Source organism: Caloenas nicobarica, chromosome 1, assembly GCF_036013445.1.
Source record: "Caloenas nicobarica isolate bCalNic1 chromosome 1, bCalNic1.hap1, whole genome shotgun sequence".
Classification (NCBI taxonomy): Eukaryota; Metazoa; Chordata; class Aves; order Columbiformes; family Columbidae; genus Caloenas; species Caloenas nicobarica.
In genome coordinates this window covers 198,192,579-198,251,332 of record NC_088245.1, presented here as the reverse complement: position 1 = coordinate 198,251,332, position 58,754 = coordinate 198,192,579, and the positions used below count along the sequence as shown (strand labels likewise).

At 41.6% G+C, this 58,754-nt stretch overlaps 1 protein-coding gene across 2 annotated transcripts; it reads left to right on the top strand.

Moving 5' to 3' along the window:
* The first annotated feature begins 8,048 nt into the window (after positions 1-8,048).
* Positions 8,049-53,110, top strand: ELMOD1 (ELMO domain containing 1). Of its 2 annotated transcripts, none has more exons than XM_065649747.1 (11): positions 8,049-8,124; positions 24,425-24,519; positions 36,541-36,686; positions 36,839-36,867; positions 38,085-38,182; positions 41,915-42,044; positions 45,124-45,257; positions 46,464-46,532; positions 49,127-49,177; positions 50,663-50,796; positions 52,861-53,110. In XM_065649747.1, exons 2-11 carry the CDS (start codon positions 24,503-24,505, stop codon positions 53,031-53,033), a joined length of 981 nt encoding a protein of 326 aa, XP_065505819.1. In that variant the 5' UTR covers positions 8,049-8,124; positions 24,425-24,502; the 3' UTR covers positions 53,034-53,110. The 2 variants fall into 2 exon arrangements, with proteins under 2 accessions (XP_065505819.1, XP_065505811.1); XM_065649739.1 differs by lacking the exon at positions 8,049-8,124 and adding an exon at positions 8,249-8,305.
* The last annotated feature ends 5,644 nt before the right edge of the window (positions 53,111-58,754 follow it).

Genomic DNA, 58,754 nt, shown 5'->3' with positions numbered 1-58,754 from the left:
TTAGTAATTGCGTAAGACCAAAAAGAGACAGGAGAAATCTAGGCCCTGCTAAAATCAATGGAAGTTGTGCCAGTTGTTACAATAAAGGCAAATTTTAACCTTATTTTCAAATACTAGCAAACAAAGATCTTTTGTTCTCAAGAGAATTAAAACATCAAGTAATATCAATATGCTTTGTGATTTCTAAGCTTTAGGCTATACTCTCTTCATACCTCCAAGCTTTTTTCCACAAACATAAGACTTTGGAGTATATTTTTTTTTCCTTTAATAAAAGCTGAAATTTTCATGAAATCTCTAGACTCAAGGTACTGGAATTTTAAGAAATAAATTAAATAGCATAAATCTTATTATAAAATTGCAATTTTTTGCAACACTGGTTTTGTGGCACAATTGCATGATTATTGTTCACTTCCATTGTTAGGAGGTACCACCCTCTTGTAAAGCAAGTTTCCTTGGCACAACAGCAAATTTTTTTCTGAACACACAGATTTTAGTTATGTATTGGGGCAGCTACAGATCTTGTCATCCAGAGAACCGAGCCGGTCAGTGGATGTTTAGGACTGGGCAGAGGTCAGCTGAATTGAGCGCTTCTGCTACACCGTGTCTGCAGTGTAAGCATGTGCTATCAGAACGCGGAGGAACAGTTCTAATTTGTGTTTTCAGACACACTGCCAAGGTTTGCCTACATTGCTGGGTCACCAGTAATATCTCACTAGAACTTGGAGCACAATTCTGTAGGCTTCACTGAACAGAAAATCTTTGATCCCTTCCTGGAGAGTACTCAGAAAACTCCTGTGAACTTTCAGGCACAAGGCAGAAATCACTGTAGTTATGATGTGCATTAAGCCCATCTGAATACCTTTCGTTATCAGTACTGCCAGTCCAAAGCTCCAGCTCCTGCAAGGTTCCTGCATACATGCACACAGATATCAACTAACAGAGAGTTTCCTCATTTGGTTAAGGAAGAATCTAAGAGATGTAAATTCCCTAAGCACAATTAGTGGCAAAGTATAATATCCATGTAGAGCAACTAAAAGCTCCCAATGCTCCTAATATACTGTCTCCTGCCAGCTTTTTCTGCTCACATAAAACCTCTCAGCGAATGGTCTTTAGCCCTCAAAGTCCTTCATTTACCAATACTAAGCAAATCATACATTGCAGGCAATTATTTTGCCCTCAGTTTTAATTTTCTAAATTTTCTCTGGCCGTAAGCAACCTTGGACACTTATGCTTTAAGCCTTCCCAAGCTGTGCCTTCTCTGCTGTAAGAATACTACTGACATTTCCACTCGCTAGCACAGGGAGCCTTGTGCAGTTGGGAGCAATGAACCACCATCAACTTCTCATCAGACATTATGAACCTTCATCATCACAGGGTTGTTTTAAAATACTAGAAAACTACCATGCTACATAACAAGTTCATGGACCATCTACTAGAGGCTTGGAGATTATTAAATCCATAAATGACTAATGGAGACTTCTTCAACAATTTCCCAAATCCTCTGTTGGGTCTGCTGAACAGGAACTGCTGCTTCCACTTCTAAGGTGACTCTTTCTCTGCAGTTCGGGCAAAGTCAAGAGAATATCTTTTTGTGCCAGTCTAGTACACTTTCCAGGCTGCCAGAAAAGTAATATGAAGTACTGAAAGAGCCATACAAAATATCGATTTCCCTCCAAATCACTGAACCCATCAACACATGGTTCAGTTTAGCCTTGAAAGCAACACTGTTAGAAAGACTCAGAATATTTCTGTTTTCTCTGGCACAAAGGCTGAAAAGTATAATCTCTTCTTCAAAGTCTGCACATACTTTACATTCTCTTCTTTCTCTTTATGCCTGTTTTCCATGATGAGACAGGAGCTATTGTTTTTTGGAATTACTGATTGAATTATGTTATTCTCTTCTGGTCCTACAGTCAAAATCTTACACTAACCTGGCAAAACCCAGTTCTGTCACAAGCAATTAGGATTCAGTAGGCATTCAGAAAGCAATGAGACCCTGCACAGGGATCGTCCCTGATATCTATCCTAGGCAAGCAGTCTGCTTTCCTGCATATCCTTGGAAACCATCATTTCTCACAGTTATCCTTCAGGGCGTAAATGTATCGTTACAACAACCATGGAATATCAGGCATGAATTTCTCTACTTCATCAATCAATACATTTTTAAGGATATAGTGCTTGCAGTCCAGACACAATCTGCAAAGTTAATTTTTAAAGGCATGGTATTGTTTACTTGCAGAGAACTAAATATTACATTTCCATGTAAGTGAGATACTCAGTGCCTCCAGTGAGACTGGAGAGAATACTGCCACATATTCCCTAGACTGGGACTCTGTCCTTTCAGGTATCATCTCAGGAGGTCTCATTAGCTGTTGCTCATGCAACAGATTAACTTTCTTTGGAAGAAGAGTAACTGTGCAACCATAAGTTAAAATTTTCTACACGAAAACATGGCCAGTTTCTTGAGTCACCCCACTTCCTGCTCTTATAATCCCGTTTTCCTGGACTTCTCTGGATCTGTGTGCATACTCAACACATCTGATAAATAGAAGTTTTAAGTTTTTCAACTGAGTGGGCTAAAAAAAAAAGATGCATGCACCTTAGTGGCAATTTTTTCACAAACACCACTTCGCTGTGACTCAGTTTGCCAATCTGTATGACATTTACACAAATATTTACCCAACTCACCAAGGGTTGTGAATCTTCATGAATCATTGTTTATGTAACACTTTGTAATCCTTGAATGAAATGTAGCATATGCATTCAGAGTATGGATCTGATTAGTGGCAGAGGATAAATGAAAAGAATAGATAAAAATGATCACATCGCTTTGTTTTTCCCTTGTTTGAAATTGGTTTCAAATAAATTCTCTGTTACAAATGCAGATCTTTCTTTTACATACAGACATAATATGTTTGGTATACATCTTAGTGAACAAGATTAGGACACAGTCTGATGTTAACCAGCATATTCAAGTTTGTTCACTTTTATTAAAAAAGCAGGTGTTGTTAGCATGTAGTATTTGAAATTCCTGTCTACATCACTTTCTTTCACTCTTTCTATATAGAAATATCAAACAGAATGATTTAAATTCAAACATTATAATATTAAATGCTCTTAATTCGTACCTCCAAAGTCCTTTCTGGCAAAATTATTTGCTTCAAGAGACGGGTAAACTAAATGAGCATACTGGCTGCTTCACTGTGCTGTCATCTCTCCAAAGGCTATATGAGCAAGCCTGACACACTTCATCTCTCATATTATCATCATCTGCATGCTTTTGTTATTGTCTCCTATGTTAAACTTTACAGCACCTTCAGTCAAAGGAATAAGAGTGTAACAAAGTGTGGTACTGTAAATGAACAAAATAACTAAGAGAGAGGTTTAAGAAAATATCGTAAAGGTTGTGTGTAAACTGCTTTAGTTGCTGTAATATCAGTGCACGAGAGCCGTGTAATACACAATCTCAGGACAATTCTGTATTTGATGCTTGTCCTGAGCTAGGCACAAAGAATTGCCAGCTGTTCAATATTTAAAAGTAGAGTGCTGACACAGATTTGAAGCATCACAATGATTATGAGATCATTGTGATACTTGAAATGGATACTCAGACATAGCAAGAAGGTAGTTTTTAATTTGGGGGACCAAATTTCTTAAGCAAACAAAATTAAAGAAGTTAGAGGTTGGAAATCTATTTTGTCACCCCATCCTTCTCTTCCCTGCAGCAGGATGGTTCTTTATCATACACGTCTATAGTGTTGTGCAGCTCAGTTGTAGGAATGCATTTTGGGGGAGAGGATTTCTGCAGGGAAGTCCCCTACACCCATCAGTTACACAGGACACTGTCCTACGAGCAGAGTCAGCACCTGCTTGAATGTACATGGACACCAAAAAGGGAAGCCCTGGCTACATCACATAATTCAGGATCATGCTCACTACCTCAGCACTGCTTGGAATGAGGAGGAATGAGCTGCAAACCCCACATCCCACCCAGTAAATCCCAGCGTGGATATATATGATTGTATAGAGTAAAAACAAATGACCTCTACATAGGTTGTGCAGTATCAAACATAAAACAGAGATGTTAACCCATGCTAGCACATGAGCATCCTCAGATGAAAGGCTCTAAAAGTGTGATAATTCTTACATATAAGCGAATCTACAGATGTTTAGTACTCTGTTTCTACATTCTCATGGATCCCCAAGAGGGCCTGTTTCCATTTATTTTATATATATATATATATATATATGTATTTTTAATTTATTTATTAGATGTAAACTGTAAAGCTCCAGGCAGATATAGAAAAGTTTCTGGCTATATTGACATAGGAGTAAGAACTGTATTGGGAGCTCCTGTCCCCCTGCATACATAGTACAGTCCAGCAGCTGAAAATGGATTTACTATAGACACCTTTCACTATAGAGCTCACAATAGTTAGTCGACCTCTCACATGATTCCTGCTCCCACTGGCAGCCCCCAAAACTCCAGATTCCTCCCCTGCAATGATCCTTACTGAACATTTTTTTCAGCAAGTAACTTACCCCCCAAATGCATGTGTGCAGAACAGTGACAAGCTGTGCTCAGACAAATGTTTCCTACCATCTGCACTTTTACCCAAGAGTCCTGTTCACCTGGACCATATAACACTTCCCAGAAGACACAGCCGGATGTTTGCTGGATGACGTCCTACACCTAAGGTAATCTGAGCTTGATTCTTCTCTGAACATCTTGACAAAAGCTGCAGTTAGCATCAGACTCACTAATTACACCATTCTTTTGTCATCTGTTTGCTACTGGCTTTAGAAAGGCTCCATTTCACCACATACCAGTATGGTCATTTCTTACAGCGGTCTAACATCAAGATCCCGTACAGTTTCATATAAACCTATAGGTTTTCGAATGACAAGAGCTGTGATGCCATTTCCTATGGAGTGTGAGCAAATAGCTGTTTAAACTGAAGTCACACTTCATGTGTTCTGGCGCTAGGAGACGTGTGTTCCAGACGCATGTCTCCAGTACCAGGAGAAAAGTATAGCCTTTTTAATGCAAAGCTTTTCCCCACAAGCAATAAAGTTTGACCAGCTCAGTCGAAGTAATAAAGAAACACAGCAGCTGTTTTTGCAATACTTAATCCACTATCATTCCACAGGTATCATTATACTTAGCAGTATGCTTCCATTACAGCCATTTTCTGTTAAATGCACACCACTGTCACCAGTTGTCTTGTGTATTATGGTCCCTTAAATCCCACCTGGGCTGATAAAGCCAGAAGATCAAACACTAAGGAGCAAAAAATAAACACTTTTAGCTGATCCACAGGTCTCAGGACAAGTGCTAGCAGACTAAAGACCGGGTGTGGTTTATCACACCCTGGTAATGCCCAGCTGGGAAAAGGGTCCCCTGATGCCCAGGGCAGGTGAGAAGGATTGAAAGCAGCCTGATAAGGTTTCAAATTATGCTAAGAGTAGCTTGCCTCATCCTGAGTAAAACCTAAACAGATCAATAATCTGCACTATAGGTTTTGAAAACTGAGGTAAGAAAGTTCCTTATGTAAATAGTAGGGGAGGTTGGTTTTATTTATTTTCTGTCTTTCTTTGCTACAACTTGTAAGATTATTCAGGGAGTACTAGGATTGTTAGGTAAAAATGTATTCTTTCTCTTGTCTGTTTCAAGTAAAAGAATACAAGTATAGCTAAATTATTTCTGCCACCATCTATATTGTCACAAAATGAAAAATGTTATTTGTTAAAAAGAAAACAAAATAATACTGTAAAAGCATTAACTAAAACTTAACTGCTTTTGGTGCATTTAATAATGTTTGGGTGGCTTGTCTTCTGAGAAAAGTGCTGGATGGTGTCAAAACACATTAGTTTCTTCACAAGGGCACAGCATGTGTACTCTTTATCAATCTTGTCTTTATCAGTAAATTGTGCAACAACAAGAGCTTCTATCCAAAATAATGAGAGACTTGAGCTTTTGATTTTTCACCAATATCTGAGCTAGGTATGTTGCTAACTGTTGGGTTTTTGCTTTTTGAGGGTTTTGTTTTGGTTTTTTTCCTGCTTCTGTCACCTTCTTTCCAGCACTAAATTAATCATGCAAGTGACCTTGCTGGTTTTTATTACGCGCAGCAGGCTGTATGAGCTATTGCTGGAAAAGTGTGACATTGCTCAACTAGTGGGGTCCTGTATCTATTTTTTCTAATATGTTTTTCACTGCCACTTCTAAATACAGGTTATGTTTCTGCTGTCATGCACGGTTTCTTTCATTTGCCATAAATTGAAAATAATTATGCTGTTAAAAGGAAAGTACAACATAGTAAAACATTCTCTAACTGCTTATAATCACAAGAGCTGGAGGCTTTTTAACCCAGGGCCCTGTTAGCTTTAAAATGCTGTTTTGCCTCAACTTTTCATGAGAACAATGATGCTGAACATCGGAGGCATAGTAATCTGGGTAACTTCCATCCCAAGATGTTGAAGAAATGGGTATGTCAAACTGCAACTTGATAACAAGGGTCTTGTAAAAATCCAGTCAGGTCTGAAATGGCACTGCATGACTACAGCATAGCCATGTACTACTGCTCTGTTCCAGAGAACAGGCAGGCGGCCGTCTGTCAGTCTTATCCCCTGAATTTGCTACAATGGTAAGGGACTAAAATCAGTGAGACTTTCCAGCTTACATTTTAAATTCCTCCACATTTGTGGACAAGAGTATGGCATCTGGGAAGGTAGGCCTATCTCTGTAGCATGGATCTGGCTTTTCATGCTCATGATGCATCTTGCATAATTATGAATGAATTCTCTCACAAAGATCTGTTCTGAAACTTATTTTGGGAAGCATAACTGAAGTCTGTTACTGAATCCCCTGAAAAGTTCCCCAATACTGGGTTTACTCTGTTCAGAGATGTACTGGCCTGCGGTGGCTCCTCCAGCCTCATGCTACAGCAGTCCCTGACAGGCTTGGGAACTGACAGCAAGGACAGGGAATCATGGGGATATAGTAATTAAAAAAACCACTGTAATGCAGGAGACCGGAGAAAGAACTACTTTCCTACTTGTATTGATGCGTGGAATTAAACTGGGAACTTGCCATCCTTGCCATTCGGTCAGCTCTGCGGGTCACAGCATCTGCCAGGCAGGCACATCAGGCCTTGGTGGCACCAAGTGGCAAAGGGGCAAGGTAGCTCTAGGTGGGAGGAGGCTGCAGTAGCAGTCTGCTTTGCCTTGAGTGTAAAACATGAACAGCATTTCCTAGTCATTAAATGTTTAACTTAGTGACCATAGTGTTTTCGCCATACTACTGTATGTGACAGCTGATTACAGGATCAAAATGACTGGAAAAGTAGGAGCAGAAGAAATTAAACCATGTCGCTTTAACAGGCATGCAGAAAGCTATTTTCAGGTTAGGCACAGAAAACACTTTGAAAAGGAGGTTAATTAGCATTTTCATCTGAAACCTAAGATCATTGGACAATGTAGGGATGCCAGTGTGGCCTGATGGCCTGCTTACAGCTTCAAAGGAACATCTGGGCAGATGCATGCAGCAGTAAGGATGAACAGAAATACGGAGTATTTGCCTACTGGCAGTAGTTATAGCACTGGGCAACTTTAAACGATTCTGTGGATGCTTCAGACAACACTCATTCTCTGGAGGGGAGAGCCGTAAAAAACGCTTGGCATGCTTGTGATCCTGATAAGCAGATTTTAAACTCTGAAGATCAAAAGCCTTCAGGATATACTGCGGGGGAAGAAGGGATACTGATCTCCTTGGCAGGTGGGTGGGATGGGACGTGGAGGCAGGATGCTGGATACTACCCCACCTAGCCGGGACCTGAACCGCACCCCTGTGGCTGTTCCCTCCTCAAGCCCAGGCAGGTGTCCTGGGCCGGCCACCGCTGACCCCGACCCCTTCCCCTCCCCGCGGGGCGGGCTCGGGCCCCGCCGCAGCCTCCCCCCGCGCTCGCCGGTAGGCGGCACCGCCACCCGCCTTCCTCCTCCTCCTCCTCACCTTCGCCGGGTGACCCAGATCACGGCGCCGGCGCCGCACCCGCCCGGCGAGGAAGGACGGGCGGCCCGGGACGGCGGCTGCGCCGCGGGGATGTAGCGGAGCGGAGCGGGGCGGTGAGTGCGCGGCGGCGGCGCTGGGCTCTGCGGGCGGCCCCGCGGGTCGCTTAGCGACGGGCGGCGGCTCCAGGCATCGCATCGCTGCCCCCTGCGCTGCCCCCCCGCCACCTCCGCCCGGCGCTGGGAGCGAAGTTTTGCCCCTTTGAATGCGGGACTCTCCCCGGGAAGACCTTGCGGCGTAAGGAAACTGGGGGGACGCTGGTTGGTTTGCGCATTTGTGTGGGGTTTTTCTTGTGTTTTGGTTTTTCAAATTTTTTTTTTTATTTATTTTTTTTTTTTTTTTAATAACGCCCGTGTCCTTTGTAATTCGCGGGGGCGGGGGTGGGTGCGGTTGGAGGAGGCCGGTGCTGGGCGGCAGCCGGGCGCTCTGCTCCGCGGCCCCGCAGTGAGCCCCGCACCCTGCCCGGCAGCGCGCCCTGCGCAGGGGCCGCCCCCCCACCTTGCTTTGACCCCCCACCTCCGCCTTGTCCCCCCCCGCCTTGCCCCGCCGCCGCTGTCGGCAGCTGTCCGGCGGTCTGTGCACCTCAGGCACACCGACATGTGAACATGATAATGATTTTATATATATATATATATATATATATTTTTTTTTTTAATGGCACTTTCTTCTTCCCTGCTTCCCCTTCACCCCCCTGCATGGTCATTGTGTATTGAAGTTACACTTGCTCCTGAGTTAACTCTAGGATTGATGCCTGTAGTCTTTTGTTTCTCTTTGTCCTCACCGGTTCTGCTTTTCTTACCGTTTCCACGAAAATGACTAAAAGAGAGTAGCTAAAGTGTATGTCACAATGGGGGCGGGGGGGGTGGAGAACAACACCTTTGTCCCAATTCAATCAACCCAACGCTCAGATCACAAGAAGCTGTTTTTTGTGACAAAGGCGTTTGAAACAAAGGAGCCATTTTAGAAACTGAAAGAAATTTATTTTGTGGCTTGCGTGCTTTAGTAAATCCAGGTTTTTATTCTTCTCCCTCCTCTCCTCTTGCTATCCTAATTTATTCCAAAATGAAGCAGAATAGAAGAAATGTCATCTCTTAAATCCTGCATCATCCCATGCACTGCAGCAAGCTTACTGTTTGCCTTTAAAAAAAAAAATTAAACATTTCCTTATGCATTTTTTAAAGAACATTGTTTTGTACGGGTAGATCCTTGAACAGTTGAAGCAGTTGAGTGCGCTCATCACAAGAACATCTCATCTCCCTTAAATGAGATCAGCAAAAGACTAGTTATATGCAGTAATTTAGTAGGTGTTGCACACTTATGCCTATTTAGCATTTTTAATAAAGTGCAAGTACAGAAGAGACTTACTGACTCTTCACAGAGCCTTGTTTTCTCTGAGATTTTTTTTTTTTAAATATGGACAAGTGCATTTCCAAACTGAGCAGGTGGGATTACATCTAGAAATATATTTTGATTTGTTCAATTATCATAATTTGCATATCATTTTAAACAGCATTTCAGCTAAAACTAGCGCAAAACCACATTGCTGTGGCAATTGACTTATCACCAAGCCTAATAGATGCTCAGAGACAGGAAGCCTATGATTTACAGGACTGAAATCATGTGACAGCATCAGGTGCTGCATGTATCACTCTAGACAGAAAAGTGGCAGAAAATACTTCCAGGAAAGCACCAAACAATGGAAAACCATGTAACAGAATACATTTGTTGACTCTCCTGCTGGTTCACCAATCTATGGTAAAGCATGTTGTGCTAGTGTCAAAACCTGCTAGGGCTGAGCATGTAACCAGAGTGTTTGTGAATCCTTTGCCTGCTCAGCTCCTAAGACAGGGCTTTATTAGCCATGGGACAGCATCACATTAGCAGCGCTGACACTTGTGAACCCAGGAATTTCCACCGATCAAACATCTGTCATTCTTGCCAGGGAATTACAGCCCCTTGAGCTAAGCTGTATTTAAGCAGGGAAACTTCAGAGCTATGTTGCATTGAGGTGGTTATTTTGTTTTCTGCCATCTCCCTGGTGCAAAGAGAGTCTTGCTGCTGCTTGCAGTGATGAAAGCAACAAAAATGCTGTTGCACAAATGCGGGAGGGGAGGGCTCCAGACTGCTGCTAGTATTTAGAGCATGTTTTATTTTTAAAGCTGTCTGGAGAACTTGCACTTACAGTTAAGCTGTGACCAGCTGTAACCAATATTAACAAAAATTCTGTTTAGTTGTACAGGGCATAAGCAGTATGCAGAGCCAGGCAACCTTTATTTTTCTCAAGAGGTCATTTGAAGTGTTAACACAATATTGCAAGATGAGAAAGCTTCAGCTGCCTGGAGATCAAGTCTTGTTGGATTTAATGCCCTCTGGCACATGAGACTTTTTTATTTTTTTATGAACATCTGCTCAATCTTCTTGATTGGAAAGCTTGTTTTATTTGACATTCCTTTGAAATCTTTTGCTCAGTGATGCAGGCCAAAAGACTGTCCCCTCCTTGATTGCAAGCTTCGGGAAGGAGGCAAGAAGAGTAAACTCCAGTCTCTTACAAATCATAGGGTTTGCTGGAATACCAGGAAGGAGTCCAGGTAGTGAGATGCTGATCAGGAAAGAAGGATAAAGTAAGAAAAAATAGAATGAAAAATGAGGCTGATGTAAAGAGACGTGGAAAATGGTTGTGGTAGTGAAAGGCTGAGGCTATGGTTCAGGCTTGGCATCCTCAGCATCCACGTAACGTGAGCACCAGTGCTGCGCTGTGCTGCACCGCAGGATTTGCCAAGCCTGAGCCTACGGTGGAAATGCTGTTTGTTCCTGGCAGGCGGAGGAGAGAGGTCTGACAGCAGAGACTCTGGGAGCAGCTTCCTGAGTCACTGCTCAGTGGTTCATGGGACTGCGTGAGCACTCCTCCTTTTCGAGGCAAAGTGAGCATTTTAGCGGTAAACTGACCTGTTTGACTTTGCCTTGAAACAAATTATGGATATGTTTACACTAGTGGTTTGGCTCATATCCAGCTGAGTATCTGACACATCCTCTGGAGACCTTCTCCAGTTGCCTTGTGCTGGGTCAGGTCTCAGAGCAGCCTCAATACAATACTCTCAATGAAACTAAACCGGGAATCCTGGTCTGGGAGCACTCCCAGTCAATTACTGAGTCTTGTGTAAAAGATACTAGGTTCTTGAAAGGACCTCTCAGCTGTAATCAAGTGAGCAGTTCTCATCCACTGTAGCATAAAAACGATGAAGAGCCCAATGCCCAGTTTGTTACCTTCAAACCCTTTCGGCAGTTTGTTCTGGAGTGCTATGTCCCATTCCCCTGCAGAATGTGGGCAAACACTTCACAGCTTTCTGTTACAGCTGAGGGGTCCTTCAAGAAGATAGTTTCCAGCACTTACAGTAGGTATAGTAACCAAGTGGTTGGGCATAGTGTTTTTAAAATGTCCTAATCTGTCTGCAGATCCTCAGGCTGAGCACTCCATTTTGGTTCAGCCAGCAACAGTCACAGATGTTCAGAGGAGCCTGGAGAATAGGAGAAACACAGAAGGTGCACAGACTGGAATTGAAAAGAATTGGTAGATTCAGCAGGTTAAATTGCAACTTGTTAGAGCAGATTTCGGAGGTACAGGATACTATGGTCCTCATGATTGTGTCTATGGGAAACTGCACGTACCTGTGAGCTCTCACCTTTCTGCTGGTATTGTACCTAGAGTTACTTCACAGGTATTTTTAGTCATAATATACATGTCTACACTGTTTTAGCTGAGACAGACTCTGTTTTGGAAGCAAATGTCCCAGTTGTCCCTACCTTTTTGTTCTTCAGCTCACTTTGTGGACTAGTCTTGGAGCATCTGAGAATAAACGGGAGGAGCTGTTCTGGGAGCACACCAACTGCAACCCGACATTCAGTCCCAGGGACCAGGCCAGAGCTACTCTGACATCTGTACCAGATGTTTTGTTTAAAAACAAACAGCCTTCTCCCATATGTGTAATTTCAAATGAAATGCTTGGCACCATTTTATTCCTTGGCAGAGGCACTTCTATTGGTCTGCGCTATGCACTGATGTAGCTGTAGCTTCTGTGGTAGGTAGGTATTTTGCTTCTGCAAGTAAGGATGCTCAGGCTGAGAGACTAAAGGATGGGACCAAAGCCAAGAAAACTAGTTATGAGGTCTTGTCTCCACAGCTCCCTGTATCATGCTGCTAATCCACTCAAAGTTAACTGATGTCTTCTGAAGATGTGTAAGGAAGAAAAGCTGTTTCTGTGAAAAATGCTTATTTAGACCTGTGTAGAACTGGCTATCAATTCCACAAACAGAAGAGTTATTCCTTAGCGTATATACCATCTGCCACACAAGTCCATATTGTGTGCCTGTGTCTGAGTCTGCCAAAAGTGAACTGATAAGTTTCAGAGAACCCCAAAATTGTGATGCTGCTGAGATTAGCATATTGAGCGTGGGTTCCTGTGGCCAGTTCCAGATTGCACTGATAATGAACAGAAGTTTTGCCACTGTTTTGGGGGGGGGGGGGGGGTTGGGGTTTTTTTGTAGATTTATTTATATGTTTAAACACAAAAATAAATCCCTACCTTTCATTGTTCTCCAGGATACTTAAGGTATTGAGGCTTGTCCATGGAGTAGCAACAGTTTGTTACTGCACTGATAATGCTTCCTCAATGGAGTGGGCGTGCAGGTGATAGGAATTGGTTGCCTTAAGTACAAAGCAGTCCTGTGGTCACGGAAGCTGTAGTCCTGTTCCGTAGCTCTGGTAGGCAGCTATAAGAGCAAGTCTCTTATTCCCTCTCCCACTCCACTTTCACAAAGCCACATCCACACCAATATTGGCTGGGATGTGTGCCATCAAGCAGGTTGTGCCTCTGAAATACCAAGACCAATGTAGGGTTTGTTAAATTTGGGCCTGCTAGGCCTTCATGCTCTCAGTGTTAAGGCAGCCTGAGGAGAACAGATGGACTGAAGGAGGAAAAGAGGAGTTACTGCTGAACCACTTGAGGAAGAGAGAGGAGACATGGTGCTTCTGGAGGAAAATACAGAAAACAGTACGTACCCCGGGCACAAATTAAGAAAAGGCCGTGCAATCTGCCCCAACTATTTGGTGGGGGACAACAATGATACCTCCAAGGATCTGAGATAGTAATGTTTTTCTTTGAACCTTGTTTGTCCTGACAACCTACAGTACAAATGTTTTGGATTAGGGCTTGTTGTTCTTAAACAACATCTTTGAAGTCTTTAGGCACCTACGTGCAAATGAGATGCCCAAGAACTGTTGGATTGAGGTTTCCCTTTGGAAAGGAAAAATGTTTCAGCATCTTTTTGTATATTATGGGCTGTTTTTAGCTGGAGCAGCTTTTCTTTCCAGCCCCCTTGTTTATCATGTTGTAGGGATTATCTGAAACTTGGAATGATATTTTTTCCAGAGGAGCAGAGGAGTGGCACAGCACGAGCAATTGTGCATCTTGAACATCCAGTTAACATCATATCCAGTCCAAGCAATTTGGGACTAGATCTAAAGCATCAAAGATGAGATTGTGGTCACCATTCAGTCAAAAAAACCCCAACTGAACAATTAAAAAAAAAAAAAAGACACTGTAAACAACTAACCCACTGAATCTGGAGAAAATTTGGGTCTGCATGTTGTGCTATATCCTACAGTTTACCATCTCAAGGATGAGATCAGTTCATATTACCAAATTATTATGGGTGTGTTTGCTGCAAGTGTTCTGGAAACTTGTTTTATTTGTTTTCTTTTATAAGGTTTTCTGACTATCACTTTTCACTTAAGAGGTAGAGGGTGGGACTATAAAAAGGTATACCCCACTATTTCAAGTAGATTTGCTGGGGGAAGGTGAGTTTCAATGTTGCCCTTTGTTAAGAATAGGTGCATTATGGCAATGCTGTCAGTCATCCTGTCCTGGTTTTTATTCTTCCTGGCTCCGTTTTGTTCATATTCCCCCTTGGTAATGGTGTTGCAGGAACAGTTTCCAATGGTTTTCATGTATCTTTTTTTCTCTTGTCTTCCCATGTTGTCTTCTCCTCCATTTCCAATCTTCTACTATTGAATCTCTGCCAGCATCCTTTTCTATCTGAGACTGAGCACCTAAAATAAAGCAAATGCCTGGTAGGACCAAGCAGGAAGTGGCAGAGGGAAGGAGGGTGCCATGGCAGCTCATGTTTCCCTTGCCACTGACTTTTTTTTTTTTTTCCTACTTGGTTGAGAAAGGGTGTCTTGTGCAATTACCAGATAAAGATGGTTCTTGGGCTGTGCCTGAAAGTGTGTTTCATCAGTCTTGCTTACCAGCTCATATAACTATTGGCCTTCAAACCATTCCTTCCATCTTTACCTTTTGCAGATCTTCATCACCTTTTCCTTCTGCTTCATCATGTTACTGGATCCCTCCTTGCTGTGAATGTCCCTGACACCAAACTTCACCTACACTTTCTTTCTCCACTACTTTTAGAAACAGTGCTTGATTTTGGTGCTGCTTGGAGTTAGCTTAAGCTACAGAAGAGTTAAGTGAGTCTAAATACAGTCACTTTTACAGTTCCTCACAATCCTTGGTAGTGGAAACTAAAATTTGTTAAGATGCTTGTGAATTTTCAAGCTGAAGAGTCAACTGGTAGCTGCTGGTACAAAGTCCTGTCTGACCAACAGACTTGGGAAGATGCCCCTAAAGTGTTATGTGGTGTGGTTTTGTTTGTTTGTGGGTGTGTGTTTGTTTTAGCATATTACCATTCAAAACTTTTCCCCAAAGGCTTTAAACCTGTTTCAACCAGAACATGAGGTGTGCAATATTTATTGTAGCAACTTAAGAAAACTTTCTGGATTCTATGGGCAAATAAATTCTTTCTTCCCCTTCTCACCTCAGACATTGGTAATGCCAGAGCAATCCACCCTGCATATGTTCTTCTGGGCAGCAAGCACGTAACTAGAACTTCAGCAAGGTCATGTTCTTGGAGCTGTCCTGGTTTCCTTCCCCCTGAGATGCAGAATATCTCAGCAGTAAATGGGAGATGGAATAGTAGGCCATGAAGTTTGCAAAAAACTTCAGTGGGATTCTTAATTCTCTTGACTGCATATTAAGTGCATTGTTCATTTATTGTGGTCTGTGATTCTCTTGCAGATTGCAGGACCTCAGGGCTGCTTACAGTTGGTGTGCAACACTTGCTATAGGATACTCAGTTTCACAAATGTGGTGTTTCTCGACATCATCTAACTGGCTTACTCCATGGAGGTCATTATTCCTGAACCCTGTCTTAGGGAACAGTGTGTCTATAAAATTATAGAAGGACATGCAGAAACTCTTGCGTACTCTACTCTTGGGTGTTTGTCTCAGAGAGCTCCATGGCAAAGTTGTCACTTGCATGCCAAAGTAATCTGGATGCATTGATGAGAAAACTGGGCACCACATGGAACAATTTTCTGTTAGATCAGTATGAATTGTGTTTGACCTTCACCCAAGTTCCTGCGTAAATCAATTGCTATCTGCTCCTCTAGCCTGAAAGCTTTGTCTGGCCTTTGTCCTGACACATCTGGTGTCCTTGTCTTATTTTTTTGTCAGTTAACAAGATAAATATGAAAGTCCTTAGTTCTACATGCTTTCAGGCTGATGCTTCGTGTGAGGTGGTATTGATCTGATGGCTGAATTAACTCTCTCTGGTCCAAGCAAATATAGCAGATGTTGCAAAGGTAGGGGAAAGGATAGAGCAAGCATCTCGGGTGTTATTCTATTGACTTTGCAGATCTGTATGTGACCCATTGATAGGATGATGTTTCTTCCCCATAAAGTATTGTGTGTTGGATAGGGGCCCTAAAACAAATTTAGACTTCAGTTAATTTTGGTGGCAAGTGAATACTTCATTTTTGCCTTTTACCTTGTACCCTCCGCTCGTCTAGGAGATAAGGTGGAAACCAAGAAGGGAAGGCAAAAGAACATCAGTCATTCACTCTTGGGAATAGTCATTTTGGGGTTTTTCCATGGAACTTTGACAGTAACTAGACTGGGAACTAATCAAGCAGTCTCTCTGGATTTTATGCATCCAGTCTTGTAGGATTTATTCTAAACTTGAAGGAATGTTGCTACAAAGTATGATGTTTTATTCAGAACACACATCCTCACAGTGCAAGCTGTTGTATAGTGTGTCTGGAAACAGAGCAAGTAGGCCAGAAACATTGCACTGCAACCCATGTAGACGTACGTGAGCCACCCAGATGATGCTGCTGTTCTCCTGGATGAATTCATCAGTGGTCAAGTGAAATTTCATGAGAAGTGGCTAAAAATGATGCCTTTTTATAAAGCACAAAGGGGTGAGGGGGAAGTTGCTGTGGGTTGAACGCTGTTTTCAAGCATGAGACTTCATTTTTAGCCGATATAAAATCTATTCAGGCCTCTTCTGGATAAAATACACTTTCCTCAATAAGTGAAGTAAGCTTGCGAAGGATGGAATCATTATAGACAGAGAAAACACTTGGATACTTTAATTGCTGTTGAAGTTAAGCATCAGATTACATTTCTAGAAGTTTACAGTACTCTGGGGTGTGGAGAACTTCCTCTGCTTTTTAACTTGTATTTAGAATTAGAAATAAAATGTACTCAGTGAAGTCTTCACTAGTGACCTGAAGTGACTTCATATAATTTTGTCCTCAACATCTTTCGAAGTTTTAATGGAGCAGACCTAATAGAAATTGGTAAAAGTAGATCATTGCCACCATTCTGCACACAAAATATGCCTGCACGCATGTACATCTCCTCTGTGGAATTTTTGGGTTTTAGTTTGCTTTAAAAAGTCAGGTATGGAACCGCAGCCTTTTAATTTTAAAGGGCAGAGATCAACAATGGACTGTGGATGTGCTTCTGCAATATTGAGCTTTGATTTCATGTTATCTTCATCAAACCATGGGTTATCACTGAGCAAAAAATCTACTGAGGAATTATAGTGTGTAGGCTGGACTGGATGGTGTTAGAGGTAACTTGCTATGTGAGATTTGACGGATAAGTTTTCATGAACCCAAAGCAGTCCTATGTGACTGGCTCTTAAGGTATTGTAAGACCCTCTCGCTGCTTCCGTGTTTCTGGCTTACATCTGTGACACTATTTCCCACTTTAAAGAAGCAGTAATGGACTGACGTGAAGCACTATGGAAGTCTATGGAATTAGAGACTTGCAAAGCACTTCTCTGTGATTTGATAGAAGAGGGTTTTGTGCTCTTCTACCCCCAAACCCTACTGTGATTTTTAAGCTTTTATTCAGGGCTTTTTATTTGTGTTGCTTAATTGTGTTGTATGTGTTCATGCTCACAGGCTCTTTTAGACAGATCTAAAATTCAGTGAATTTTGACTTCATGTCTAGCCTTTCCTTCACTCTCCTAGTGAAATACCGAAACATAAAATGTCAATGTGTGATGGAGATTAGGAGAGGAAAAAATCATATTACCTGTGACAGTGTGACTGAAGTAAAGTCTTGCTTATTAGCTTCATCAATCAAGCGTGACATTTTGTTCCAAGACTTTCTTCTAAAGAGTGCTTGAAGTTGAATACAGCCACATCTTGGGCACACGGAAACGAAAATACTCTTCTGTACTGAGACAGAAAACTGAGCTCACACAAAACAGGCATCTGCTGGTGATCTTTGAGGTGGTCAAAGATCCTCTGCTATTACTGGGTTTCTAAATACATTTTAAAGTGACTTTTGTTCCATCTTTGGGCATGAATTCAAGTTGGAAGGTGCAAGTAGGTACACCTCTATTCTATGTGACAGCCTGATAAACAATACTTGCTGAGAATTAGTATGGCTTGGCCAAACTGGGGTCCTAGAGTCACTGGAATTTTATTTGTATTTGGAGGGGTTTGTGTTTTGTATTGATACTGGCAGGACTCTTGTAGACTTTTATTTTTTAAATTCAGGTCCCTTAAAATGTGGTCAAATTGAGCAGTGTAGACTTTTGGGTGGGAGCGGTTAGGAGAGATGAGGTAGAGGGAGTAATCTTGTTCCATCCTCAAGCTAAGCTTGTTTCACCAGAAACACTGCAAATTATAGAGCATTTTAGTGAAAAGTTGGTAGTGTTTAAATTATTAAAATAGAAAGGACTTGGGCACCCTGTCTGTTGTACAGGGTACTTGGATGTAACTCAGGATATCTGAGTTGTCCCAATAAGACTGACTGTGGGGGAAGCAGAGAATCCAAGGCTGGATGGGACCTCAGAGGGTCTCCACCAGCGTGGTCAGCTCTGAGGTCAGGCTGCTCAGAGCTTCCTTCAGTTGGAGCTTGAAACCTCAAAGGATGGAGAGTGCACAACCTGTCTGAGCAACCTGTGCCACTGCTTGACTGTCCTGTCCTCTAGGGGAAAAAACTTTCACCTTGTATCCAGGACAAACCTCTCCAGTTTCAGTTCATGCCTGTTGTTTTTTACCCTCCTGCCCTGCACCCTGCCGTGAAGAGCCCACCTAAGTCTTCTCAATGACCTCCCCACAGGCACTAGAGGTGCTGTTAGGTGCCCTCAAAGCTGTCTCTGCCTTGGGCTGGCCAAGCCCATCTCCCTCAGCCTCTCCCCCAGCATTTCAGTGGCCTCTGCTTAACTCTTTCCAGTTTATTGGTGTCTTTTGTGTATTGCTGGGGCCCAAAACTAGACAGTGTCTAAATGTGGTCCAAAGAGTGATGAGAAGAGGAAGACAATCCCTTTCCTCAATCTGTCTCTGCATGTGTTCATGCAGCCCAGGGTGCTGTTGTCTGTCTTTGCATTCTGCTGGCTTGTGGCCAGCTCGCTATCCACCAGGACCTCGAAGGGGTATTTCATAACGTCTATCAGCTGTTCTTCTCTTTTCCAATTCTAGTTATCATAGATTGATGTTCAGGATAGAGAAGAATTAACGTATTCCCGTCAGTAAAATAAATGGAATATACAGTAGCAAAATGCTTCTGGTGACATAAGGCTCAAGACTGTTGTCCCTCACAAATAAATACATGCAGGCTTTTGAGGTGAATGAGGGATAAGTGGCAACCCAGGATGCTACTGGAAAGAAAATTTGCAACTGAAATCAACATTGTCATGCTAGTTGGTGCTATTCAGCTTGGGAGAACCTACTTTTAAAACTGTAACAACAAGACTTAAAAATAATTTTTTTTTTTCTTCTCTGCACTCAAGATGACTGATGCAATTGCTGCCTTCCATTTCAAACATAGTCTTTTTATTTTGTGAGGAGGAAAGTTTGGATGAACTGTAATCTAATGATCCACATAAACAAAGTCCTATATTCAGCCTGCTCATCTTAATGACTCTGATTTGTGTCTTCAGCACAGCCATTCTTTCTTTATAATTAGAATACAAACCTTCTAAAAATGTTTGCAATATGCCAGGTGAGTCATTAGCTTGCAAAATAAACATTGTGAAGAAAACTACCTTGGTTCTATATTTTACTCTGCAAATAGGGCAACTTATATTAAATAACACGACTTTTTCCCTCAGCTGCATCTGCAGCGTTCTTGAAGAAAACGGAGCAAACCCTCAGGTTCAGATAAAGAGGTGACTTTTAAGGCTTGCTCGTGACTTCTTGCAGCCTCCAGCAATGGTAACCTTTCAGATTGATGTGTGTTTTGCTATACTGCTTCAAAGATCATATGGTCACAAGAATTCAAATAGTTAATGTTTATTTAAGGAAAGCTTCATTTGTATTTTGAGACAGATCTTGTACTAGTTTTGCTGTTCTTAGTGACTGTAGTAATACTGCTTTTCTTCTAAGAAAAGTTGCAGCTAGTTTTAGGATGGGAAACTCCTGTCTCATTTAAGATAAACTGGATGAAACAATTGGCAGTGAATTGGTATGTGGATGTGTTGTGGGAAGAAAGAGGAGGTTGGTTTGTGGAAATAGTGTGGTATGGAATAGAATACAATACTTCAGGTGGAAGGGACTTACAGTGATCATCTAGTCCAACTGCCTGACCACTTCAGAGCTGACCACAAGTTAATGGTCATTGTAAAAATGCCTCTTAAACACTGACAGGCTTGGGGCATTGTCCACCTCTCTAGGAAGCCTGTTCCAGTGTTTGAACACCCTCTTGGTAAAGAAACGCTTGCTTATGCCAAGACCGAACATCCCCTGATGCAGCTTTGAACTATTTCCATGTGTTGTATCACTGGACACCAGAGAGAGGAGATCAGCACCTCCCTCCCTGCTGCCCCCCCTCAGGAAGCTGTGAGGTCACCCCTCATTCCCTCAGATCTGCAAACTGAGAAACTCGAGCATGTGGGACATCCAGATTGTGTTCATCATCCTTCATCTAGAGCCTTGGAATGTGAGTTGTTTCGTGTCAAAGAGCAAACTTTAAAGATTAGGCTAAGGGGTTTTTAGTTATGGATCTGTGCTGTTGGTGTAAGCTACTTCCAGGGAATTAATAATCAAGTTATACCTACTTGTCTTTAGGCTTTCTCCAGCTTCATGACTTACCATTAGAAAAGGCTGAAAGCTGCCTACAAAAGGAGAAGGGAAGTATCTTACAGGTTCCTCAGTGAGAAAATGTGTGCATAGCTTAAAGCTGGAACATTTTCTTAGGCTGCAGAAAAACACAGCTGCAAATTCACTGTGTGTGTGGAACCACGTAAAGGCGCAAACTCGGGCTCTCATAGTGGTGGGTGGGCACTGTGGCCAGCGGGCTGCTCCCCACCGGGCTTCTGTGGGCTCTGGGCATCCTGCTGCGAGTCTGGCACTTTCTGACAAAAGCGATACTTCCAAAGTGCAGGAAGTTGAGTCTTCAGAAACTTGTATTTCAGTTTCCCCAAATCTGTAACTGCTGTCAACTTCTCAACTAAATCGTACAATTGTCGTGCTCTTTCTTTCAACGAGGTCACAAACTTTCATCACCCTGGTTGTCTGTCACATGTTGAAGTCTTTTTCTCATATGTGTCTTCCTTTCCCATGAGTGGACCTTGAAAGCCTTCTTCATCTGCAGACATCCAACTTACTGAGGGAACTTTCCTTAAGAAAACAGGAGGCTGTAAGTCAAGTCCTTTTCCCTGACCACAAGTGTGTGTTTATTTGTTTGGTTTGGTTTGGTTTTTATCGTAAGCACACCTAGCGGCAATTGTCTGAAAATTTTTGGGCAAACTCTGAAGTGCTGTAAATGTTGTCCAAAGCTATAGCTGGTTTCTTCTTCACTGAGATGCTATTACTTTATTGGAAGTAAAATAGAGTACTAGTTTGTTTTGTATGGTATCTTGTTTCCTTTTTCACTTAAAAGATATCTATTACATTTTGAGAGTAAAAGAGGTTTGCAGAAATTAGGTCTTGTGGCTCTACAGGTTTATGAACAGTTGAACTTACTTAGCTGTGAATTGTGGTTACAATATTTTTTAAAAGTTTAAGCACTGTTTTCTTCACATAGAATCTTTACTGATCTCCCCTAAGAAGGGGGATTATGGAGGTATATGAAAATGGGGAACGCTCCCCTCCAGTGCTACTTGTTTGAAGATGACTACAAATTCTTGCCATCTGATTTCCCAGTCTAGCCTGGATGTCCATAGCTTAATGTTGTGTGTATGTATGTGCCCCCATAAGTTGAGACAAGAATCACGTAGCATGGCGTTAATGTCTGTCCCTGTACTTCGCAGGTGACAGCACTCACAAAGCCTGTCTGCCAGAAGTTTAAATTTTTTACCTTTTGAGCAACGACAGCAGCAGAGACTCTCTGTACTTTTGTTTGTGCTGTATGTCTCGCCTCTAGGTCTTGAAAACCTTCTTGGCAGAGTCAGGTGAGATTTGATTGCTGTGTGTTCCAGTGGAGGAAGCTGCTTCCGAGGCCACAGCCTTTTGCGGGACCTGTTTGCTGGCTGGCCTGTGCTTCAGGGGACGAGCTGTTGGAGCTGCGGGGTGACCTGTTCCTCTCCAAGCTGGAGGGCTTTGATGTCAGCTTTGTGGCATCAGGACTTCAGCTCTAAAGCTGCTTTCTGGTGGCTTTCCCCCTGTCCCGTTTTAATTAAAAGGGAGAGAGCAATGAGATTTATTTTTGTAATTCCAAAGGTGGGCTTTTAAAAAGATCCAAAATTGGCACTTTTAACCACTTGTCATGCTTGTTGTGTCACATAGTTGTGCTTTTTATTTGCAACTAATGGCCTTTTTTTGAGTTTAGCTTTCTGAGGGGTTTATAAACAGTAATGCTGACTTCTTAAAATACAGTTTTTTAAACAGTCTGATTTTTTTTTTTTTTTTTTTTTAATGAGCATTCAAAACAAATTTATTATTGGCTGTAGCTGGTAACTGTTCTTGAAGGGAGAGTATCTTGAAGCCCCTACCATGCCACACTCGGATGAGCCAATTCTGGAGTTCAGGCAAGCGTAAGTTCTCTTCCCTTTAAAGCAGTGGTAAAGAAGCAGCATCGCTTTCAGCAAGGACCTCGATCAGAATCGAGAAGGAGCTGACCTCAGAGGCTGAGGCCAGCACACACTTTTAGAGGGGGTTGATTTGACAGCTCCTGGCACTTCTGGTGTGTTCCTTACACTGCTGCCCTTATGGGTCAAATATTGTGGTGAAGCTCCCTTTGTTCAAGTTGACGCTAAAAAGCTGAGACTCAGCTGTGAGAATCTTTCACAAACTGTATCTTTTAAACAGCAAATTATTAGACTGGAGAAGGGGAGCCGGTTACATCCCCTCCAGTTTTTCCCTGTATGCTGTGTGCTCCCTGTGCTTGCTGTCGTGGAAGACCTATCAAAAGCTGTAGCAGGAAGCTTTAGGAGCTGCCTGCTGCATTCAGTAATGAACCCGAGTCTGATGTTAGCATCTCTCTGCCCTTGCAAGCAGGTGTCACTGCAGCCAGCACCAATTACAGCTGTATTCAGGGGACAGCAACATGATTCAGCCAGTCAAAATCAATATAAATGAATGAAGCATTTACAGTTCAGGGATCATATATTTTTAGCAAGCTGTACGTGATGTAATCCAACAAGATAGCTGCATTTTTCTGAACTTAAATACTTGATCTGTTCCTGTCAGCAGGCAACAGCATAATAGCATAATGTAAAACTTGCAAGTTACAAAAGGGAAGGAATATGAGAACACTGTAGGGTAAGATTTTTATCCCATCAGTGCTGTTAGGTCCTGGGGAAAAAAAAAAGTGGATTTGAGGTTCTCTAGATTTATAACTCTGACAAAAAAGGCCAGGCACTGAAGGCCTTCAGGTACTTTCCGGCACGCTGCATGCAGTGTTGATGAAAAATGAGCTTTTAAATGATTTCTCAACAGCACAGCTTTCATTCAGGCCTTCCTTTATGTGTAGTTTGTACTCCCCTGTTTCCCTGAAAATAAGACAGGGTCTCATATTAATTTTTGCTCCAAAACTTATTACTTTTTTACATGTATAGCTGCCTGGACACTATTTAAATTGACTTTTTAAATGAACTGTAGCTAGGGCTTATTTTTGGAGTAGGTCTTATTTTTGGGGAAACAGGGTAGTACGGAGCTTGAAAGTGTGGTCTTGTTCCCTTTAAATCTTGGAATAAGCTGTCCCAATAGTAGGCTTGTGTAACAGTACTTTGTTTTCTGGCAGCAAGTAAAGGTGTTTTGTTGCCTTTTACAGGATATGAAGTACAGTAATCTGAGAAATGCGCATCTCTTAGTCCAATATTGCTTGTGTGTGAATACTCCATTTTAAAAACCTGAAGTAAAGAGATGGTGGCTGGGGAGAGTCTGCAGTACATGGGCAGGGTTATGTTTATGATGTTTCTTCCCATTCCTCTCCTCTACTGGAACTAAATGGTAATCATAATGAAAATTAACTGCAGGGCACAGATCTCTGAATGGATGGGCAACCTAGTCAACTGTATCTATTTTAAGACCTCATATGTATCATTTAATAGAGTTGGTCCTCAGGAGAATTGATTAGCTGACATCTCCTATAGTGAATTAAATCAGTAGCTGTTTGCTTACATGCTACTTTTACCCAAGGTCTCCAAGGGCTGTTGCAAATTTCGGGGGAACAGACGGTTTTTAGCAGCAGAGCGAGCTGAGTGTCTCTCAAAACTGCCACTCGGAAGCTGCGGTGAACCAGGCCGTTGTTTGAAGAACACAAGTGTTTGAAACTGTCTAGATTTTTCTTCAACCTTTCTTACTTAATTCTTAATTCTCTTATTCAAACTTTTGACTATTCTGAAGAGAGACATGGATGGTATAGTCTGGTCAAAGTGTGTGCTCAGGCTGAAGAGTATGAACAAATCATGATTTTTCATTTTGGTTTGATTGGCATGAGATTTCTTAATGTCTTTCCCATGTGTGTCTGTAGATGTTTGTTTCAAGAGCTATTTAGAAAACTGAATTACCGCTTCTTTTTCTCTGTTAGTAAATACATCTCAATTCTATTTCTACAGTGCAGATATCACCTGCAAAGAAGCAGTCATCAGTAATCAATAGATTGTGGCTCCAGCAACACAAGCCAAACTGTCACCATGAAACACTTTCTGAGGTAACTGTTCTGTGTTTTTTCAAAAGTTGCAAATTACTCTAATTACTTCTATGCTGCATTGAGTTAAGAGTTTTAGCTGTTACCAGTAGTATGGAAGGTGTAAACTATTTTATACTAGATTGCTTTCTGTTGACCTAGATTTCACTATTTAATTAAAGCTGTTATAATTTAAAATTTCCTTTCTAGTTCTTTATAGAAGCAAGGAATGTGGGAACTGTCTTATGGGACTGGAGCAGTGATGCACCAAATCAGTAGTGCCTGATACATCAGGGGAAAAGAGGAGAAACAGTAGCACAGAGCAGTGCTTGAAAAACTTGGGTTTGGGGTTTTTTTTCTTTCCCATTCTTGTCTGCTGTCTGGATTTTTTTGGAGTGTTACTTGTGAAAATGAAGAAGGGGAGATGGTTGGTGAAGATGTGCAAATATTTTTGAAGCCAAGTGTGCTCAGTCTGGGGGAGAAATGTCTAATACTTGCTCCTACCTATGACTTGCAGTTTTTTTCTCTACAAACCAGGAGTGGTATGGGAGACTTGCAGACACCAGCTGTAGGTGCAGAAAGCCCATGTTGTCTTTGTTCTGTAGTCAGTAAGAGTCTCAAGCACTCCTAGAGACCAATACAGATCAAGAGCTTAATTTGTGTATAAACTGAAGAAATCATATTCTGTCTTGATGGGAAAAACCTTTTCAAGAGGACTGAAACATATGCTTCTGTATAAAGCATCTGTCACTATATTTTTCTCTTTTTAGACTGTTTATAGCAAAGAATCTTATACACTATGGATATCAGGATCGTTACCTCTAGGCTGATAATCTGTAATGATTTTGCTGCCAAGCCAGCCTTGGCTTAAACATTTCTGTGGAGTGTTTGGGTCAATTTCCTCAGGTATCATGAACCAGCTGCAAAAGGACTCTGTAAGCAGGACATACCGAGGTTAAAAGTATAAAGCAATTATTTATTTGCTAGCACCCGCAAAAGACAGTTAAGATTTAATCATCCATTAGGTTAAGCGTTGGTGTGCTCACCACCCTGATAGGCACCAGTGAGAAGGGGAAGGACTGGTCCATGCAGCTCTGTAGATTACCCCAGGTCATCCACCAACTCCATTGATACTGGTCCAGTGACCTCCTGGTTCACAACTAGCTGGCTCATGTCCCTGCGGTGCTTTTACCATTTACAGTTTTATAATGTCCCATGTTGGAGCTTTCCTTCTTGGATCCTGCTAATGATCTCCATCTCAGCAGTCCTGCCTCTGTAATTTTCTCCTTTTTTTTTTTTTTTTTATCCGCCCTCCTTTTTTTTTTCTCCTCCCTCCTTTCCTCTTGCTCAGCAGCCCAGCCCAAGGTCACAAATTGGTGGATCTGGGCCATGAATCCTGCATAAATGGGACTTTACCATCCTGTGGGTGAGAGCCTCCAGCTGGGGTCACAGAGGGCATTACTGCTCACCCCCATAATGGCCTAGTGTGTTTTGGAAAAAATAACATCTTTCTCCCTCCTGATGGGGAAGCTGAGCTGCTGCCAATTTCTAAGCCACCAGCTCTTCCCTGACTACAGTAAACACTTTGCTTCTTCCTTTAAATTGCCTGTTCTGCCTTCCCTTGGCTGTCCTGGCCCTTTGTGTTTTTCTCATGTTGGCAAAAGTGTGCTGGCTTTGGTATTTGGGTTCCTGAGGCTGTCTTGAAGAAACTACCTCCTGCTTCTTTTCATGGTATTCCTAAAGTCAGTGAATCCTAAAAGATTTGAGATTTCTTGATGATTTTAGTTTCTTTTAAGTAGCCAAGGTAGATCTTCTGAAAAGCAATCGCTTATCTAAACAGCACAGTCTAGGACTTTTGTCCAATATTCCAGATGCTTCACAGAAAGTTGGATTAAGGGGTGGGAAATGCAGAGCACCTCAAACAGGAAAACACTGTTGCAATAGGAAAGCTATTCTGTTTACTTACAAGCATCTGGATTGTCTTATTTTATGTTAATCCTTTGACATGAACTGAAATGAGTACTGTACTCCTCATATTTTGTAAATATAGAAGAAATATGGGGAGATTAAGAAATGAACTGGGGTCATCCTCCAAGAAAGCCAGTCTCTGGGAGTAGTGAATTCTGTTGTATGTGTTGTAGTTGCAGGTTTGTGTGACAGGGAGTAAGGCAGTGAAGTTTAGAGCTGCAGGAAGATCTATGTACAAGACAGGGAAATTAAGCCTTCCAGCTTGGAAATCAGCTGGAAAATAAACAAGTTAATATATATTGTGTCCCCTAGTGTTTGTCCATTACCAAAAGCAGCAGCTGCCCGGGAGCTTGCTAAAAGCACCCTTAACTGTTTGTGAAGACCAAATACAGGGCTGACTGTGGTGTACTGATGGCGAGGGCTGCTCAGTGACACAGTATGTGCTTTCTTGCACAACATGAACCAGACACTGGACTAGCTGATGCTGATGGCCTAGATTATCTCTGTGTTTAAAACAAATTAGTTTAGTTAAGTCTACACAAACTACAAGTCATCTTGTTGACTGCAACATAGAAAATGCCATAAAACACATGGAGAGAGGAGCAGGGCTTTCCTCTGTAAAGCGAAGATCCCCTCAGCTGCTATCTGGGTACTGACAGTCATTTACCTGCAGCAACTTCAAGCAACAGGTATTCATCTGGAGATCCAAGGAGGATGTTCAACAGTGGCTTTCAAATCCAGTTTGTTGTAAGACAAGACTCTCACCTACAGGCAGATTTACCACTCAGCTCCAAGTTAGGTTTGTGTACTGGAGGCATGCTGTAGTCTCTGCTGCTGCTATCAAAGGGCATGCTGCACCAGGGCTATCCAGTTACTACTGGAGTTTGTCTTCTAAACAAAACACTGCAGAGGTGAGTATGGATAATGAGGAATTAGTGTAATTTGCATGCTGCTTTTGCCGTGCCTACTACTCCTCTGTTGGACAATTGACATGGCTTGTTATAATCAGCTTGACATCTCTTGTCTCTCTTTCGACATAGTTCACTGATATTAAATACAAAATAGGCTGTCTTATTGTCCCCCAGACCTTTCCATTTAAGAAACCCTATTTAGTCTTCAACCATTCTGTGGTTAGTGAGGTTGAAAGACAGCGCTGGAAATCATCAAGTCCAATCCCATTCTTCAAACCAGGGTCAGCTACAGCAGGTTGCTCAGGGCTGTGTCCAGCCACATTTTGTGCATCTCCAAGGATGGAGTCTCTCCATAGTCTCTCTCTGAACAACTTGTTCCAATTGTTTGATAACCCTTACAATTTAAAAATAGTAACAAACCAAAAACTTAAAACCGCACCTTTTTGCTTAAAATATAATTGCTATATTTCTGTCTGTGCCCATTGCGTCCTGTCCTGTCAGCAGGCACCACTGAGAAGAGCCTGGCTCTGTCTTCTTTACTAACCCCCTCAGGTATTTATGCACATAGATAAGATCCTCCTGAGCTCCTAGCTCTTGGTCTGCCCTTCTATGGGAGATGCTCTCAGTCCCTCAATCACCTCCATGGTCCTTTGTTGGACTCACTCCAGTATGTCCATCTCTCTAGTGCTGGGCAACCCAGCCCTGAATCACAGAATGTTAGGGATTGGAAGGGACCTCAAAAGATCATCTAGTCCAATCCCCCTGCCGGAGCAGGAACACCCAGATGAGGTTACACAGGAAGGCATCCAGGCGGGTTTTGAATGTTCTCAGAGAAGGAGACTCCACAGCCTCCCTGGGCAGCCTGTTCCGGTGCTCTGGCACCCTCAATGGGGAGAAGTTTCTTCTCATATTTGAGTGTAACCTCCTGTGTTCCATTTTGTACCCATTGCCCCTTGCCCTATCTTTGGTTGTCACCGAGAAGAGCCTGGCTCCATCCTCGTGACACCCACTCTTTATGTATTTATAAACATTAATGAGGTCACCCCTCAGTCTCCTCTTTTCCAAGCTAAAGAGACTCAGCTCCATCAGCCTTTCCTCATACGGGAGATGCTCCACTCCCTTTGTCATCTTTGTGGCTCTGAACACAGCACTCCAGTTGTGTCCTACTAGGGCTGGGTACAGAGTGCAATCAGTATGATCCACAAATATATGGAGCTTTAGGGGCCTCACATGAAAGTCAGTGGAAAAGGTAAAACTTTGAACACTACCTGCTCTTTCACAATTGAAGCAATTGCTGCTTTTTATATAAGTAACACATCCTCTTATTTAAAGCAAGTAAAAAGATGTTTGCTTCATGCCATTGACAACACTGACTAAACTACATTTTACATGAAGGTGATACATTTGTTCCTACTGATATTTAGAACAATAGACAAGGATGTAATATCACCTTAAAAACTTCTGGTATGATGTTTTATTGCTTTTGATGTGTATTTACTTGTGGGGTGGGTGGTTTAGTTTTTTTGGGGGGGAGGGGTTTGTGTGTGATTTTTCTCTTTAAGGCATACTCTGAAAGGTAGTCTACCTGTTGTAAAATGGCTCAACTCTGAAGTTACCTGTCTTTGCTGACAGTCACCATCTCTATTTTAACTGGAAAGTTAAATTGGCATAAAAGTAACAAAGAAGTGTCTCATAGTACATTTCTAACAAAGTTCAGCAATTGAATTAGATTAACTTAAAAGATGTGGGAAGATACATGTTGTGGTGCCATGTAGTAAGGCTGCTTTTATTATAGTAAACTACAGTATTTGAACAACTGCAAAACTTCAAAATAGGTCCTAAATTGAATCAGTTGCTTGTGTAGGCTCATTTCTCAATCTGAATTACTTCCTCTGTTCCTGCCTTTCCCAGGACTCTATTACACATCTGCATAGCAAAGAAAGGGCCTGTGCTTGCACAAATGGCAGCTATTTTGACATCTATATCTTTATAAGAATATAATTTTTAGACTGGGGGATCCCTAGTTAACAGAAGTTCATGTCTGGCTTTTCATCTACCTGCTGTCAACAGCTGCTGCTTTCCAGTGGAAGGAGAAGCTTTTTAAACAGATGGCATAGTACTTGGAATAACTCTAAATCCCTAAATTTAGGAGAGTGCTGTCAGCCAGTAAACTACAGGACTCTTACACTCATATCTCTAATCCAAGGTGAAGTCTAACTGAAAGTAACTGTTTTAGATTTCTTTCTTTCTCAGCTTGCTCTGATATGAATGATTCCTAAATATTACTTATGAAATAATGAAAGTGTTTCTCAGAGAAATATTTAATCTCTCTACTTTCTTTTCTTGTAAAGGGATTTTGAGGAGTCTGTCAGTGATACTTTCACTTTGACTGTAACTTACATATCTGAAATAATAGCAACTTGGAGAGCCAACTGTAGCAGACATTTAGGTTTTTTTCAATGAATCCTAGAAACTTGGCACCTTCTCTTGATCTACTGCAAAACAGTCTGTAAGCACTGTCTTACTGGGGTCACATCAGATAAAATGAAAATCAAGTCAGCAAAAAGCGGGAGCAGGCAAAGTGTGGAAAGCTACTATTAAAAACTACTCTTATGTCTTCCTTAGTTGCCACGGTGATTTGCTTTAGTGTCTAAATGAAGAGATAAGGTGCATTTCAGATATCAAGTTTGCAAAGGCACAGAATAAAGGAAAAAAAAACTCTTGCATTTTAAAGGAGATAACAACAGGTTTGCCTATGGCAGAAATGGTGATTGCAAGGTCAACCAAGAAGTAACCTACCCTACACAATGTAAACTTACACAAATAAACCAAAGATAGTTAAGTTAATTGGCTCCTAACAGGGTAATATCACTCGCTTACTCACCTATTTGGACAGCTTGTCGTCTGTAATTAGTGTGTCCTTGACTTCTCAAGCCATAATTGGAATTCTCAGGAAGGAAATATTGATGTTTTCTACTCTGAGCTGAGTATGTCCTTCAGGAAAAACAGTTGTGTAAGAATATTTCCTATCCATAGGACATAAACAGGACACACAGGAAAGAAAGTGATGTGTAAGTAGCTTCAGTGACTTTTATTTCCTTCTTTTAAACTAGTGGATTTGGGTTTTTTCTTTTTCTGTTTGTTTTTGGGGTTGGTTTGTTTCCCGCCCCCTCCCCCCCCAGTTTTAAATTCAGTCACTAGCATTGGGTATCTAGTTGTTTTTATTTTACCCAATATATTTGCTCTGTTTGTTACTAGCTCTGAAAACACTAAGGTTCTGAAATTCCCAGGGGGAGGGAATAAGCACCTTCTATTTTATTAGTTGCAAAAATATTGCACAGTAAGTAATCTCTACTTCCCTTCATGTCAGTGCAATACCACATCTTGCATTATACACACGTCTTGCTATTTAGGCAAACATACCTCACCCAGGCAAGAGCTTCATAGAAGTATTAGACAACTTTGGAAACCTTTTCTGAATCTTACTTCTGCCTGTATATGATGGAGAAGGCTGTCTAGAACCAGTCACCTTTAAATAACAAAACAGATTTCATGGAAATGTGATGTTATACTGTCATTGGAGAGTAAAGTAAATTCCAATAACCATCACGTGTGCCATTCCCATCACACTGACTCAACATCACATGGGCTAGTCGAGGGCATACCTTGAGACCCCTTGTTGAGAACCACTTCTGTCCTTCCCTTTGCAAGGTCAGGGTGTGGAACAACATGCTCAGTTCTCTCTACTTCTTAGTGCCATGTGCTCTCCTACCCCAGGCAGGGCAGCACATGCTGTGACTGCAGCAGTGGTGGTCTTAATTTGTGCTCTTTTTGGCTCTCAATTTCTCTGTGTCTTGCAAGGATCCCAGCAATTGTAGAACCCCCTTTATTCATCTGTGCCCTCATGGAAAAGAACCTCCGATGAGCCTCATTACTGCTGATAGACATCAGTTGCTTTGTTGGTTTTGCAGCACTCCTGATAGTCCTTACAGGGTACTGACTACACAATTCCTTTTTTTAAAAAATTTTATTTCTTTTAGCTTTTTTATTAAAGTTGTTCCTAGAAGAAAATTAGACCTCAGAAGTAGAGTGACATAGAGCAGAGAAGATATGAAAGAGTTGAAAGTAAAAGAGCAAAGGAGAAGAGGTGAAATAGGTGCATATACCAGCCCTTAACTGATGTTTGTATTTCTGTGGCATTTCAGGCTATTGTGGTGGTAGCTTTAAGCACTGGTGCTGTGGTTTAATCTTGGCCAGCAATTAGGACCATGCAGCTGCTCCCTCACTGTCCCCCCTGCCTCCAAGTGGAATGGGCGACAGAATCAGCAGGGGGGAAAAAGGAGAGGTGGGGAAAAAAAAACCAAAACAACAAAACTTGTGGGTTGAGATAAGTAAAGTTTAATAGGACAGCAAAGGAAGAGAAAATAATAATAACAGAATATACAAAACAAGTGATGCACAATGCAATTGCTCACCATCCACGACACCAACAGTCCATTCCCAAGCAGTGGTATTTGTCCTCCAGCCAACTCCAGTTTATATTTTGCGCCTGACGTCATGTGGTAAGGAGCAGCCCTTTGGCCAGCCTGGCTCAGCTGTCCTGGCTTTGCTCCCTCCCAGCTTCTTGTGCACTTGGCAGAGCGTGGGAAACTGGAAAAAAGCCTTTGACTACCCACAACCAAAACATCAGTGTATTATCAACATTCTTCCCATTCTAAATCCAAAACACAACTACTAGAAAGAAAATTAACTATCCCAGCTGAAACTAGGACAACTGGGTAGTATTCCGTAAGTCTCTTCCAGATGTGCAAGGGAATACTTTCTCATTTCAGGATATTTTATTGTTCTGATTTGATTTCCCGCCCACCCACCCCACCCTCCCCCCCCCCGCCTTAGAACCCTGGTAACAAGTATATTTTTCTGTAGTATTGATCTCAGAGGCACTTTCTGTGAGCCAGGTTGGGAAAACTATGCTGAGCTGCCTTGATATTTCTCAGGACCTAGCAGGTGGCTTCTGGTGTCCCAGTGACTGGCACCAATGACTGGGAATGTGTAACCCTGAATTCTGATGGGAGGATGGCTGCATGTGTTTCCACTCATACAGCGTCCTTGGCGAGGGAGCTGCCTGTTGATTGGACCTGTGTGCATCAGCATCTTATTATGCAGGTTGCTCTGTTTTACCTGAGTAAATGTTGCTATGAACTCTTGTAACACACTTTGCATGTATAAACACAAATCTATAGGTCTGTACAGCTGCATATAATACAGGAGGAGAAGGAGCCTGTACTGGAGTGGGGAAGAGTAGAGTGCAAGTCCCTGAGGCACAGCCTTATTTCTGTAATACTTCTGTTCTTAAAGCTCACCTCAGGATCTGAAGTATCACTGTATGCATCTACACAAACTGCTGGTGAAGCACATTATTCTCTGTGCTGAAAACCTGCAAAGGCAAATGGGGGGGGAAATGCATAGAAGGCATTGAGTGGAGAGGAGTTTTGGAATTGGACTGTAAAAGAAACCAGCAGTTAATGGCACTGTGCTATAGTCAGACACATGGCTCGTGCTACACTTCCACAAGGGTTTTTGTTCACGATACGCTATGTTTTGTTGTATAGCTGCCAGTGTCTCTGCTTTGCTTACATGAACTGAAGCGTAGTGGCTAACATTAAACTCATCCTACTTAATCACTAGTGTGCTTTTATTACAGGACTTCTGCAAGCAAGAATTCCCTTTTATAAAGAACAACCCTTTGAAAACAATCTTGTGTTATATGTTATGCCATTCATGTTACAAATGGAAGATTTCAACTGTTGTAAGCTTGAGATGGATGAGTAGTAGAAAACTGAAGGTATCCACAAAGGCTAATTGTCTTCTATAAGCTACGTAGTCAAAACTAGTGTGTGTTTGTTTTATTAGTAGTAGCTGCTAAGTATGTTTTAGTGAATCACAGATGTAGTGTTTGTGTGCTATAGTGACATGTCTTTAGTAGATGCATTTTTATTAGTTAATCTTTGTGCAAACCACAGCCAAAGCAAAACTTGAGTAGGGAAGGTGGTTGCAGCCATGGAAAGTCACAGCTCTATCCCATTTAGAGTTTTTCCTTTGATTTGCAAATCTGTCATTGAGCCTAAAGGCAGCAACACATAATTGAAATGCACCCAACACCTTCCCCCCACCCTGAAACTTATCGACATCACACAATACAGTACGAAACAAGGTTTTGAGTAATGAAATAGGTTTTAATATTTCAATCCTGGAGGCAATTAAGTGTAGGCATGAACTTTCTTAAAGGATATGTGGGTTTTATGGGAGCTATCTTGTTCATTAGAAGGAAATCTTAAATGGGCCATTAACACAAAGCTGAGTCTATCTTCCTGGCTTTCATACAAATGAGCTCTCTGGGTAGTGAGTTCCTCTAATAGGGACTTAACATTTGAAAACAAAGCAGGCCAAAAGAAAGTGACTCTGATTTCTACTACAAATGTACGGTGAAAACTCAGAACTTTGTTTTACCACACTCTACCTTCCAGTTCAGCATTAATCCCATGCGTTCGTTTCTCTGGACCTTCAGCCTGACTGCAGAGCTGGGGTGTGCTGAGGAGACTGAGGGATGGCTATGGGTTGTGTTTGGATCTGGGAAGGCTGATATCAAAGGTCTACTGGAAAACCAAATTGCCTAATGTTACCCTGTGGGTTTTTTTCAGGCCACTGTTAAAGGTTGACTTTATGCAAGTCTGACTTTTTAACTGACTTGCAATTCTGACTGTTGGAAACTTAAAGAATGGCTGCTTGGCTGATGATGGGCTTGCCTTCTGGTAACTGCTCTTGTTCTAAATACTGAAGGCTAGAACCTGCTTCTCAGAGTAGTGTGTCCTGGCACATCTTGCAGGATGGGGGTGGGGGGCTGGACCCAAATATTTCTGTGTCAGCAGCTGAAACTTTTTTTTTATTGTGTAAAACTTGATTCCAGCATGGGAGTGATTCCTCATTCTTTAGGTTTCACTTTATGCAACAGGAAGTCTCTGTTTCAGATATAAAGACAAGGAGGTTGCCTGCATGCAGGCGTCTGGGAGTGTTAAGTGAATTAGCTAAAAATGTGAAGATAAAGTGGATGCTTTTAAAGCGTGTTAAATATTTGTGTGGATGCTCTCCATTTAGACATAAAATAGCTTTAATTTCCTTAGCTTAATCCTCCTTCAAAGGCCATTAAGCTAAAGTGAACATAAAGCAGATTAAACTCCTGTGTGGACGTTAACGTGAGTTAATTTATCTTCCCTTTCCTGAATGTTGTTCTAAACCATGCCCTTCAGGATGTTTTTAGGAAGGATGAAGCTCTTCAAGCTTTCTTAAAGCTGTAACTGATTTGAGTATCTGCAATTCAGTATTTCAGAATAACCACTGAACTCCATTGAAAAGGATAATATAGAGCTTCCTAAAAAAATAACTTTCCTTTGAAAACATCGGCAGCATGTGGAGGAGATAATGGGCTAATGATGAATATGCATACACGCAGGCTTAAAACATAGTGAACTCAATTATTTTTGACCATTTAGTGGCAAGCTAGCATATTGAAGCTGTGTTGTTGTTTTCCCATAATGTAATCATAGAATATAATCACAGGTTCAGGTTGGAAGGGACCTCTGGAGGTCATCTAGTCCACCCTCCCTGCTCTCGCAGGGCCACCTAGAGCCAGTTGCCCAGGGCCATGTCCAGATGACAACCTTCCCAGTCTCAGGTCTCTGCAATTTACCATTTCTGAGATGTGCTTCTGAACCCAAGGACCACAGGTGGATTCTTCCCTTCACCTCAAGTCCTGGTGCACTCTCTGGGGGTTGACAGGTGGGTAACATGGCAGGATCTGTCCCTTCAAAGCCGTAGAAACAGGAAATCTAAATTGTGTCCAAATAAGCTGTAGCCCATTAAATCTGGTTTTGAGGTGTGTTATGTAATTGTGGTAGCAGTATGTGGGCTGTGGTAGCAGCTGCAATGCTAACAAACTTTAAAATAGAGTATTTCTCATGTACAAAGCCTTTTTCAGGCTTTAACACGATCACAGGATAGTTCAGGCTGGAGGGATCTCAGCAGGTCTCTGGTCCAACCTCCTGCTCACAGCAGGTCAGCTCTGAGGCCAGACTGGGCTGCTCAGGGCTTAAAAAAACTGAGGCAGGAGACTGCACAGCCTCTCTGGGCAACCTGTGCCACTGCCTGACTGCCCTCACAAGGAATAAGCTTCTCCTTATACCCAGACTGAGCCTATGTTTCAGCTTATGGCCTTGTCTTCCTGCCCTGCAACACTGTGAAGAACCCAGCTCTGTGTCCCCCATGGTCTTCACACAGGCACTGGGGGTGCTCTTAGGTACCCCTGAAGTTCTCTCTGTTCCAGGCTGAAAAAGCCCAGCTTCCCCAGCCTCTCCTCCAGCCCTGCCATCCCAGGGGCTTCCACTGAAATCCATCCAGTTTGTTGAAGTCTGTCTTGTGTTGCTGGGACTCAAAACTGGATGCAGTATTTAAATAAGGACTTTCTTGGCTTACCGTCGGTTCTGTACTTTGAGAAATCGTGCAGCATCAGCACTGTATAATGACTGATCTTGGGAAAAACTGGCAATCCTCAGGACAGGTTCTGAAACATCTTCTCTCCTTAAGGGAGTGAAACGTTGATTTCCTTAATTGCCACTCTTCGCTCCTGGGGACCTGACATGAGTGCTGATTCATGTTTGTCAGGATAACCAGCCACGCTGCTTGGAGCAGCTGGATGCAGCAGCAAAGTTAAGCCAGACTAGTGACTCCCTGGATCCTCAGCAACCATAACAGGGTGAGCTGTGCTCCCTTCTCATGTAGTCCTGCTTCCTCAAGGCATTAGTAGGAACTATATGACATTTTATTTTAAGGAGACAAAGAGTTTTCTCTTTTTTACTCTTTTGAGGACTCTAGAGTTGACTTATTCTGTGCTTCCAATTCTGGTGCTTCATGTGTGGTTCTTTGTTGGCTAAGACTAAAAAGCATGATTTGACACCAGGATAAACCTTAGAGGTGTGAATGCTGCTTTTGCTTTAAAGATGCCCTTAGACAATGGGAATTTGGGGTGAGGAAGTACTTTCTGTTTGGGTGGTGACCTTGTTAAAACAAACTCTGCTCAAGACTCTTATTTTCAGGCTTCTTCTTTTGCCAGGATGTTTGTCCAGGTATGCCTGTACTTCTACTGCAAGTGCTTGTGGCGCTGCCTGAAATTCGTGGTCAGAAAACTAACAGGTCGATGTGAATTGCAAAGGATCTGTTACAATACCAAACCTGGAGCTGCCAGAACTATGAAAATAGGTAACCGTGAAATACTTAGTTCTACATGCCTTTGTACCTTTCTGCATGTGCTAAAAATAGTATGACTTCATTCTTATAAATAAATGTTTAAATGGATCCAATATAAACTTAGCTTGTCTGACATGATGCTTTCAAATACTGTTCTTTTACAGAGGCATCACTGAAAGGTTCAAAAAGTAAGGTGAGTGGAAGAGGTCATCATTCACTCTTTGCATTGTGTCCTGTGCAGTTGGTTTGTTCATTTTGCTGTTTGTTCACCCCAAAGAATCACTGTAAGGTTTGATATGATTTTACATCAAACCCATCTTCTACTGAAAAACGTCTTGTGTTCACAATAGCAGGTGATCTTGCGAAGTCAGGGAGACTGTCCTGGGCTGCAGGGACAGTCACACTGTGGCACTGGTGGAATCAAGGGATCAACAGGCCATGGTGGAGATGAAAAGGGTGATGTGTTGTAACTTGGGGTTTCTTGGCTTGATTCCTCATTGTGTCTTAGCATTTCTGTAATCTGTAGTCAGTCACACAGTTCACACCTCAGGTTTTTTGTCTGGAAAGCAGGGATAAAAGAGGCTGAAGGTAGCAGTACCTAGACAGCCAAGACAACTTTGTTTGCTGCTTTCCTTTTAAATACATTAATGGAGAAGAGCCTCTGTCACTTCATCGTTTCATTGTAGCACTGGTTGTGCTAACCTGAATTCTTCTCACAAAGCATTTGTGTATATGTTAAATAGCATCATTCAGCTGTTCATTTCTCTTTGGCATGAGAATCAGTGATGCTAAAAAGATTACCCCAGTGTTAGCAAAAACTATGTCACATAGCTCTTAGTTCAGCATAGTGCTTCCAAATGTACTTCTAGCACAAACAGAAAGGCAGAATCTTATTTAAAACCTGTAATTTAAGCAGTTGTGTAGTTTGGAGACAATGCACCAGGAAGTTCAACCTCTTAATTTTTTTGAAGGCATGTTGGTGTTTGAATACTGAGCTTCCAGGGGCATCTCTACAAAATGCAATGATGTGCAAGAGAAAGGAAAAACATTTTGCTGTTGGGAGAGGGGATGTCAAATGAAGGCTAGCAATTCCAGTGTAATTAGGTGGATGGTCTGAAGCTGCACCTTGATCAAAAACCTCAGTGCAGGTCATCTTCACTGGCAACCACCACAGAAATGCCATAGACTGACTACAAGGGCAGGGCAAAGCAACTCAAGTTGTTATAGGATTTGCGCACAGAAACTAGTCAGTCAGGCTGAATATACCAGAAGGGTGTGTGTATATATATATTGAGTTGGGTCTTCTCATCTCTTAATCTAGAAGCTTTTGGGTATCAAACTTACCATTGTTAACTTCTATTGAATAATAACTTCCATAAGCACTAATATGTGTTTAAAACCTCTTTTTAGCGGCTGCAAACTTCAGTAAGTGTTCACCCTGATGCTATTGAAAAAACTATAGATGACATCATGGAGCTGAAAAGGATTAATCCAGATGTGAATCCACAGTAAGTTCATGGTTTCCTTACAAAACGAATCAGAATTATTGATTTGCTCAGTGCCTAGGTCCATGGAGAACTGATTCTCCATAGCTATTGTGGCAGACAATTTGAAGATGAATGCTGTCTCTCAGCATAAAACTCCAACTTAAGCTTTGCTGTCAAAAAGCTGATGGAAAAATGAATGATCTTTTATGGTGACTATAATAGGAAAGTCCTGAGTCTCTTTATCTAGCTGCTTCCTGAATCACGATGTCTTACTATATCGTTGATGCATTGATTTATGGGGGCCACTTCCCCAGGGATAAAATGCCACCAAGGCAAGTGGTCCTGGCAGTAACAGTGATGGATTCTTCACAAGGCTGTATGCGGACATTCAAGTAGGGAAAAAATCCTGTTGTAACACACATAAACATTATACTGGTTTACATTTTAAAACTGCCTTTAATTATCCAAACACAAGTTTTAACAATACAGCATAGCTGATGTTCTTTTAATGCTACGAGTTCTTAGTGGTAAGAAGAGATTGACAACAAACATTTACACTTACAAGCATATATTTCAAGAGCACACTGGGTGTCTCTCTGAGACAACTGTTGTGGACATGACCGCTCTCCACCTGGATTGAAAAAATGGTGACCTGCTCATTGAAGTGGGAAGAAAATAAGAGAAACAAAACAGAGAGAACACCTCAGTCTCGTAGATGAGAAGCCTGTAAATATTGTCTGGTCTCACTCCCAGAGCTTTTCCAGGGGTGTCTCTGCACAGGACCTTGTCCACATGGCCTCCAAAGGGAGGGGGATGAAAGTGCAGCTGCTTCAGGTGGATGTGAGGCCTCGCTGAGACACTGCCGGCCTGAGGAAGGAGTTGCAGCTCTGGTACTCTTGTATTGCACAGAATGCTGATTGCTGGAATTCAGGGGGGGGCAGGAAAAAAGGCAAAATTAGTGAAGGTGGTATTACATATGAGGAAAAACTGCAGGATGTAAATGTGCACAGCTCAGAGCCTGGCCTGTGCAGCTGCAGCAGTGTTAGCAATCAGGGTGGTTCAAGTACTCACTTCTTGGTGTTGGACCCTTGAGTAACTGGGGGGGATAATTCCAAAAAAACCCCAAGGAATTCATTAAAATAGTAGTTTGTATTATGCTGGAGGTCACCATCTGATTCTCCTCATGGGATTTCCTTTGTTCTCTGAAGAAATGCGGTCTTCTAGAAGAAAGAGAGAACAGGTGTAAATGATTTCTGCTTGCTTGAATCAGGCCCCTGAACTTTAAGTTACATTTTGAGGGATCCAGTCTTAATATTCAAGAAGAAAACCAACCCTATATTTTGTTTAGTCTAGGTGATGTTCCTATGCTTAGCACAGAACAAATGCTTAATTGTTTTTGGACTAGAACCCTCGCACTTAACATTTCACAGAACTGAGTCTTTCATCCCCGTCCCCCTCCATACTTGCCCTAGTTTGGTAAAATATCTTTTCAAAATAGTGAGGAAGGGGAGCCTGGCATACGCAAGGTGGTGCCGCATACATAGAAACATCCTGCCACTAAATTGTTCCTTATATTAAATTAGTCATAGTTCTGCTAAACTTTAAGCATCTGCACTGAAGTTTTACATGTGAGCCACTTATTTTATATTCAAGTTTTCTGGAGAAATTTCAGCAAAAGTGGGTCAGCTATTTCTTTATACAGGATTAAGGGAAACCCATTGGCTTGCCTACTCTTGAACATGAAAAAACCTGCATCCACACTGTCCTGTTCAGAAGCTCTGGCCTTCCCTTGCGTAGTAGAAACTTGACATCTCCTGGGGTAAGGACGAGGGGACATGTGTCATACTCTGTTTCTGCAAAGCTGTATGCAGTCATTTTTGTTAATGTAGCATCTTTGCAGAGCTGAACTAGCATCCCAGGCTGTTTGCTCTGAGCTGTTCTTGAAGGCTGCGGGCTGCCATAACCTGAAGAGGAGGAGGCCCACAGTAATTTCCCTTTATCAATGCCTCTGAGATAAGTGTGTATATCTAGCAGTGAGAGCAGGTGGTGACGTGCACTCTGCACTAACGATGGAAGCAGTCCATTAAATACTCCCAGTTTTAGACACATCTCCGTCTCATGGAGCACCTGGAGCTGCGTGTGGTGGGGATGCGAGCTCAGGCACGTTGCTCCTGTGCTCCAAGAGCTGCCACCACCAGCACAGGGTGGCAGGGAGGAGAGGTGGGGCATCAGCACATCATCCACATCTTCTGCTTGGCAAGGAGGAGAGCAAAAGCTTAATGAAAAGGAGAGTGGGGAAACTAATTCCACTCCCCGCCACGAATAACATTATATCAAGCATTTGACTGGCTTTAGATAAAGTGCAGTCATGGCTTGCTTTATGTATGTTGTGCAACTTGGAACTTCAGAATATATATATTTTTTAATTATTATAAAATTGCTCTGCTTTGCCACTGCCTGTGATGTTCTGCTCTAAGCTACTCTGAGGTTAAAGAGTAGCTAAAACCAGTATGGCTTTGGTTTAGTGATGCGCTGGAGCAATTCACGTGTAGTCCTGTCAGGCTTCTCAGCTTTCTTTGAAATGCAGCCTTTCTGTAAAAATGTAGGGTATAGCAAATGAAACCTTTTTTTTTTAAAAAAAAAAAAAAAAATCTTAAAAAAAAAAAAAGGGAAAACACTGCGTAGGTTATTCTGAAAGGGTTATAGCCACAAATGGCATGAACTGGTCTAATTATGATATCTCTGATTCTGTAGATTAATCTCAAAAGATAATCAGAGTGAAAATCTTTCTGCTCAGAAAATTTAACAGTATTATGGAATAAAAGAAATGTATCAGTACATCAAACAAGACAGAGGAGGAACCAGTGCAGCCCGTGTTCCTCAGAGGAATGAGGAATGATTTAGCTGTGCCCTCCAATTAATACTAGGCATTCAGATAATTTCAGACATTATTAAAAATTAAAGGGTTTATTCCCATATTTCCCATCTATAATTAAATATTCTTATGAGCGCAGCATTTCTGTATTGCATAACCTCTTAAACTAAAACTGAATACGCCATTGTAATTTAAAGCCTTGAAGCCACATGTTTGGTGGGAGTTTTTAGGGGGTTTTGTTTGTTTGTCGTGGTTGTTTTTACCTCAAAAAAAAAAAAAAAACAACAAACCTATGCATCAGGAAATTTAAAAAGGAAATGTAAAATCTGCATTATAATGAAAAGAGAACCACTATGGTGATTCTTAACATGAGACCAAAGAAAAGCTGCCTAGAGGCAGATCTTTGAACTGTATTATTTCTGGGTTTTGTCATCTTTATGCTACTTTTCGTGGCATGGAAGCAAAATGCGTATTTTTAGGTTTTTGCTGAGTTTTCTCTCCTCACCCTTTTTTAAGTTCACATCTCTGGTCTCAGGGCATTGTTGGAGAAGCTGCCACTTGAATGAGGGGAAAGATTCAGTGATGTGCTTGTTGCAGGCGTTCAACACTGCATATAGTTATAATGACATTTCAATGTGAAAATTCACTGTTCACAGCTTTTAAAAATCCCAAATTTTATCATCTAAGGAAGGCACTATGCATTTTACAAGGCCTTGTTTAATGTAACATTGATTTTTTGGAAATTCTCCCATTGTAATTAAATGTTAGACTATTGATTAATTGATGTAGCATTACTCATGTGAATTAAATGGCCATGTACACAGCAGTGCTGTTTCATGGCCATGTATGATTGAGCTGGTTTACTTCTTTCCCCTGAGGTTGGGAGTATCTCTCCAGGCATGCCTGCTGCAGATTGTGGGGTACAGAAATCTGATTGCAGAGGTTGAAAAGCTGCGCAGAGAGCCGTACGATTCGGAGAATCCGCAACATGAGGAAATGCTTTTGAAGGTAGGTGCTTGAGATGCTCAGAGGGCATCCTTTATTCCTGTCAGCTCCAAACGGCCTGGTTTATAACCTTCTTTAAAAAGTCAAGTGGTATTGTCACCTTCCTCCATCATGTACCTGTTTTAAGATAAGTCTGTACAGCATGTTGTTCTGCTCTGGGTGTAACACCTGCCAAGCAAGCAGCTCGCTCCCTGGCTGAGGAGTGCATGTCCCTTGACTGGAATATACCCAGCTCCTACTGCAGATAACAGCTCTCCACTGTGAGCTCTGGAAAAATAGCCCCATGTCATACTTCAGCACACCTTTCTTCAATGTGAGAAGAATATTTTTCTCTCTTAACCAGAATAAACATTTTTTCTTCAGTTTCTTGTATTTTTGAAGATGTTGTCTGTGTATCCCAATGGTAAACCTTTAGCTTTCATTATATGGAATGGAATGGTAGGACTTGCACATTTATATTTACCAAATGTATTTTCAATCATTCTTTAGATAATATATGCAGAACAATGAAAACCATTCCAATTGGGTTTTACTTTCAGGAAAGCCTTGTGCTAGAGCAGATAATGAAAGTATTTTTCAGGAAGATAATCTTGGAGCCATAAGCAGAGGGAAAGCTAGAGATCTCTTATATTAGAAAGGAACTTGAGGAGACAAAGTGGAGGGAGGAAATAGTCTAATAGTAAGTCCCAGTATTTATTCTTCTGATCCTGTTTCTGGCTGTAGCTAGTGCAAGGTGCTTCAGAGAAATGGCAAGAAACACAGAATAGTGATAATGAGCTTATCTACAAGAAAAATGCCTTCTTACAGAAGTTTCAGAGGTGTATAAAAACATACCATCTGTTTGAGGGAGTTTTTAATTATTTTAAACAAAAAATATTGAAAACTTAAACACCACCTCTGCTTCTGCCCCCATCTGACTTTGGCTGGGATTTTTGTAGCACATGATGATGAAGTTGTCTTCGCCACTAGCTTGTGGTGTAGTGCTTTACACAAGTTACAGTGGGAGCTTCTGGAAAGTTTCTTAGTTACTTGGGCTTCCACATACTTCCAAAAATCCCAGTGGGCATCTTACATAAGCACTTAAGGATGCAAATAACTATTTCTAAAAAATGCCACAAATGGACAAAGAGTTCCTGCAGGTGCTTGGAAAGCTGTCTTTAAGTTTGGCTCCTTTTTGGGAGGTGGGAGACCTGCTGAGGAGGAGTCAAAACCCAGAGCTGCCCCTGAAGGAGTGCTTTAGCCTCCAGGTACGGTGGGGCAGATGGACTCCTCCTGTTCTAATCCTCCCCCTGTGCAGCCAAACACGCACATTTCTGGGAGCAGAGTGGCACAGATTTACTCAGTAAGGAAGCCTGTGTCTTGGAGGTGGGAGATCCAGGTGCCAGCCTACAGTGTTGGTCCCCAAAAATACCAGGTACCTGGCTCCAGGAAAGCATTCCTAAATACATTTGGCATCTATGCTGCCCAGAGGGCGAGAAGTTGAGGATGGGATCACAGTTGAGGAGCTGGCTGTGGTCTCCTTCCCAGCCACCCAGCCTGTGAGGGCAAGGTGTTGGTTCTTAGATGCTCTGAGGATTATGTCAGCAGCAATGTGCAGTTATGTAGTAGTGCTTTAAAAACATAACTGCATGAGAATAAAAGCACAAGGGAAATTGAGCATTTGTCTGAGGGGAGATTAAACAGTGCAGCTTACGCTGTAAAATCGGTAATGTTGAAGAAAGTATTAGTTTCACCATCTGCCTCCAGTGTAACCTGTGTATTGGTAGTTGTTTACCGCAGGCTCTTTGCCTTTGGAAGTTCTCATGTCAAATGGAAATACATTCAAGGCTTTAATTCAGTTTCCAACCCACGCTGGGGAAGAATAGGCGGATTGATTGTCATTCCTTCTAGGTATTCTGCTAAGTGATCTCTGCAATGGGTAATTCAGGTTCCTAATGTCTATCATTTATTCATGTTTACCAGGAGGGCACTTTATGAATGAGAGAAAGATTAACCTGATGTGATTGGGCTAATTAGTAATACTGTATTTACTGTCAATGGATGAACAAGAAAGACAGCAAATACGATTTAAACCATGATGCTTTATGCAATCATGACAAAGTGAAATCACTAAAGTTTTAACCTTCCTAAGGCACTTTATTTCAAATGGTTAGAATTGCTAAAATTAATACAATTTCTGTTGGTTTTTTTTTTTTGGGTGGGGGCGCGGAATGTGCATACAGCTCTTTCCCTTGGGTAGGCTTTGTCTAAGTGCATTCCTTGAGGGCCTACTCACCAACTCATTTATGCAGAACGCCTGACTTCCTAGTACACTTTGGAAAGGGTGAGTTTATGATATGGAACATAAGGAGTGCAGGAAGGTATGTATTTGTTAGATATGTCAATTTAGGCTGCTTTTAGGTGCCTAGCAACATGATATAATATTTAGGTACTAAAGTCGTTGGATCAGGGCAGCTAAGTGGATTTACTCCAGATTTACTCCAGCTGAGGATCTGGATTATTAAATCACTTTTTTTTTTTTTGATGGGAGATCAATGAACAATTCACCACTTAGATAAATATGAAGGTGGCACATGCTAGTCTTGTATGGATTTTTTTTTTTTTTTAACGTTCTCTGATTTGCTTTTCAGCACTGTGGTAGCCGAGTCAGCAATCTTGATTTATAACCCTTCCAGAGACTTGCAGAAGGCAAAAGATGCCAGATAAATAATTGCTGTAGAGCCTCAGGGACCTGAGGGCTGATTGCCTGCTGCTCTGTCAGTGATTTACAACCAAATTCCAGCCTGTTCCTGCCTCTGTGCTTATGGAGGCAGACACTAGTTTGATGCACAAAGCGTGATCAAAACAAGTCCTTGTGGGAGACATTACAGCAGCTGCCGATAAGGTCGGAAGGGCCTTGTAGATCTGAAACATCTGCAATACTTAAGAGTGGTTTGGGTTTTTCCTCCCACTCTTCTCGCCCCCAGGAATTTAATTTGATTTTGTGTTTGGGTTGCTGGGATAGTAATGCAGTGATCTTACATCAGAAAAAGCTGTACTAATGTGTGGAAGTTTAATTATGTTTTACCTGTAATCTTCCTAGTTGTGGAAATGCCTGAAGCCCAATTCACCACTGAAAGCTCGGATTTCGAAGCAGTGGTGTGAAATTGGTTTCCAAGGTGATGATCCTAAAACAGACTTCAGAGGGATGGGTCTCTTGGGCTTATATAACTTGGTGTAAGTATGTTCCCCTGTAGATGGCTTTAAGTGTGTCTGAAGTCAAGAATAGCAGCTTTACTTTAAGATTATTAGCAAGTCTGTGGGAATAACTTATAAAAGTGTTTGAAACTTCGTAGCAGAAACTGAAAGAATTTATTTGCTAGCCCAGTTTTGTGGAGTATCTCTTCTTGAGGGGTCTCCTTTCAGTATTCCTAATTCAACTCAGTAATACCACTTGCCAAGCTTTTTTTTTTTTTTTTAGTTTTGCTGTGACACAGTAGGTTAGCACTCTTTTCCCACAAGAAAGAAACTGTAAAGTATATTTTCACCAATATCTAGATCTCCTTACAACAAAATGCCCTGGAAGTGGGTGGGTGGGAGAGTTATGTTACTGCTTTACTGCTCAGCTTTTTGGAATTTCATGCCAAATTCTTAGGCAAAACACTTGAAATGCAGCCACTGATGGCAGACTTCTGTAGTTGGACTGCTTATTCTTTCTGTCAATATCCAAAATTAAGCAGTGAGTTTACATCACTATTCCCTTCTGCCTCATGCAGAGCAGGTGTTAGTACCACATCTGTGGTCGGTGATTTGGGAATCCATCAATGCCTGTTATTTCCTTCAGCCCTTGCATCTTCTGCAGGTGGTTACATAACTCAGAAACATTTTCTAAAATAACCTCTCTCTATGAGGAGGAAAGAGAAATATTTTCTGCTTTTACAGATTAAAGGACATAAATCATCCACTATCCATATGTCTTTCTCTAGCAAAGCTCAGTTGAGGATCTGGACTCTTGACTCTGGCTTTGAACTTCCACTGGAGATGAATCCCTAAGATGTAATTCATGTCTTAGTCTCCTGTGATGACTCTTATCTTGCTTAATTAATCTGCCAGATCAAGAAGCCTGAAAGGGTTTTTCTCGAGCTCAGCAGCCAACATGCTCTAGGAATAAGCAACTGATTTTCTGTAGGGTGGGTAGAAAGGGGACTCTGGTAATGCATGTTCACTAACTGCTTATAGGATTGCACTTGTAATTTGAGGTCGCTTTTATCTTTCATTTTAGCGATCTGGTAGCTTAATGAATTTAACACATTAAACGCTACCCATACTGCGTAACACGTGTAGTGACCTTTAAAAGAGTGCGTATGGACATCTTAGTATGATTTAAGATGGGGTTTTTGTTATGTTTCTTTAACGATTCACCCTAAACTTGTATATCTGCAGGTATTTTGCTGAATGGGACACTGAGATAGCTCAGCAAGTTCTCTCTGATTCTCTTCAGCCTAAATACAGGTAATGCTTGAAACCAGGAAAAATAATTTGAGAGAGCACTGTGCTGGCTGATATTTTGGGAGGGGGCTTGTTTCCTTTTCTTTTTGTTGGGCATATGCTTGGGTATTGCCACATGCTGTTTTCAAGTGCTGATCCTGAAAACTGATCAAATCCAAGAGAAATGCTTGTACATTGAATCTTAGAAATAGTCGAACTTAGTGTTAAATGTTTTCACTTCTAATTTCAAGTGATTTTGTATTTTTGTTTACCTTTCTTTTTGTCTTTTCATAATGAAGGGAAGTCACTAAGAAGGAACTAAGGTATTTTTTTTCTTTTTCTTAGTTTTGAGACCCTACATGTAAATAAAGATCAAACTGTACTGCAATTTGCCATGTTATAAACAGAAAGTCTGTTGCAACACCAAGAGATCCATATGCCTTTCTCTGAAGTTAACTCAAATGTAGCTGATGCTGCAGCACTGGGTACATCTGAGCATGCTTATGTACAAAGAATGAAATCAACCTTGCTTGATGTAGCTAAAGTACTGTATTTTAGACCCATTGAGTACCAGGCTTGACCGAGAAATTTTGGGTGACTTTTACCTATAGGAAAACAGTCCACAGTGCCCCTGTGGTCACCATATAACTTGATAATCAAAAGTAGCCTAGGCCAAGGGTTTGTTAGCACTATTGAAGAGCCTTTTGGTTTATAGCCACATACTCCAGATGCCTTGACTAATAATGGGTCTAATTTGGCTAGTCCAACATCATGACTGCTGAGAGATCAGGTAGCTTCAAGTAGCAAAAATTCTGCATTATGAACTATTTGTGAGTAGGAGGTTTATGCCATAATTATTTAAGGGGGGCAGAAATGCCTCACAGCCAGTTACATAATAATCAGTTGCCTTCAAAAGACATTTTTCTTTTGCCAGTAGTGTTAGATATCCATATAGCAGGTCCACATCTGAATCCCGTGAAGATTTTAATTTCCTCGGTATTTTGTGGCTGAGTTTCCAATGGTAATTCTGTGACAAAAAGCACTTGCAGGGTTGTGGGAGCTGTAAAACAACAGATTTTAAGCCTGAGAGTCGGCCCTCAGTTTTTGTTTGTCTGGGGTTTCCTATATATACTGGCATTCACTCTCTTCCTACAAGCACTCCCCACAATTCCAGTCTTTATGTATTGTGTTGCCCATGGATGATTTTTATTAATGTGTGCTGATGCACAGGGATTGTCATGATGCTTAAGGAGCATTGTAGAAAACAGCCACAGGTTTTTTTTAACTGAACTCTTACATGGGAAACCGAACTATACTACCCAGATGCTGAGTATTCAGTATGAGGGCAGCGAAGCTGAGAATCCCGTTACTGTTCTTCATTTACATGTTTGATTGCTAAGGACCATCTTGGAGTGCTGTGTGAGCATGTGCAATTTCTATCTCTTGAAGGAGTGTTTGGTAGAAGGTGAATGCTGCTGGTGGTGCCCGTGGCATTCTTCCTGGTGTGACTGCTTAGCAGCCGTGCTGGTTTCTGGTGTGATCTTGCTCAATGTGACTTCTGTTTCTGTTGAACTGTGGTGCTTGTCCACATCCTACATGCGCCACCTTTATTATTCAACGTTTGCTTGGGTTTTTTTAACTGATGTTATGCCACAACTTACAAAGATAGCTAAGATTTTAGAGAAGGAGTATATTCCTGTACACCAAGCCAATTCAAAGAAGGTTTACCCTCACACATGCCACCTGGTATCACTCAGATCAGGATGGGGACAAACCTTTTAGTGTCTTTAATACTTAATGACAACAATTTTTAAATGCCATATTTATGTGAATTTCAGGGGGTTGTCTTTAGCGTAATATATACTTATTGTAGTTCAGGTTTAGCCTGCTTTTAGCCGCCGATAGATGTGGGCAGTGATTTCTGCTGAACTTGGTCCATTTGAGTGGGTACAGTTAAGGTCTGGGTAGCGGGATGTCAGCTGACTGGTTGCATCAGGCAGTTCTTTTAAATGAAAATGTTGAACAGAAATTTAACCTAAAATTAAACAGTTCCCTAAGTAATTATGTTTTGAGGGAGGGACCCTCTGTGTCCTAGAGAACCTCTACATTATTTTCCCAAATAATAGGAAATAGTGTTCCTTATTTTTGGCTTTTGGGTGGTTTCCAGTATGGCTGGACATAAAAAGCTTTCTAGCAGACATGTATTTTTCATGTTTGCCACCTCAGGTGACTCGTGCCTCCAGTGATGAGCATCGCATATGTCTTCAAGAACACAAAAGGCTAAAATAATCTTTGATTAGTTAAAAGAAAAGTAGTATTTTTCAGGTTTTTGTGTAGCTCAGACTTAATTGAGGTGGCTTTTACTGAGAGCATTGATGCAGGCGCGCACTTTGTAATAAGTTTATCAGGGATGCTATAAAGCTGGTTACTCATTTCAAGTCTCTTTTATACCAACCTGTGCAGTCAGAAGCAGAGTTAAATGTGATTAGCCATATCAACAGGGATATTAATAAAATACCCTGTCCAGTCAACATTATAATATCAAACAAATTGAAAGAAAATATTTGTCAATTCACAATGCATGGCAATATCTGGAATTTTTTTTTTCCACTCCCCAGCCAATTCAGCAAAGCCGAATGGGAGAAGAAAAAGTTTGATAAGGCAATTGGGTAAGTTAAAAATCTTTTTAAAGCTGCCACAAACACAACAGTAAACAATTATGCTATATATTTTGGGTTAAAAAGGTATTTCCTGGTCACTTCTTAAAGGAAATTTCAGTGTACATACTAATAAGTATTGTCCTAACCACACCTTTGATTGAAGATTACAGGAAAAATAGTTTGAAGTAAGAATTAGGAAAAATAACCCAAAAATGCTGTGGCAAGGAGAAGCTTTTTGTCTGTGCTATGAATAGAGTAGTGATTAATATCTATTTAATTCTTCTTAGCACATAATGTGATCAAGTTTCACTTCTTACTGTCAGAGACAGTTCTGATCTGCTTTCAGGAAAGTATAATAGAAAAGAAATAGTACTGAGATTTTTTTTTCTTCTTCTTGTTCTTAAGTAGTGGGTTTGGTATAGCTGCATTATTCATGAGTATAGAACTGGATGTTCCTTTTGAGCGTATCTGAAAATCTGTAATACAGCAGTTTAATGCCCATATTTCATTTTTGTGTGAAAGTTGCCATTAGGTTTCACGTTGCAGTTAACTTCTGGATATTTTTTTTCCCCCTCCTGAAAAAAATAAAAGGTAAGTATTTCAGTTTGCTTGATAGCGAACTGAAAAAATACGTAGGATAATCTACGGAAGACAGCTGTGTTTAGAAGAGTTTAAAAAAAACACTGTATAACTAAACAAGTTCATTTTTATCACTAAATGACAGTGTGGGACATCATATGTTTTCTTGGGAAACAGTCACTGCCAGAAATATCAAGTTCTTTATGCAACAGGTTCACAAATTAAGAAATAACTTCCCATTTCTGAGTTCTGTTGTGCTTAAATATACTTTCCATGTTGATATCTCTTAGCAGGGCAGGGTTTTGCTTCATGAGTCTGATTTTCTTGTTTCTATTGCCAGCATGCTCTGATTTAGGTTTTTGCTTGTTTTCTGGCCTGTGTATCCAGTTCTCAGTTTGCAAGAAAGTGGAGGTGACTCAGCTGGATCTTTTTCACAGCTGGATCTCTTTAGCCATATGAATGTCTTTATAGGACTGATCATTGAAACCTAATTTTCCTGACTGTGGGTAATGAATTCCAGTTGGGCAGATGGGTTAAAACACCAAATGCTGGGTCACCCTGCAGACGCAGCCACGATGTGGAGTGCTTGCCCTATGTCAGAGGTGAGCACAGGAGCAGCAGAGATTGTTCTTGTTCTGTAGGAAGGACTCTGTGCTGCTCCACTGAAAATGCTGGCGCCGTGACTAAATTCCTGGTTTTGCTGTGACCATATGTTTCACAAGGGAAATGCTGCCATTAGGCTGTACAAAGTAGGCAGGTTCAATGTTTTTCTTGTTTTCTGCCTTGGAAGCTCACAAGGGAGAGAATTAATACACCTCAGTAGCACACAATCTGCAGTGTCAGTGTCACAAGTGATTCTTATAGTGTGCTAAAAGAAGACAAACAGTACACAAGTGTTGCCACTTTTTCTTACAGCTATTCTTTTGCTATCGTGGGCATTAACATAACAGACCTCGCGTACAACCTGCTCGTGAGTGGAGCTCTGAAGACCCATTTCTACAACGTTGCTCCAGAAGCACCAACACTAACTCACTTTCAGCAGACGTTCTGTAAGTGCTGGGGAAGGGGAAGGAATTCATAATCTGAACTCCTGCTAACACTTTTGTACTACCCATACTTAAAAAAAAAAAACAAAAAAAAAAAACCCTGCCGACATAGCACAGAGACTACAATGCTAGTCTTGCTCTCCTGTTTTTCGGATACTTGGATTCAGCTCATAGTTGTGATGGATGCCACTACCCAACCAAGGAGTAAAACAAACAAACATAAAACAAAAAACTCCAAACAAAAACCTCCAATGGCCTGAAAAAGTGACCTTCCTATCTTCTTAGACTGGTTTTAAATAATAATAAGAAATTAAAGGTCCTTTAAAGAACTTACAGAGAGTGCTTCCCCATAAATCAAACTGTCTTAAGATATCTGCATCTACACTCAAGCATTACCCTCCATGCTTCAGTGAAGTTGCCCCCCATCAAAATAATGCTTTCCCAGCCCTCTCCCCTGTATTAGAGCATCCTTTCTATAGCACAGGCCTGCTGTGCATCCTAGCACAGTGGTTGCAACACTTCTAATATTTTTTCAATATATAGACAAGAAACTGAAAAGAAATCAGGATGCACTATTTTCCACACCTATGACAATTGAAAAGTCTTTGGTTTTGTGGTGGTTTGATGTGGTGGTTGTTGTTTTTTTAAGTTGGGTTATTTAGATATCATATATAATTTTTGTTTGGTTTGCAGCTGTAATATTTTATTATTGCTTGACTGGATAAACGCCAAACATTAGTGTTCTATGCATCTCTTTCATTAAATAGCATGGGCTTTTCAGACAAGGATGCTATTTAGTAAGACTCACTCCCCCAAAACCCTGTGTGGGCACATCACACGCTGCAGCAGGGCTCTCCCTTCTGTGACGGTGTCTGTGGTGCTGGACTGGCTGGTAGGAACTCGGGGTAGTTTAGCTGCCAGGCTTTTGTCTTTAGTGGTGGTTTGCTTGATAAATAAAAAAATGCAGGTAAGTACCTACCTAAATATCTACTTATGCATCCTTGGGTCGTCTTTTCATTGGAAGGGTTACTCTTTTTGCCAAATTCTTGATGTGCCTGTGGCCTTGTGAAGAGTTATGTCTAGTATGATTGGTTTCATTCCCATATCTTCATATTCTGTTATTGTTTATGGTTTCTTGCCATGGTTAAAATCCCCCACCAGTGAATCTGGAGGAGGAAGAGACATACAATAGAAATAAATGGATAAAAACAATTAAACCTTTTTTACAACAAATGCCCTCACTTTCTGGAATACATAAAGCTTACTTGCACATTTTGCTGTGTTGGCATGAAAGATTTTATACTTCCTCAATGGTTCATCTGCTGCGAAAGGTGGTATCAAGAGGTTGGGTCCAGTTTATTAAGTTTATTAAGTCTTAGTGTTGGATGTAACAGTTTTCCTGTTAGTTGTTTCTCTTCAGGTTCAAGGACAGCACAGAACTGAGAGAGTAAAGGCCTTAATCAGATCCTGTATATTAAACCCACTTTGGGATCGAAGTTCTTCCTAAAACAGGGTTATCTTATCAGTGTGAGTGGTTCTGTATATCACCTTATCAATTCATCTTTTCAGGGTCATAGGCATAAGTGTTAAACAACATTTCCAGCAAGGTGTTGCACACACGAGTAAAATTGTGCATGAGGAGGAAAGGCGTGATGGTAACTCTGAAGTTACTTATGAGTAAGGTCTTTTTTAGGGGAGAGTAAGCAACGTTCCCATGAAAAAACAGCTGTAAGGCAGAACTTGAATATAAACAGAAGGCTGGTGGAGCAGTGTCAGCAGCATCTTCCTGTCTCATTAGTTTAATGTTTTAATTTACGTATCCATATATCAAGACAACTAGTGACTTCTTGTGTTTATTGTGAGAAGTCCTGCCAAAGTATGATATTCATCCAATTCTGAATTTGTCCAAAATGGGTTTAGTCTTTTCCCTATAAGGTGTTGTGAGGTGTCAGACTCCAGTGATTCTCTGTGTAAATCATAATTGTGAATTGCAGGTTTCTTTCTAATTTTGTATGTAATCTTTACATACTGTATTTATCTCTTTTACTCCTTTTTATTATTTTGTAGGCTACTTAATGCATGAATTCCACAAATTCTGGATTGAAGAGGATCCACTGGACATAATGGAGTTCAATCGTGTCAGAGAGAAATTTCATAAGCGAATCTTAAAACAGCTCCAGAATCCAGAGATGGCTCTGTGCCCTCACTTTGCTGCATCAGAAAGTTTAATGAATATGTAGTTACTCACTCAATTTCATTTGCAAACAGTCTCACTCTTGTGTTAGGTCACTGTTTAGACCATCAATAGCATACTGAATGACCATGGCGATTGTATGCATGTTTTTGGTGCAGTATTCATCTATTTTTGTCACGCATATGAGATCCCCTTATGCTTCTCTTGTTGGGGATTTCTCATTTTAAATGGGTGCTCATATTGTGGCATTATCCAGTGTTACATTCTGAATTAATGTCCAGGTATCAGAGTTTTTCTATTTTTTTAGACTTTCCCCATAAATTCAGCATTGGCAATTGAATTGTATTTCTCTAGCTGTGTTTTTGTATATGTGGAATAAGTAGCCGGATCTTGTATCGTGAAAGCTTTTTAACTTCTTGATATGTTTTAAGATAACTACTGGCATTTCAAGTGAAATGTATGTTTGGACCTCGTCTAGAAGATAACATATGTAATTTAATATAATGCAGGCAAACACATTATAAAGTCCAATTTTCTCCATGCAGCCATATATGCTTAATGCAGAATTAATCAAGTTTATGAGGTACAAGTTTCAGTGTGAAGAGTTTATACAGAATTACAATCAGATTCCACAGCTGCATGAATACCAAATGGTCTGGTGATGCTAATACAGTCACAGTGAACTGCAAACACGCTCACAACTACTGGAAACTGGCAGGGGCCAAAAATTCTGTCATCGGGCAGTTGTCACCAACACCACCACACTGAAGCATGATCTAAATTCCTGCACATTCCTTTGAATATACAGGGGTTAGTATTTTGTGTCACATGTTGGAAAGCAACGTGACTTGGTCACATTGTGCTTGGTGAATTCAGGGGAGCAAAAATCTATATATTTTTTTTGAACTACTGAAAATGTTGCTTTGGTTGTCAATCCAGTTCCTAAGAACTGGGAGAAATAATTGATTAGAAGGTTTAGAGCAAAGCCACTTGAGTTTCCCAGACTGCTTATTAAAAAAAAAAAAAGATTTAAAATGGCAAATTGCCTTTTTTTCTAAAAACATAAATGAGTAGAAGTGTCTGACACTAAGATTGTGTAGTATATTGAACAGCATCTACCATGGCATTTCATACCCATGGTATTTTTTTACCTTCTAAGCAAGCAATTTTAGTATTATATGTTTGTGTAAATCACTTGCATATGGAGATTAAATTGAGTAGTGTCCAACTACTTGTGAATTATATGAATAAATTATATGTCATTCTGAACTGAAGCGCTGTGGGTTTTATTTTTGAGATATGCAGTGATACAGATGAAAGCTATTTTACTTGAATGGATCAGATAAAAGGGAGTGTATCAGCTTTGTGGTATTTCCTTACTCCGAAGAGTGCTCTGAGCTTCAGCAGATCAGGTTCTTTATGCCATTTCTGGTTACAGCTTGGGCCATCACTTACTAAGTAAAAAATAAAGCAATGGGAGTGGTTCCATTTCTTGGGAAACTCCTTTTTGGGTTTAATCCCTCTCATTTCTGTACGCAAATGTGAGGTGGGGATCAGGGCTTCTCTGCAGGGCTGGAAACTTCACTCATTGCTGAGTTAATCAGCAAAACACTGTGGATGTTGTGATAATTGGGCTTCTCCAGTGACTTTGAAAACATGGAACTGAAATTATTAACTATTGCATATTTTGCATGAAAATACAAGGAATAAAAACTGTGTATGTTTACTTACCACCATTGGTTTTGGAAAGTGGTTATTTATAATCATTAGATATCAAAGGCTTGTTTGCATCACTCTTGAAGCTTCTAAAGTTTGTAGCAAAAATTTTCACTGTTTTAAATTTTAGTCTCTCACTTTGTTTCCCTGCCCCACTCTTTGACTTAAATTCCTTCTGCAATTTGTTAGGCTATGCAGGTTTATTTTTAATACTCTGCATTGGAGTTCATGGAGTTTGGGGATGGGGACTGGGGGCACAAAGGTCCCTGCTACCTTTTTATGGTGTGCTCCTCTCAGTTGTTGTGCCTTGTCTCAAGGTGTCAACGTCCAATAAAATCAGAAAATGTCATCTGGCTCCGTGTCAGATTGTGTCACTACCATGTAGCTGCTTTGGGTGATTGCTTTCCTGCCTTGCAGGGAGATGGATTTAATGAAGCTAAGTGTGAAATTCCCTCTCCCATGGAGCCCCTGCACGCTCGTGCCTACAGATCTTATAGTGCTGCCTGCTCATGCTTCAGCTTTGGCCTGGGACATCTTTGCTCTCAAAGTCCGTGTGGAACCTGGGGCAGCAAATGTCCCTGGTGGCTGCCCAAGCAGCTCTGCGCTGTGAGGGGAGGATGTGGGTCTGGCACTGCCTTCCCTTCTCCCCAGGAATGGGTTCTTGCCACGATGCAAACCTAAACTTTTATTTAAAATATAAGAATTTACACTGTCACTGATATATCTCCAAACTGACCCATGAGGAATCGTGTGCTGCTTTCCCTAGGGAGGAGAAAATGAAAGCAATAGCAAAAAATGAGCGTGTAAAAAGCCATTTCAACAAAGTAGAATCAATGTTTATATTCACTGCAGGGTGCAGGGTTTGGTTTAATTAAGAGTAGAGAAGATTTAGGTTGGATCTTTTGAACAACTTTCCACAGCCTCACGGTTGCTGCACTTCATCTGACGTCTCCTCCCCCGGAGGCTCCCGTGATGCCACCTGGACACCCGCTGCTGGGAAAACGTCACCCCGGCCCTGCCCGGCACGGGCAGCAAGTGCCTGCCTGCCCAGCCTGTGAAGCCGTTTGGCATCTTTCTTTTTGAACAGGTATTTTTCTCAGGCAAATAATTTATACTTGCAGGACCATGCAACCCAGGTGTTTTAAAAAGCCAGAGCTGCTAATGTAATTTATAAAATACAAGGCGGGGTACTGATGCTGTAAAGAATATGCCTCGTTTGGGGCAGGCAGGTGATAACACAATCCTTGTGAAAATATGATATGGGAAGGTTGTGTGTGATTTAAAATGCAGAAATATTTACCTTAAAGCCAGAAGAAAGGACCACTTGGTAGTGGGTTTCTTTAATTCTATATGCAAAATTATGCAAGAGTGGCTTGTGTTTCTCTGTGCTACAGATTCAGCTGCTTCCCACAGCACAGCACTTGTTTATCCAAGCTGATGGGAATTTAAGTTGTTGCCAGGGCTCCTTTGACACTGTCGATGGGCACTGGTTCATCTTCAGTCCCCTTGGGGCTCCACCAGGGTTTGTGCCCAGGGTTTTGATCACGGCTGGGAGAAGAGTGAGCACTGCTCTGGCTCCCCAACACTTTTTGGCTTGTAAATTTTTCTTCCTTTGGGGAAGGAAGAATTACTTTTGCTGTGGTTCTTACTGGCTCTTTTGGAAGGTACTTTTTCAAATACTGGTGCTAGTGGTACTTTTATGTACTATTTTTAGAAACAAAGAAAGTCCATCTTATCTGTACAGTTCATCTTGGAGAATTGTATCTCCTGGCTGTTTCCTGAAGCTGGACTGGAAAATTTCCTGTCGTGTAGAGGGTAAAGGGGAATTAATCCATTGTCCTCATTAATGGAAGAGCAGTCTCTAAAAGCACCTGTACCTGCTGTGCAGTCTGTGCTGTGTGCCCTGCGTGACACGGCTGGGTAGTGATGGCTTAGCGGCTCTGGCTGAAGCACTTTGCTGCAAGTGGAGAAATTTCAGCACATTCCCAGTTGAAATAAGTGCTGTTGGGTAGAGCAGGAGGCGTGTGAACAGAGTGCTGATGCTTGGGTTAATGAACCCAGATCTGCAGCTACTGATCCAAAGAATCAGTGGTAGCACAGTGTACACATGGGTTTCCTTTATGCAGCTGGTATTATCATTTCCTTCCTAATCCTGCCCTTTGTGGGCTAGGGTTAGCTTTCAACATTTCATTTGCTTCTCTCTCCCTTTTCACCATAATACGACCTGTGGGTTTTGACCCTTCCACAGGGACAGATGACACTGGAGGGTTATCAAGTAGTGGGGTCTTGCAGATTGGAGTGACTCCTGCATGGGCTCTAGAGGAGTCTGCAGCTCTGCTGCTGGGATCTGACTCAGGTAAGGAAGAGTCACAGCCTGAACCAGTACCTGTGCAGTTCTGTAAATGCCAACTTCATGTGTTCGACAGCTCCTGTTGGGAAATAGGGGAACTCTGTATATACTTCCCTCTGTCCCCCAGCTGGCTCTTGACAAGCTTGACATCATCAACATATGACCATTTTGGCATCATGGCAAGACTCCTCTGTGAATGACTCTCATAATCTCTGATTGTCGGCGCATGTTCTACTTTCTTTTTATCTTGCTAACCACCTTGATTTTCACCTCTCATTCCTTGCTTGCAATATGGTCCAATGCGAGCTGGAATTTTGCACTAATGAATCCTTCAGGCTACACCGAAAAAACCAGCATGGGTCTCCTCTGTACGCTTGCATCCGCAGCATGGTGCAGCTAAAAATCCTGTGAATTATTAAAGTAGATGTTTTGCAGAAAACAATCCTGAAACAGATAAGAAAATGAATTATTCATTGTTTTCCTTGGTTTGCGGCAGTGCAGGTTTTCTATAAGGCTTGCCAAAGATTAGACAGGAGTCTTCCTACAAGATCATGTAGGAATATAGTAGGACTCACTCTGTGCTTTCCCCTGTGAGCAGCACGCATAGAAATCAGGTCATTACTTATTCTGGTAAAGGAAAATGTTCTCTATATAGAACTATAATTAGAAAAATAGATTTAGCTATAAAACCTCCAAGCAAGAGCTGGGTACAGCAGCTTAGATCAGAATGAACTACGAGGAAGGGCAGAGGGGTTTGTAACTTGTGTTGCTGTGTTCCTAGACCTGGGCTCCTCTGCATTGAAGGGTCGTAAAAACTTGTGACTGAAGGCAGTGTATTCCCCAAATTGCTTATGGCCTGAAATGAGGGAGATGGGCGAAAGAGGAGAGCATGGAGTCAACACCGACCAGCACAGCTGGCAGCTCAGGGAAGCAGAACAGCACAAGAGGAGCTGCAGAAAGGGACAAGAGGAAGCTTGTTGTATGTTCATGGGCAGTTTTTCCCAATTGTAAGGGACGCACATGGAGATGACTGTGAAAAACCTAACCAACGGACAGCAGGGCATGGCGCTGTGACATACTGGAAATGAGGACAGACCTATCCCTGGTGGATGCAGCATGGCTGAGAAGGTCCTGGAAAGAGAAATAGAGTCTGAAGTGAGAGAGTGCATGTTGAAGAGGAAATTCACAGAGGTGTTGGTGCGACTAACATAGGGACGGTGCAGTTGGCACAGAGAGCTTGGTACGGGCTGTGTGATGGTGTCCTGAATGGGTCTGAGGGTGGCAGCACTGCGTGGTCCAGGGCCTGAGAAGATAAGGAGAACTTCAGGGGCAAATGATACTTCTGAGGATGGATAAGAAAGGCTGTGCTTCTCAAGAGAGGCCAGTCAGGAAGGATCAACAAGATGTAGACATAGCCTAGATGTAAAGCCCTGAAGAGAGGCTGGGGGCTAAGGTGGAGCCCTTGGCCATGGTTCAGAGACAAGACAGGGGTGTTCTCCACATCTGGAGTTTTGTAGGCGCATGAGGCTTAAGCTGGGAAGAGTTGTTAGGAAACAGTGGACAATTTGGGAGTTTAATGTAGACAATCAGGATAAAAGTCTGGAGCAGAGAGAGCTCTGTGACTCATTGACGGGGCAAGAACTGCCAAGACTGTGCTTGCAAACAAGACTAACCAAGGAGAAAATGTTGAAGCAGGAATAA

Coding starts and splice junctions, on each gene's coding strand:
- ELMOD1 (XM_065649747.1), top strand. Junction 36,868..38,084: donor TGAAAGGTTCAAAAAGTAAG/GTGAGTGGAAGA, acceptor ACCTCTTTTTAG/CGGCTGCAAACTTCAGTAAG. Junction 46,533..49,126: donor TCTCTTCAGCCTAAATACAG/GTAATGCTTGAA, acceptor TCCACTCCCCAG/CCAATTCAGCAAAGCCGAAT.